The sequence below is a fragment of the Carassius gibelio genome, chromosome A7 (genome assembly GCF_023724105.1).
Source record: "Carassius gibelio isolate Cgi1373 ecotype wild population from Czech Republic chromosome A7, carGib1.2-hapl.c, whole genome shotgun sequence".
In the NCBI taxonomy this organism is placed as follows: Eukaryota; Metazoa; Chordata; class Actinopteri; order Cypriniformes; family Cyprinidae; genus Carassius; species Carassius gibelio.
Window position 1 is genome coordinate 12,626,189 of NC_068377.1, and position 57,294 is coordinate 12,683,482.

Here is a 57,294-nt window from a genome sequence, read left to right on the forward strand (position 1 = left end):
AACACGTATTTCCCATCCTTCTCCACTCTTCTTCTGCTGGCAATCTAAAAAGTTAACAATTATAAATGAATCTAACAAGGAGTGAAAGCACCCATTTGAGTGCCGCTTTGATTGACATTTGAGAGAATCTGGGTGTGTTTTTCTGCTTGGCTGCAAGCTGGACTCATCCTCTCAGGCAGAGCTAATCATGGGACAGCCTGTACTAACTGCACTTCTCCTCATTCTCTCCTATGAGTCACAGGCTTTTTCTAATACAGGGATGTCACATATTTTGAACCCTTGTTATATCTAAACTGCTGACATCATGCATGTGGATGGAAATCAGATCTGTGAGACAAAGAAGAGACTTACAAGGAACTGAAAACTTTTATAACCCTGAAGCTCCTTCATTATATTGTTGTAATTATGGAGATTCAGGGAATGTTTTATTAAACACATCACCTTTATTTCTTTGAATTCTCTTAAATTCGTCTCACATCTCATTCCATTCACTACATTGAAAAAAATATTTGGAAAGCTGAAGTAATTTCAGAAAGAATAGATTAAATTCTACATCGTTTTTTTTTTTTCTTGATATCTTGTAATATCTTAGTGAACAGTGTAAATGTCTAGCAAGCATATATAATTATATATTGTTTTACATGCAGCAACAGCAGTATTTTTAACACAATTTACCTTGTCATCAGTGTTTAAATTATGCTTCTCTTTTAACATTTTACAATATGTTTAGTAATTCTATTTCATTTCGAATGTTATGTTACAGACCAGTTTATATTTTTAACTGTAGGTTGACACTTTGATATTTTACTTGAATATAAATATAAATTAATATAAATATAAATGCATATAAATGCAGTCAATTTGAAGGCAGCAATTAAACTTGAGCTCTTCTTTATTTTGGTAAGTAGCTTTTTTTTTTTTTTTACAGTGCAGAATATTTTGTTTATATGCCACAACAAAACATTTATTATACTAATTAGAGGAAACACACAGACTGCCTTAGAAAACAAAAGTCCACACAATTTATTCCAATTTAATTACACATCAAGAGCAGCAAATAATCAAACAATCTTTCAAATTCCCCTGTTCTTCTCACAGCGCTTCATAATCATAAAAATAGAAATCACATAATGTATAAATATCTGTAATATCATGTGTATATTTCCAATTCACAATCCATTCACAAACATTTCAGCAAAAAGTAATTGCAAAACGCTCCACGTGGACAGTCGCACATTTTGCCGATTCTTGACCCTTTCCTGATGGCGCACTGCTCCCCGACGTCGCACTGATGTGAAAGCAAAGTGTCAGTGTTAGATAACTCACTGTCAGCGTTTTGTTAATAGTAAATGTGTGATTTTAATCTAGGCATTACAATATTTTACACTATTTTACTCAAAAATCTGTTTTGCGCTACTCACTGTAGGAACGCGCCCAAACTTCTTTTCCCAAAGTGAAATGCGTTTACTCTGCAGTTTCTCCAGAACGTCATGTAAAGCCCCGAGCTGTGAAAATGTTCAATCAATGCAGGTAAGTATCACTAAAATCTTTTTAAACAAGGGAACGTCATTTGTTTTCTATGCGCCGAGAATTGCGCAATACTTACGAGCTGCTTCTCGTTGGTCAGATTCGGGTCCTTTGGGTAAAACTCTCTCAGGGCTCTCGTTTCTAAGTCGGATTCGTTGTCAAAGTCCATCTCGGCACCCTGAATGCAGGACACCAGCACCGCGCATGCCATCGCCGTGGTCCAGAGTTTGGAGCTCTCCATGGTCACAGCAAGCGTCCTCTGCACTGAGATTCAAGTGAACACTCGCTTCCCGCGGTCCAATCACCTTATATCTGCTGCACTGACAAACCACTCACTCCCGTCCTCTTTTGCTCCACCTTACACATTGATTTTTGTCCATGCGTAATAAGGACGCCGACGATGACTCATTGCGTAAAGCTGTTGTGTCCAAAGTTGTTGTGTCCAAAACAAGACAGAAAGACGTCTGAAGGGACGAAAACATGTCAAATGCTTGAAATTATTATATAATTATGCTTTTTGATAGTTTTGGCAGACGTTTTGTAGTCACGTTGGTTACATAAAAAAAAAATACCTGTATGGAATACCAGATTCCACGTGAGGAGATGTGGCTATTGTTACACTGTTTATATCTGTTTATATATACTTTGGCCTTTTCTACTACATTTAAATGGCTAAACTATAAAACACACACAACATGAAACCACTATAGGCTGATTTTCTGGTCTTAGTGGGTTTATTAAGCTGGTCTCCCAGTTTGGCCGGCTAAAAAGTACTGGAAGAAAAGGTATATGACTGGATCTGGTTTAAGCTAGATAATTTTCACAAAACAGCAAAGTGTGACATTCGAAACATATGTGACCATTTGCAGTTCATGAAAAATACTATCTAGATAACATATTTCACACTTTTGGTAAAAATAAACCTTGTCTAAATCTATGCTAATGTGATTTTACTGTGTTCGATTGTTATCCAACAGCTTTAGTGAAGTATTATAGGAATAAGTTCAACGAATATATACAATTATTAGAATCCAACATTGAAAAAGCACCTTGTCATATAATTCCCCATGTGACAACTTACCCTGCTCTGACATGAATGGAGGCATTTTGAATAGATTTTAAAAAGAATTCCAGTGACAAATTATTTGTATTCATATAACAGAAACAGTGGACTGAGGACATATAAGTCTAGCATGAGCACGATGCTTATTTTCTGTGATGGAAGAATGTTCACATTGTGATAAAGATGGTGAAGCTTAAGTGTCCCTCTATACCAGCTGGTGCACTTGCATTCATCTCAAGTTTGTCAGCTTTTTGTGTAGCAGGCACAGCCTTTATTGAACATCCAAATGAACATCATGATACTTGCCAAAAAGAAAACCTGCAAAACACCAGAAAAAAAACAAAACAAAAAAACAATGTCCTATGCACAAGAATGGAGCTAGTTAATTCATTTTCAATGGCCAACAAATACATGTAGATGGCTGCTGTAGAAGATGCTTTTCCATTTTTGTTGATTAAACGTATTTTATGCACAGAACGTGTTATTTTTGTTGTTTCCTGCTGATAAATTCAAAGCCAAGCCTCACTTTGATCTGGTCTTAGTAGCTTCATGAAGATCCTTTGTGGGTTGGAGGCAGGAATCAAACCAGGTCCGTCTGACTGCTCTGTGGGCTGCATGAGTCATATCAGTCCAATTACCACTTGTGTTATTGCCTGTCCGAAACTTTTCCCTCAGCACGGTTACCTGTTTATTAATACGACCACTGTCAAGGTAGTTTTGCTCACCACTCACGTCAAATGAGCTCTATTTCTTATCTTCTTCCTAGAAAAAATATTCAATTTTGTGCAGACAGTTCATATGCATAATGACACATGTTGGTGATTTAACACCAGCAAAATATTTCGCTTTTCACAGTCATTCTTCGCATGAGATTTCTCCACGCTGCTAAAATAAGGTCCTGAGGGTGTCATTCCTGTCAAAACTGTGTAGACCATTTTTTGAAAAGATGATTACTGGATAGGACAGGATTGCCATAGGGTGTCAAACCCAGACCAACAAGTGTGAGAATGGCTGAAAGGAACATAACCTAAAATACACACTGCCACTTGCAGTAAACTGCACATAGGCATTGCTACTGTTGTGCATGCAGACTTTAGTCTCAATTTGACTTGACAGTTTGTAAATGGTAGTTTGCTGTAATCTTTCAATGTGGCGAAGGCTTGCCACCCTCTAATAAGATTTGGCTCTGATTTAAGTTGAGGAAATAACATATCACTCACCAAACAGCCACAGCAAAGGAAGTCTGACATCTTTTAATAATAAACTCTCCCCTTTAAGCTCCCATTAAGATTATTGGCCTCTAGAAAAAAGCTTTGTGAGCCATTGAAGGAGGCTGTTTGTATATGCAGTGAAGAGGAACATGGGCTTCGTCCTTTGATGGCAAAACTCAAAGACGATGCAGGAGTGTTGTGTGGGAGAGATCGGAATTCATTATCTTCCTGACTTATCTAAGTATTCTTCTGAACGCTAAGATCCTGGCACATTTGTTTTGCTACAGGGATGTTTGTTTTCTCCTTTGGCTGGCATGTCAATGACCTCCCACCCTTTTCCTACTTTATGAATCCTTCTGAGAGAGTCAAATTACTTGAGCCGGAAAGACCCTGCGTTGGAATTGATTTTGTGTGAGTGTGTGATTTCCCTCTTCCCTCAGGTGATCGAGTTAAGTGCATTACAACCTTATTGTCTCTATAGTGTTGAAAAAGTATAAGTGAATTTAGACCTGACATACTTGTGTCACATAAGCTTGGTGGATTCAAGTCACATTTACCTACCATGAGTTTGTTCATAAGACTCTCCAGCCAGTCATCAGAAGTTATTATGATGATATGAATGCTTAAAAATAGATTGGAAGAAGAACAAAAAGGAATAATATGTAAGAACATAAGTTTGTGCTTTCATAGTGGTGATTTTTCAGTGGCAGTTTCTTCAGTTTGCATCATTACGCCAGTAGGTGGCGACAAGTGTTTATAAGTAAGTCATTGAATCACTCATTCAACCAATTTATAAAAACGTTAATTTAATCAGGAATTAAATAATTGATTGGGCCTGTTTCAGCTGAGTTTATCCCATCGTTCATTATATTCAGGAACTCATGCAGAAAGGTTTCGATTTCTAGTGTAAGTTGGTCATTTTTTTAATAAAATTTTTTATTGGTGCAGTAATTAGTAGATGTTTTTGTGCAATGTCTGCAACTTTTTTTGTTGTTGTTGTTAATTAGATGCAGCACATTTAATAAACTGTGTTATATGTTTCACAGGGACTACTAAACAGATATTTAAAAGTTTATTTTAAAGTAATGAAAATCAAATTATCTAAATAACATTCTGTAAAAACTTTACTTGCAATTTTACAACACTATGATGTAAGTGGGTCCCATTGGATAGTCAAAAATGATGTGTACACTTACGATCTGTGCACACCAATTGAATGTATGGGAAATACATCATGTAAGTAATCAACTGCTCGAGTGCAAGGACTGCAATTATAAGCATTGGGATAGGCCCTTTATGACCCTTTAAGGTCTTTATGAGTGAATAATTGAATCATTCCCTCAGCAAGACATTTAAAAACACTGATTCATTCAATGATGAAACACCACTGTGTAACCACTACTCCTTTAATATTGCTTAATAAAACTGGGATTATAAATGATCATTAAAAAGAATACAGTTTCAGAGCTTCAGCATAGCAATAGGGGGCTCGACAACCCAGAGAGAGGAAAGATCTGCATCTGAATTGTCAATTACTCTGAAGGCTGTAACACTTTTCCACAGTGCCAGAGGTCCCTTGTTAGTGCTAGACCCTCATTTGTCAACACACAATACAGACTCCCCATTATGTCAGAGGGAGGGAATCAACACTCGGATCCAAAACACAGGCCAACAGTTGCGCTTCAGACAGCCTTCAGATCCTAAAACCCCAAAAGGGAGCCAATAAATGTGACTCAAGTCAGTTAATCAAGCTGTGAAGTGGCCAGTGGCTAATGTTAGATGTCAGCATGATGAGAGACACAGAATCAGGTCACTTCATCGCGCAGTAAAGATTATCTCATGTGTCAGCGAGGGCCACGCTCCAGTCCACTGATTGCATCAGTCGTTAGGCTAACAGCAGAAGCGTTGCCTGTTAGCGTGTTTCCTTAACAGAGGCATCCATCACTGTCCCGGGCATCCTACAAGACGATTTGCTCAAGATCTGTCAAAGAAGAGTTGTATTCAGGATTAGAATCACTATAGCTATTATTATACAAGCTGTAGTTACAGCAGCAAAAGACTATTTGTACTGGAACTGACCTTTATCACCTCTATCAGAAACACTCTCTAGAGAGCAAATCAGATGGTCAAGCATAAAGAAAAAGAGCAGTTTGAGTGTTTCAGGGTCTAGATGAGGCACAGAATGATAAATAAGAGCCAAACAAGAGGAGCACATGTGCAGGAGCTTGTTTGACTGCATTTCTGTATTTGGCCTGTCATACCTAAGGAGAAGATTAAAGGGGGAAAAAAGTACACAGCGAAGTAAAGGGTACGAATTGTTTCTTTAAATAACACAGTGCAACATTCTGTTCCTGCAGGGGATCTTAAGCTCTTATGTAATCATTTGTCTTTTAATATTTTTTCTTCATGTTTTCTGTTTAAGTGTATGAATAATTTAATCCTTCCATTTACATCTTTGCTTCAGATGCATCTGAACAGCAGTGTAGCCCCTTTATATAACGAACAAGCTTTGTTGACTTTAAAGGGACTGACATTTGTCTTGTTGTGAGGTTGTCATATGCATGTTGCATTGCTTCTATTTGTTCTACCTAATTTTCTTCATTTAAGTTCAAATACAGAAAGCGAAAGCTATTCTACATACACTCTTTTCTGCTTGGGGCAAAAAGCATCGGTGATATATTCCCAAAATTGTTAGAAAGGCTGTCCGCACATACCAGGGTCCACAGTCTTAGTTGTTGTGCGTCACTGTGAGGTAATTAGGGGTCTCTGAAAAATCTGCCTCTACTCTTCCCTGCCTACAACGCTTTATTTGTTCTGATGAGGAGTTTCTTATCTCTGTAATTGCACTGTATAGCTATCGTGTGTGTGGCATTAAGCTTTATAATATTGCTTAACAGCTCCAATCCATTCCACCCACTCTCTTCAAATCCATTTTTAGACAAAAGCTTTACATCTTTAAGAGAACGCCAGCATAACAGAATGAAGCAGGGTGAGGAGGACAGAAAATGGCAAGAAATTAAAAGGAAGAACTTTGGGTTGCTTTTATGGCAAATATTAATAGAGGAATTCTCCTCTCCAGGAAAACTGGGACCTTTAAAAACTAAAATTTGCTTGAAAATTTAACTATATAATCACTAGCGCAGAGAATTTTATAATAATAATTACTATAATCATCTATATAAAGACCTTTTAAAACACAAATTTACTTAAAATATGTATGCATGTGTTACTTTCATTTTATGTTCAATTGCACCATATATATATATATAAATGTTATTATATGTGTGTGCACACACATTTATAAATAAATGTATGTATACATTTTTATTTAGTGTGTTTGTTTTGCATATTTTTATAATAATATTTCTGTTATTATTATCATTTACATTTATGTAGAAACAAACTTAAAAATCAAACTGAAAGAATAATTTGCTCATGTAGAATTTTATAATGATAATTATATGTTTACACACACACACAAACACACACACTTATAAATACATTGACATATATGTATAGCATTTAAACATTATATGAAAGTAACATACATATATACAATTATATAATATTAACATTTCTACTGTAAATATTAATGTGTTTTTGTTTATATATAATAAATAAGTTTCCCTCCCATCAAATGCATTAAATTAAAGCTGCGTAGGGAACTTTTGACGCTCTAGCGGTTAATAAACAGAACTGCTTGCGTCTTGCGGAAGAACATCGTAGCCGGAACTACTTCTCTCTGTTTATGTCTATGAAGAATCACAAAGGTACTGGGTTACTCCGCTGAAGCAATCTAAAATAGTCTGAATATAAACACTTATTATAGGTGCACCCTAGTGATTCAGGACAAGCTAAAAACACGGTTTGGCAAATGGATTCATGGTGTACTCGATTATTATATACATTTTTCTAAATTTTGAACACAAACAAAGTTACGGACCGCAGCTCTGATTGGTTGTTTTTTACCGGGATGGATTTCTGCAAATGGCAATAGGACCACTGGGAGGAGCCAGAGGAGCTTGATTTTTACACAGATTATCTGTCTCATATTCTACTGTCAGGACATAATGACAGGTTTAATAAATATGTAAAAAATATTTTTTTTACAAAAGTTCCCTACAGCACCTTTAATAAACAACAACAGGTTCTTTGACCTGCCAACTCCTGTCTTGTATAGTCTGTGGTGTACTTATACCTTAAACACTTCGAGTTAAACAATATAGCGTAACGTTTTAAATGTTCAGTCTATATGATATTCTCTTCTGAAAGCAATGTTCCTGTCGTCTTCACAGCAGCCAGGAAGAAATCATAACAGGTTTGGGTGGCTTTTTGTCACAGGGAAGATGATCAGCAGGATACAAAGGGGACAAAGTGATGAGTGTCGTCGAGCAGCCTCAAGGAGTCTCAAGGAAGCTGTTGATTAACCCACCACACAAGTGTCACATCAAGCAGCATCCTCTCACTAAATTGAGTTTCCATCAACCAATGAGCATTTATTTGAAAAACAAGGACGTTTTAATTTTGCCAGCCTCCACTAGCTCCACCGAAGCATAATTACACAGCATAAATAATTAAAGAAATGAGCAGCTGATTATTGCAGACTTAATGACTCAGTCTCTCTGAGGACGGATAAAGCCATCGGCTTCAGCTCTGACGAGGACAGCGCTGTTATGTTATCTTTTCAGCTGGAATGTATCTCGCTTCTGATGTTTGCAGTTTCATAATGATAGGTTTTATGGAATTCTGAGCCGGATATCAGATCTCGGCTGTGTTTGCGTTTCACCCATTTAATAACATTCAGGGGATTGAGAAAAGTCTGAAATGTGGATTGCTCAAGCCGAACCTTATTAAGAGTCAGACAAAAATCTCATTATTTTCTTAATGTATAAAGGAGAGTCTATAATGTCTTTGTTTTTTTTATTATTATTGTTGAGCATTTGAAACATTAGGCTTATTTATCTGACCTGGTAAAATGGATTTTACATGAAATAAAAAAACTAAGGGTAGACTCGATTTTGACAATAAGTAAACAAACAATGCCCTCTAGTGCTCAATGAAAATAATGAAAATATTTGCCTCGCTGATTTTTCTTCAAATGTGTTATGTTCACACATTACAGACAACAACAACAAAAAAGTTTTTCTTCAAATAAGACATGAATCAGTTTTCTTCGATTGCAATATATAGAAGGCAAATATATTTCTAGATTTTATTTTTACATTTTTAATTAACATGCACACACACACACACATATATCTGAATGTCACGTCACTTTCACTTTTTTTTTTAAGTTTGCCAGTGAACATCTTACTGGCCCTTAGCAGAAAAACAGCCTGAAAGTATAATGTTTACACCTCTGTGCTTGACTGTAGGGATGGTGCTCTTGGGGTAGTAGTCAGCCTTTCTCTTCATTCAAATACAGCGAGTCGAGTTGATGCCAAAGAGCTCAATTTTGGTCTCATCTGACCACAGCACTTTCTCCCAAGCCTTCTCTGAATCATTGAGGGTTAAATGGTTGGGCCATGCACCCTAAAATCTTGGACAAGAACCTCCTTCCCTCAGCCAGAACACTGAAGATGGGTCATGGATGGGTCTTCCAGTATGACAGTGACCCGAAACATACAACCAAGTCAACAGGAGTGGCTCAAGAAGCAGCACATTAAGGTCATGAAGGGGCCTCCAGATCTTCAGATCTCAATCCTGTAGAAAATCTGTTGAGAGAGCTGAAACTTTGAGTTGCCAAACGACAGCCAAGAAACCTTAAAGATTTAGAGAGGCTCTGTTAAGAGGAGTGGACCGAAAACCCTCCAGAGATGTTTGCAAACCTGGTGACAAACTACAAGAAACATCTTACCTCTGTGCTGGTAAAAAGGAAAAATGATAACAACAAAAAATGGATTATTGGACAATAGGAAATCGATCATAGAAAATTGTACTGTTATGGCTTCAAATAGAAGGGTAAAATATCTCTTGTCTGTCAGAGATTCTGCTCAAAACAGAGACAGATCCTCATTAAATAGAGGTGATCACAGTCTAGCCACCGAAAAAAAAAAAAATACTGAAACTGACAAGAACGGCTTCAAAAAGAAGAAAGGGTCAGTGAGGTTGATATAGACAGCACACATTCGCCTACTGCCACTTATTTCATTATACAAGAATGAAATACTTTGAAAAACTTTCCCACTTCATTCCCCATGTCAGAAAAGCATCAGAAAAAGATCAAATGCAGATGTTACGGAGGGTGACCACTGACCAGTCATCCAGCATCTATCACAGCAGGACTCAAATGAGCTGAACACTCGCGGAAACCAATTACTGCTATGATCTTCACTTTCAGCAGTTATCTGTACCAGAATATTTTCAATTATCTGTAACAGAATGTTCATTACTATCTTGTTGAAATTAGATTTGAAGTACATTTATTATGCATGTATGCATGTATTATATTTTAACTACAATTATTATTACCAATACTGGCAACAGTTTTTTTTTTTTTTTGCTCTGTGACACTTTTTTATTGTGTGCACACATATTTGGACAACATTGTATTTGAAGCAATCACACAAGAAAAGGATGTTACACTTAAATGGAATAGGGATTAATAATATTACAGACATGTTTTCCAACACTGAAGCATCTGTCATAATAAAGTGATGACATTTTTATTTTAATAACATATTGCAGACATGCCTCTCTAAAGCCATTAACTGTATTGTTCTGAGCATTTAATCAGATTGCCAGAAATGTTATGAGCCACAGACATGCTTAAAACAAGTAATAACCCTGGTCATTATAGGTTAATCAACGTAACTAGCATGTAAGAGTACATCAAACCAAGTCTCACTGTTTATGTTAAATGTCTTATACTGTGCAATCAAACTGTAAAAGTACTGTAAATTAATCAAATGCATTTTCAAAGTAAGATTTTTGGCCACAACAGCCGTCATTGTTCAGTGAATAAAACAAACATTTATAGATAAATCAAATGCATATATTAAACTGGGGTACAAAACAACACAAGTGTGCAGAGAATGTATTTCACCATACTTTGAAACACTGGAACAATGAACAATTCAGGGGTTTGACTCATGACCAACAGGTTAAACATATTTATTTAGGGATCATTAAAGGGCCAGAGTCTGTGTGTATAACACAGGCCACCTAAATAATGCACCACTGTGTCTCAAGGGGACAATAAACTGACCAATTTCACGAGATGGACCATTATATTGACTGTGCACTTTCTCCAGGGAACCATTTACGCACCAGTCTGGTTACAGAGCCTCATCCAAGTCATGCATAAATGACATCCAGCATTGATGAATAGCTTAAATTCAGCACAAAGTGTCTAAGAAAGGTTCAAATAAAGGTAGGGCTTTTACACTTTCAATTTCACATTGAGTCATAATAACTATATTTGGTTTATTCATTAAATATTTTAAGCATTGCTGTTTGTTTGCTCGATTGTACTCAAGCACAACATTTAACATATTGTATTCTGATCTTAATTGTGACTGGTGTCAGAAGAGAAAACAGATTTTGTATATTTCAGCCGAATGACGTAAGAAATAGGATAGTCTCAGATGGTATACCATCGTTTATCTGCAATGTTATACCTGCCTAAAAATATTCTCTTTATGGTACCTCAGAGAGAGCTTTGTTGTTTCTCTAGATCAATTGGGACAGGGCCTAAATCGCACAGAGTAACTACATTGGACCCCTGGGTTTTACCATGATTGACTTTAATCAAGAGAGAGTAAACACAAACATTAAGGCCTGGATGCCCTCGTGAACTGAAAGTCTGTGAACTCTGCACGGTACTAACATCATTTGATTGTCTTGGCAGAAAGCATTCACGAATTCCATCACTATTACTCCTAAAGGCAATGAAACTACAGGGTCTTTAAAATAATAATTTTCCAGTTCATTGACTTTAAAAATCTGATGTGCATCTGTAGCCAATGATTCACATTTAGCAATGCTGCACTTTATACTTCTCATTTTCTGTTGTCTAAATTATTGCATTGGGTTGCTTGTTCCAATCTAGCTCACAGTGAGAATCCGAATTACACTGTCCATAATGCATTTGGCCTGCCAATTTGTATAGCCACGCCCCTGAAGAGAAACGGTCCCAGGACCCAGGAGCACCAAACCAGTCATAAGGGTATTTTTTTTTTCATTGAGATTTATACATCATAAATAAATACGCTTTTCATTGATGTATGATTTGTTAGGATAGGATAATATTTGGCAGAGAAACAACTATTTGAATATTTGGAAACTGAGTTTGCAAAAAAAAAAAAAAAAAAATGTCAGGAATAACAAATAAAAGAAAAACAATCATTTTGACCAATACAATGTATTGTTGGCTATTGCTGCATATATAGTCTATGAATATTGATAGAGTGGTGTATCTGGAATTGTAATTAATTGGTGTAAAAAGTGTCAGTGTGCTGGAACTCACATAAGCACTAAAAACTAAAAGAATATCTCGTTTACGCATCTCTCTAATTTATATGTGGATAAGAGTAACTATGGAGGAAAAGTACCATTTATTTTCATCCTCAGTTTGTAATCCAGCTGCTTGTGACAGATGTTCAATTTGAATATCTGCTGAAACTTATATGATATTTTCCACCAGAAACTACTAAGCTATTTCAGAATTGGTAAATATAGTCTTTAAGTAAATACAGTCTTAAAGTATTTTGTTAAAGGTGTATTAAACATGCATAATTCATGGAGACAATAACGTGCTGAATATTAACCATGTTTATTGATTACACAATACAACCATTACAAATATAAATGAATTAACAGATTAACCCCATGCTTTGCTATTGCTTGTCATGCTGCGTTTTTGATGAATGCTTGTCATAGACATTACACAAGTGATTCTGAAAAATACATTTCCATGCGCTGCCTCTTTTAGGTGGATTTTAGGTGGATTTTCTGCTTTTTTAATGACTCAGATGCATTTTAGGAGAAATGAGTTACAGTTAGATCCTCTGACACATTCACACAATTTCCCGATGCGTGGACCCAGTCTCAAGGCGCAGCGGGATCCCACAGCACACTAAAGAGAGAGAGAGAGAGAGAGAGAGAGAGAGAGAGAGAGAATGAATGATCAGATGTGAAGATAATCAGGTTTGTTTTGAAGGAAACTTTTGATAAATTTTAATATGAAGAACATGTCGATAACAAGGAGATGGAGCAAAATGTACCTGTGGAATGCCACGTTTTTCTGAAGATGGTAAATGAGGCTGATATCTTCCCAAAAGTGCTGTCATAGCCTCAGCCTATGCAAAAACACAAGTAGCCATAAGCAACCAAACATGCAACTTTTTTTTTTTTTTAATTGAGATATGAATGAAAATACATTAAAAAGTTCAAATGTAGCCAAAATATAAACTTCACTTCACAAACCAATTATTCAATCTTGGTTCACAGATAATAACTGATAACACATGTTTCATTCTATAAAAATACGCTACGAAGAAAAATGAACAAATAAACCAATAGCTATGAAAAGGCATTTTACCTATACTCACCAGTTCATTCTCCATTTGCTGCTGGGACAGTTGTGTGTCATCTGTGAGTTCCTGGGACATTTGTCCGGTGCACAGGACAGTAAAGAGCACGACTATGGTCAGTATCTCTGAGCTCGTCATGGTCCTGAGTCCAGTCAGCTGCCCGGGCCGGGTCACAGTCACAGCGCGCTGAGCTTTGGAGGGTCGGGGAACTTAGTAAACACTTCACCGGCTGTTTTATAAACTGATATGCCCCGCCTTGACTACGGTTAATGGATTATATCAGGGCAGCTATTGGTCAGAGGATATTTATTTAGCTGACACTGAGATTGGAGCACAAAAAAAAAGCAGTTTATTGTATGTTCAATAGGCAATTCTCCTGCCTGTTCTCATATAATGTACATTTGATGGCATGCTGCTGCTGTAGATGTAGTAAAGAATAGAATAGAATAAAATAGAATAGTTTTTTTTAAATTAACACCCTTCATCCTGCTGTGTAACTTCTGAAACAAAACAGCTTTTATAGGCTTCTTTTATTATTATTATTATTTCTGCCATTTGTATGAAGTTTCTTATTTGAGAAGACTCATGGAATATAGAGAGAGAGAAAGAGAGAGAGAGAGAGAGAGAGAGAGAGAGAACAATTTATAACTATTAAACCCCACCACAGTGAACTAGTGAACAGATCAAAATTATCATAAAAGTATGAATGTATGAATAAAGTTTGAAACAATAGGAAATTCAATTGTTATTTTCGTTGTAAGTTGCATCTGCTTAGATCAGTTCTGTAGCTCCTCGATTAGTAGTGTCAATAAAACATGACAGAACTATGATTAATTTTGTGATTCAAAAAGTTTAAATTAAATAAAATTAAATGTAAATGTAATGTAAATTAAATTGAAATATAATATCCTGCAGATGTTTATTTTATTAAGTTCAATGCTTTCTAACAGAACAAATATATTATAAAAGAACAATTGGTAGGCTAGTTATCCCAGGCCCATTGGAAGATTGCTGAGGCCCTCTGTTGGAGAATCACCGAGTGCTGCGGTTAGAGCTGCTGTTAGAGGGCGCTGCAGTCACAGTTTAAAGTTTAGTAAAACTGATGTTCTTGAATTGGGTGTTTCCTGAATCGCATGCTTCAGGATTTAGGAAGGAACAACGCCTGTGACATCAGTGGGTTTTCAAGAAAAAAAAGTCGCTGAAACTGTGCAGCAAAGTAAGAGAGGGCCAGAGGTGCCTTCTCGAGGTCTAAATAGAAATCCTAAGGGACTCAGAACACACAAGGGGAAATAGGACTTGTAAACTTTTTGAGAAAACATGTCAACTTCGGACGACACAGACGGTCTCCGACCTAAATATGGGTGTAAGTATTAATGCGTTTTCTTCAAGCGTTCTCCTGAAACGTGATGCTCTGTGTGTTAGAAGAAAGCTATTCGTTTTCAATGAATGCAAATGCTTTAATTCAAAGAGAGTGTCATTCTGTTGATGTTGTTGTTTTTATCTAGTTAACGTTACCCATTCTTTTAATGTTCAAGTTTGCATCGGCATGGTTTACAACTTCCGCATTGTGATTCTGAACGTTATGTGCGCGGCACAACCGAGCGGGATCAGCTGGACAGCTTTTTGAACATTAAAGCGACATTCTGACTATTTCTCTCTGCTGAACCACAGTAGCTACTAATCAATATTACATAAATTAAGCATCAAACCACTATGCAACACACTGTCTGCATATCTGTAATCTAGTCAAGACCACTGGAGAAACATTTTTTTGTCAAGTAGTCAGGGTTTAGATCTAGCCCACAATGAAACCTATCTCTCACCTAACGTTATAAGTGTCGCGTGTCTTTATTGTAAGCAGAAAACCAATCACCAAACGCCCCAGTGAAGGTCAAACGCCCGTCCCTGTGAGTGTGACTCCAAAAAGGCTTCTTTGTATCGCGCGCTACTATGTATTTTTCCCCCCTGGTCTGAGTGAAACCTCCACTACAAAACTGACTTTTGCTACTGTTTAGGCGGTTAACTGTTTCTGGTACTAATACTGTTTTAATGATCTGTTTTGCTAAGCGACAAAAATAAAGTATGGCACTTTAGTGCTGAGAATTGTGATTCTTCCCAGTAAACTGAATCTTCTAAATCGATTCACTCAGATTCGATCGCTGACTCGTTCAGTGGCGCTTTCAGCAAGTTGCATCGTTCAGGTGGTGGGTGGAGTCGACTCTTCTGTTTGAGCGAGTCATCGAATCACTCACTCATCCGATTCGTTAAAAACTCATGTTTGACTGAAACAAGGTTGCTGAAACAACTGCACACGTTTTATCAAACTATGCAATCAAAATGACAGTCTAAGTAAATAGACAGCATAATGAGTAAGTCACAGATTAACAGCTAGCTTTGTATTGTTACAATGTTAATAGTATGCCTGTAGTAGTATATGTACATGAATATGTACTTTTACTCCATTAACTGCACCTGGACATATCCCCATTTATTAACCAGTAAGAATTCGCTTTATGATGTCATTGTGCTCACATTAAGCCTAGTGCATTATGGATGTTGAAGTTTTCCAGCCATTCTGGAAATGTCATATCCCATTTTCTGTTTTCTCTAGTCATGTCACCAGTAGTGAATTACCCCATTAAGTAATGTCTTTAGGTGGCTCTAAATCTGTATGGTTATTATCAGTAACTTTTACACATTCAGAATTATTCTTTGCTTCCTTGCAAGATTGACTTGCATGAGAAACTAAGCAAACATTGTTGTTGTTAATGTAGGTGTTCTGGATAATTCTGTCTGTTTACAAACTGTGTCACTCTCTGATTCAGGCTGAGAGTTGGAAATGAATGATAATGATTTTTTCATTTAATTTAATTTCTTATTTTTTAATGATAATTAAAATATAAGAATATATTTCTATTATTATTTCTCTGTATCCCGTGGAAAAATGGCATCAGTGGTCTTGTTTTTGGACATAAATCAGTCCCTGAGGAAGGGTAGTACTGGAAGTGTCGTAGTATCTAAGGACTATCCTCGTCTTGGTTCAGTTCACATCTGAACATGCCAACATTTCATTTGAATTGGGGTTTCTTTGTGTTTTGTTGCAGGGCAAATGATTGTTTTTAGGTTCCATAATGTTTAACAACATGCCAACTTAAACATCTTTTGAAACAACTCAAAGAAAGAAAACAAAAGCTCCAAAAACGGTTTAGAAAATTCTATGTAATGGACTTTTCTACAGACTGTGGTATTGAAAAGGCTTTAGGTCATCATTTTCATTCACATTTCTAATCTGCCTAAGGTCTTTCACAGACACGTTTTTCCAAGGTTTCCTGCTTTTTTCTTCTTTCTGAAATATGTGCAGCCATTTACAGTAATAATTCGATTTATCTTCTTTTTCCACATGACAATAAACTCTATTAAATGATTTCAGTATGTGAAATAATCACAGAGGTCAGACATGCAAGACATGTTATACATGACAAAATTTGCATAAACTGCTAAAACTGTTTGTTTAGAGTGGAGCAGTTGTTACATTTTAATTTAATGATTTAAGAGCCACTATATCAATTGAATATGTACAGTAAGAGACAAATATATCTATATACTACTGTTCAAAATACATGCTCAACAAGACTGCCTATTTGATAAAAAAATACAGCAAAAACAGTAATGCTGTAAAAGATTATTTCAATTTAATGTGTTAAAAAGTGAATTTTCAGCAGTTATAACTTAAATCTTCAGTGCCATTTGATCCTTCAGAAATCGTATGTAATGTGCAGATTTGCTACTCGAGAAACATTTCTTTTTATCAATGTTGAAAACAGTTGTGAAACGAAATGATTTTTTAGAATCTTTTTTTTTTTTTTTCAGGATTCTTAATAAAAGGAAAGTATTTGGAAAATAAATATATTTTGTCACGTTATAAATGTCGTTACTGTCACTTTTGATCAATTTAATGGGTTTTGCTGAATGGGAATCTTGCTGACCTCATATCATTGAATGGTAGTGTGTCAAACACATCTCCGGATCTCCAGCTCTCTGAAGTGTGTGTTTCAATCTCACGTCTTGTATATCTCCCCTCTTATTTTAGCTGTTCTGGATGGCATGGAGCGGCTCACTGCTGAGGAGATGGATGAGCGACGCCAACAGAACATGGCTTATGAATACCTGTGCCATTTGGAAGAGGCTAAACGGTAAGAGACCAATTCTTCATTTCAGCCTCTCAGCAGTTAAGTTATTTCATGACAGTCACGCTTAAAATAGCAGTTTAGCTTTCATGTGGTGGTTGTTTAATGTCTCTGTGACTGATACTTGTCACGTCATTGTGGGTGTCTTCACTGCATGTCCCAGCAAGACCCACTACTGTAAATAGTTCAGCCCAAAAATTCTGTTGTCGTTGACTCACCTTTTCCAAACCTAAATGACTTTCTGCCTTCTATGGATCATAGAAGAAGATATTTGAAAGAATATTTCAGCTGTTGTTGTCCACACAGTGAAAGACAATGGGGTTTCAACATTTCATTGGAAAACAACAAGAAAACCTGAGTTATCCCTTTAATTAGTAAAACATGAAAAATGAAATATTAGAGAATGGTCAAGAAAATATTGTACTATTCAAAAGTTTGGGGTCTGAAAGATTTCTTGTTATTCAAAGTCTCTAATGCTCACCAGGACTGGATTTAATTGATACAGTATATACAGAATACAGTAAAAACGAAATATTATTACTATTTAAAATTATTTCTATTTTAATATATTTTAAGGTTTAATTTATTTCTGTGATGGCAAAACTGAATTTTCTGCAGCCATCACTCCATTCTTCAGTGTCACGTGATCCTTCAGAAATCATTCTAATTTGCTGATTTGGTGCTCAAGAAACATTTCTTATTATTATCAATGTTGCAAACAGTTGTGCTGCTGTTTCATAATTGTTTTTTGAAAACCATAATACATTTTATGATTTATTGATGAATAGAGAGTTCATAAGAACATCATTTATTTGAAATAGACTCATGTAACATTATACATGTCTTTACCATCACAAATAAAACTAAATTTCTTAAAAGGATAAAATAAAATGATGAAAACAGAGCATACTGATCCCAAACCTTTGAATGGTAGGCTTGGTTTATTTTATGTCACTATTTTATAAGTGAATGTCACTTCACTTTTATTTTTTACATTCTTACATGAAAATGTGACTAGTGCAAATGTCTACATCAAAATGCTAATGTATTGTTGTCTTGATGTTTTAGTTTTACCGGGAAAATAAATAAATATATATATATATATATATATTTGTGATTGCATTTTCTAAAGATATGGCCAAACGTGCAGTCTACCAATAACATTGGAGCAACAGCAGTAGAAATGCCCACAAGCATCTTCACAGCAGGAGTCTAGCGACGCACGGCGAAAGAGTAGCTGGCAGTGTGAACGGGGCTTAACGGAGCGTTCACACCTTACAAAAGCATTAAGCGCGAGCGATATACATGTTAAGTCAATGCAAAGACGCGAATAGACATCCTGCGATGCAAATTGAGCGTTTTTTGCAATAATTTTGCAAGTCAAATCTGAACTTTGGTGAAAATTTGTGCTGCGTTAACTAGGGCTGCAACTAACGATTATTTTGATAATCGATTAATCTGTCGATTATTTTTACGATTAATCGATTAATCGGTTTATGTACTTATATTTTAGTTTTTTCCATTTTTTCCCCAAGGAAATTATTAATAAAGGGTCTTTATCATTCAGCATAGATTTTTAAGAGATTTTAACCATTTTGCATTGTCATATCCTCATCAAAAATATACCTGGAGTTGTTTTATTATGTTAGTAATCCTTTGTCGAACTCTTCTGCAATCAAAACACTGACCCATACTCTAACAAAATTCACAAGGAGATTTCAAATATTGTTTTCACCATGGCAGTCCTTAGAGCTCCTAAAGTAGTTTAACATCCCAAACAAAGCTTAAGGAATCTTTGAGAACATATTTTCACGAAGTATAAGGATAAAACAGAATAAAATTGCAGTGCATTGTATTTTATTATTTACTGGGAAAAAGCTTTATAGCTTATGCTGTGAAATTGTAAACAATCCTTCGAAAAAAAAGTGCCAATGGCATGAAACCTGAATGGAACTCACAATTTAAAGTAAAATCCATCAGAAGGTTGTCCAGAAAAAAAAAATTGGGACACACACAAAAAACCTGCTGTGTGAAAAAGAGCAGTGAATACTTAGAAAAGAAGTGCATTTTAAATATACTCAAACATTTACCTCTCTCATTCAGTCATAATTAGGCTGCAAGTCTGAATTATGAACGGGTAAACGACAAACTGATCACATAACATGTTTGTAAAGCTTTAAATGTTAACTGTTAAAAAGCAATGTTATCAGCTTTTACGACTAAACATTTGCAAACAACCTTGTACTGGAGAATCTGCACAAATAAAATTCTTAGGGGCCGTTCACATATCGCACCTAAAAACGCGTGGAAAACGCTAGTCGCGCCGCTTTCTCCTTCTTTCCAAAGCGCTCGGGCAGAAGCGCCCCTGAGGCGTCTGCCTTTGCTAAGCAACCATGACGTGCTCTCTCCATGAAGACCCGGAAATTTCAGCAAAGGATAAATGGATGCGGTGTGGACGCGCCTGGAAAAACGGGCGCATCGCACCGCGTGCGTGTCGCGACTGCGTCGCTTCCATTATGAGAGTGCATACTGCGCGCCTACATAGGAAATAACGAACTTGAGCACGCAAAAGACACGATATGTGAACGGCCCCTTAAACAGTTCAGTAGTGCAGAGTTTACAGGTTACTCTTCATTTTGAAGGCTCAAAGTAAAGTACTCCCACTTCCCGCTGAATGCTGCAGAGACGCTGTTCGGGAAGCACGTGACATAAAACGAGGCCAGCTATTGGCTATTCGCTACTTCACCTGCTGTACTGGCTGAGTAAAACCTCCGGTGGCTCATTACTGCCACACTTTGGTCACCGCAGATTTGAAATATGCATGAAATGAGCCGCTTATGGCAAATAAAATTTATTTAGCGACGAATCGATTACTAAATTAGTTGACAACTATTTTAATAATCGATTTTAATCGATTAAATCGATTCGTTGTTTCAGCTCTAGCGTTAACCAATCAGGATTTTGCTCTAGTAATGACGTGATTATGACGTAGCAAGCGGGGGCAAAATCTGAAAAAACAATGGAGGAATTATATTTTATGTTTAACCACAAAAAAGACCTCAGAGAGAGCGGCAAATGTCAGAAGGACTAGACGAGTCGAGACTGCTCTCGTCGGTAACCTAAGCACTGAGCTCCTGCTGATCACGTGGAGCTGATTGTCTACGAAATTAGCGAAATAATATTTTAAATAGGCACTGCTTTTATAAATAAACCGAATATTTGAGTTATTTTTTTGAAACAACTAAATTCACGCCTGAAATATTGTAAAACTACATTTTATGACACAATAACAGTAATATTTTGATAGTTATAAGAATAGGTGGTGGTTGAAATCACAATGCTGCATGAACTCAACTGGCAGAAGCCCCTCCCATGACACAAATTTGCATCTGTTGTGAAGCGAGTTTCACGTGCGAATGACGCGAGTAAACTCAATGTTCAAGCATCTAACTACGCGTGAATATCGTGAATTATTCGTGCAAGTCACGTCTGGTGTGAATGCCCCTTAAGTCTTCACCTATCCTTGTTTGCACCACTTATGACAGGAATATATGTGGAAAATAGAAGAAAACTGATCAAAGCAGAGAGCAGAGGGAACTTTGACCCTGACGGCAGCGAGGACCACGTTCTTTTAAAACTGGACCAGTGATGAGCGGGAAGAACTGAAACTGGAAAAGTGGCATCTGAAACAAACATGTCCATGTTCTCTGCGCTAATGACACGTCGAATCTCATAAAAGAGAACTTTGAAACTGACTTGTTGAAATATGAATGTACTTCATGTATTTTTTTTACAGTAAATGGCTGTAAAGTAATTTTACAGTATTAGTACCATAGATTTACTGTAGATCACTTGCGACTGCTGCCAGTATTATACCGTTACTTTACAGAGGATTTTTTTTTTTTTGAAGTTCTAACTCTGCTGTATTTGAACATTTTCTGATCTTTTGGACATTATGTGGAGTAGGCTATGGCCTGTCAGTGCACTCATTAGATGCACGCACAGACACAGCAGTGGTGCAAGAGGAAGTGAGTCAGTCCCTGTTGATTTCAGTATCTCTCGCTCTGTAGCTGTGGCAACATGAGGTTGTCATAGTGACTGGTTCCGGTGTCTGCTTGTTTGAGGGATTGAGTGTGTGACATAGTGGGAGAGAAAGAGACTCCACTGTGGGCAGATAAGATCAAAAGATCAGAGTCAGAGTCTGGGCCATTTATACCACTGACTGTTTAGACCCAGTTCAGATGTCCTCATTTGTCCTGCTGTAACATCAGAGATTTTTCATCAGAGGTATTTCTTTCCTCAGGCCTTGTTGAGCTAACAGTATTTGTCCTCAGGCTTGATTCAGAAATGCTGGAATGCTTGGAGTTTGCAGTGATCATGCCGTGCAGCAGTCTGTGGTATGATGGGAATTTCACAGGTTTATATACAGTGTCTGAAAGCAAATGGTTGTGAATTTGTGTTAGTTGTTAAAATACCACAGTGCAGATAATTCCAAATGGGCTTTTATCGTTTTATCGTCTGCTATAAAACCTGAAGGCCTGCTCTGTATGGTGATGTGAACAAGTGAATTATGTGTGTGTCTCTGAGGAATGCAATGCAAATTCTGCAACTATAGTATTATTATTTTTTTTTAATCCTCCCTCTTTCCATCCGTGAGTGTCAACTGTGCCATTTCTTAATTACACTCTTAAGAAAAATGGTTCTGAACTAGATTAGGGTTCTTCTTGTAACAATAGCAGAACCTTACAAGGTTCAAGATAACCATGCTTTTAAAGTGCTGTAAAGCTAAATAATGGTTAAAAATGAGTTTTCATATTTAAATGTATTTTGTTTTTTAACCTCTTAATTTGCCTGGTCTGGTAATTGCGTATAGCCTCTGTTAGGGTTACATCAATAAAACTGTCAGCAAGTCGTGCCAGTGAGGATCTTTTATTTTGCATTGACATAAGAAGATTTTGCACCAAAAATGTGACAAAGATCCAGTGAAATATCTAAATATTTTTCTAATATCCACAGATGATGAGGTTGTGGTATGTGGCAGCATCTGTCTGTGTATAAATACACATTTTAGTTGCAGTGTGTCTCTTCCATTTGATTAAGTAAAAGCAGATTAATTGAAGGCCAAAAGTACCCATTGTGAATGGAGAGTAAGCCCTTCACAATATTAAAATGAAAAGGTAATATAAAAAAATGGGATGGCATTAGGGGTGGACGATCTTCCCAAAATATCTCATCATGATCTAATGCAAAATCATGATCCATGATCTGAATTGGGATCTTCCCAATTTTAATATGTATTATTGAGAAGATCCAGAATGGAACAAGCCTGTGATTTACCTATTTGCACAGATAAAAAAAAAACAAAAAAAAAAAAACAGTATTGAGCAAAGGCTGTTAATACTTATGTACATGTTTTTTTAATTATTATAAATTTGCAAAGACTTAAAACAAAACTTCTTTCACATTGTCATTATGGGGTATAGTAGAATTGTAGAATTTTGTGGAAAATAATGAATTTAACCCATTTGTGATAAGGCTGAATTTTTGAATGAAAAGGACATTGTTCTTCAGGACAATATGGTTCTATTTAATGGACCTTTTAAATAAACTTTTTTTTTTTTTTAAAGCATGTGATGTCATCTCGAATAGTATGAGTGCAGCGGAAGGGGAACTGCTGTAAAAGTGGGTGTAAATAAGATCAAGAAGATGCATGAAGGTTAGGGCACAAGGTCACAGCTGTGCAGGTAGAGCTAGTCATGGATTACCCTCAGGAGGCTGTCACTCTTGGTTACCTAGCAGTTCAGATGCCTTTTGTTTTGATTGTTCATTTCACGGTTCTGTCTAGTGGAATGCTCTTGGGGAATATTGTCTAACATGTTTCCAGTATTCCATCTATTTAAAGTCATGCCAAATCCAATATCTCCTCCATGTTCTTCCAAGGGAAACCCACTGAGAAGATCTGACTGAATATGTATTGTAAATAACCTTGACTGACCGAAAACAAAGTTGGCTTTGTAGATTAGGGCTGCACGAAATCGAAGTATGGCTTAGTGTGATTTAATATAATGACTAAATTGCTGCTATTTCTGAGTGAACTGCTATTCCAGTGTCTCAGAGTTGCTCGGGTCACTGCACTAGTGACAGTTGGATGGAAGCAATGGTTTATATAGTTATAAAAATGTAAAATATTAGTGTTAGATATCAGTAGGGTTGTATTACAGTCACGTTTGTTTTGTGTGGTTTTTGAAGTGTCAGCTTTGGGGTCCCATATTCTTACATTGTATGGATGGAGATGCATTATTTTTCTAAAAATCTTTTTTTGCGTTTGTGTGTTTCTTAATTTAAATAAAGTTATTATACACTGGGGAAGCCATGAGAGTCAATTGAGAAAATGTTTAATTTTGGCTGGAGTATTCATTTAAGTTCTCCCTGCAATTTTTCAGAAATATAAAAATGTTTGAAAATGAATATTAGTATTGTAATTGTACAGTTGTATAGGCTATTATTTTTATTTTTCAGTGAAATATTACAATAGTCAATGGTTACAATTAAGTTCAAACGGCATATATTGAAATATTTACAGCAATTTAGTAAAAGTTAAAATACATATTTTAGTGCCCTGTTATGTTTTTTTCTTCTTCTTCTAGTAATCAAATGAAGGATTAAAACATTAGGACTGGGCGATAAATCGAATACTAGCGATAATATCGGAATAATTTTGACAACGATGTAAAATTTGAAAATATCGGTAATATAGAATATTTCAAACTCAAGCATACTTTCCCAAAAGAACGCACCGAACATCCAAAAAAGGAACATGTTACTGCGGCCTGCTCTACACACCGCTACTATGAGAGCTTTCATGAGAGCGGCAGATAAAAAGAGTTTAAATCCCAGGATCAGAGCTTCGCTGTTACAGGGATACATTTTCTGCCCTGTGTTTGCTTATTTTAAGCAATCTGGCAACCATGTGCAAGTGCTCACTCCTCATTGTGGAAGCGCCACCGATGATGATCTGAAAACACTAACAAGCTGGAGTTTAGCGATCTAATGAAAGCGACGTTCAGCCGGTCGGAGTTCTGTCATGACATCTCGACTGTATTGTTTTAGATTGTGATCGCTGAATAAATGCCCTAACTCAACCGCTGATGTTTGAATAGAGAAACATAGACAATGGCCAATTGGAATTACTATTAAGAAATTTCACTGTTATATTTAGCAGTTTTCATAATCTAGACAGAGAGAGGGTGCAAAAGTCTTTGGTATTAATTTATATATATTTATATCTCCCCATCTAAGAGGGTTTTTAGTAGTGATGCACAATATATCGGCCACCATATCAGTATTGGCCGATAAATGTAAATTTTTCTGTTATCGTTATTGAACCAATAAGAGAATTTGGCCGATATCTTAGAGCCAATAAATAATGTATTATTTCATGCAGAGACACTTAAAGGGATAGTTCACCCAATAATCAATGTCATGTCGTTCCAAACCTGTAAGACCTCAGTTTATCTTTGGAATACAGTTGTAAGATATTTTAGATTTAGTTCGAGAGCTTTCTGTCCCTCCATTGAAGCTGTGTGTACGGTATACTGTCCATGTCCAGAAAGGTAAGAAAAACATAATCAAAGTAGTCCATGTGACATCAGAGGGTCAGTTAGAATTTTTTGAAGCATCGAAAATACATTTTGGTCCAAAAATCGCAAAAACGACGACTTGATACATCATTGTCTTCTTTTCCGGGTCTGTGTGAGAGAGTTTAAAACCAAGCAGTTTGTCATATCCGTTTCGCGAATGATTCATTCGATGTAACCGGATCTTTTTGAACCAGTTCTCCAAATCGAACTGAATCATTTAAAGCGGTTCGCGTCTCCAATATGCATTAATCCACAAATGACTTAAGCTGTTCACTTTTTTAATGTGGCTGACACTCCCTCTGAGTTAAAATAAACCAATATCCCGGAGTAATTCATTTACTCAAACAGTACATTGACTGAACTGCTGTGAAGAGAGAACTGAAGATGAACGCCGAGCCGAGCCAGATAACGAACAAAACATTGACTCGTTGTAGGCTGTGGGAAAGTCGTGGCCTAATAGTTAGAGAGTTTGACTCCTAACCCTAAGGTTGTGGGTTCAAGTCTCGGGTTAGCAATATCATGACTTAGGTGCCCTTGAACTAGGCACCAAACCCCAACTGCTCCGGGTGTGTGATCACAGTGTGTGTGTGTGTGTGTTCACTGGTGTGTGTGTGTGGACTTTGGATGGGTAAAATGCAGAGCAAGAATCCGAGTATGGGTCACTATACTTGGCTGTATGTCACTTCACTTTCACTTAATATACCTGTTTCAAAAGACATTTTTTAATTATTTTCAGTGAGGAGTAGCCTCATTTTTTATTTTCCTCACAGGCTGCGAGTCACAGCCTGGCAGTTATGCGGTGATGCGCTATGAAATTGCGAAGCAAATTATTTGTAATATTAATTTAATAATAAAAGTAACCTAATAATAACAGGCCAACATTAATTGTTCTCTTTCAACACACTCAGATCGTCAGCCCCCCCGATCCTCTACACCACTGTCCATGGCACAATTTTTGTGTTATGTTGTCCAGTAAATTTTCCATTAATGGAAAAGTTTCCATTATTTAAACATAATTTTATTTATTTGTAAAGCTGCTTTATGTTTGATTTAGGTTTAAGTATTTAATGACTTTTAATGGTAAGACTTTTTTTAGTAAGCAGGCTCTCAAAAATGATGTGGATTTAGATTTATCTAAAAGAGAAGCGTTAAAAAGGGTTGTGAGAAGAAAACCAATAGTGTACATTGTGTCAGAAAAGTTGTCCATGAAGCAGTTTGGTTCACCGCTGCTCTTACTGGCATTCACACTGGGATGTGCGAATATTTGGTTCAGCCCTTCAGAACTGGCCCACATCCCATAACTTTCTGAAGGTGTAGCCTATGCCAGATTCCTCTGTTACTTTGCATAGTATTTTCTATATTTTTTGTGCTAGTATCATGTCAATACAAAATAGTATATTTCATTTTTTATTTCTCAAGAAAAATATTCAGATGAGATAAATTAATATTTAGATGTCTTTAATGGCTATTACAGCATCTTACATGTTTAAATTGATGGTTAAGTTGATTTCACAAAAAAAAAAAAAAAGTTGTTAATCATGGAAATATATATTTGTTTTGTATGGGACGGTATTTAAAAATAAACTGCAGCTGTTCATAATCCATCATTTCATAAATATTGATTATAAATGGAGAATCTAACTCACTTGTAATGCTGACAGTGTCTGACAGTTTCTTTTTTTTCATCATCACATGTGGGCAAGTTGCTCACAGTAACCGTAACTTCTCAATCTCATTCTATTGGCGGCTTCATGTCACCGCTTATTTGCATGAAGTTAAACTTGTCAGTGCATTTATGGACACGCACACATCACTTCACCACAGGCATTGTTGCTGTACACGTCTTTGCAAATCGTATTTTTTATTCAAAATGAATAATTTTAAGTCACTTTATTCTTGCAAATCAATGTCAGTTTGAATGCCAGTTTACAGCTGAAATACTGCTTCTCTGTGCTTCTTAAACTACCACCACAAAATACTGAAAACAGAATAATATTTTCTACTATTTATTTATTTTTTTACATTTTTTTTAATGAATGGTAAAATTAAGGCAGACTGTGAAAGGTCAGTTTTAATGACAGTTTGGTTGTCCAAATGTTTTTTTAAATAAAAAAAAATGTATATATATATATATATATATATATTTATATATATATATATATATATATATATATATAAAATAATAATAATAATAATAATAATAATAAAAAACAAGCAGTGACCTGTTCCTCTTATTACAAAGAAACACTTCATGCAATTTCCTGTTGAGCTCCAGTCAGTTTCAAATATGCTCTCAAGTGAATTAGAGAAACCCCTAATTCTGTGTGTGTGTGTGTGTATGGTTGTCTGTAGGGAATAGAGCAATAATATAACAATACAGAGGATGTGGGGAACTGTGCAATACACTGCCTGTTCCTTAAACCCTTTTAAAGATATATTAAAACACAATACAACTGTGTCTGCACCAAATGAAAATTCTCCCAATCTTTCATATATATAATTATATAATTATTATTTATTATTATTATTATTATTATTATTTTGATGATTTGTCCATGTATACGTTTCCTTTTTTTTTACTTTTTTTTTAGACCTTGTAATGTTTAATCAAAATGTCAAAACTCTTTTTTCCGGTGAAAATGACAGACTTCTCTGTGATGACATAGAGATCTTAGATTGCATCAACTGCAAGTTTTATTTTTGAGTGCAATACCAACATTTTAAAATCCAGTCAATAACCGATTAATAGAACCAAGTCCCCACTTTTTTTTTATTTATTTTTTTACATTTTTGACAGCTCTTGAATCTTCACAATACAGAAGAAAATATACAGTATTTAGCTACTTCTGTTTCATCGCTCCTTTTAAATCTGTGAAGAGCATCTGTGGCAGGCTCCGTCGGTCTTAGTACACAGAGTAACTACAGAAGAGTCAATAGGTAAATGGGAAAAATAGAGAAACTCTTTGGTCATTTTTTATCAAGATGCTAAGGGTCTAATCAGATTCAATGATCTATGCTAAGCTAAGCTAAAAGTGCCAGATCCAGAGATCGCTGAATTGATTCAAAAAAGGTAAAAACTCAACTGTTTAACTCTAGGGAAACTGATAAATTAGCATATTTACAAAAAAAGTGGAGTGTTCCTTTAAATAAATGTAGAATTGATATATCTCTGTGTGTGGAACTGATAATTATTCTTTCACAATCTACTAGATACAGACTTTTTCATTATAAAGAAAAATAAAATAAACAATAAATATGAAAAATATAGGCCTATGTATATTCATAATCTATGACAAAAAATTATCAAACTACGTTATTGGATAATTTGGCAGAATTATTTTTTTGCACAATTTTAGAAATCCAAACGTTTAGTGAAAAAAACAAAACAAAAAAACAATATTTTGTGGGCAACAAATAAAAGTGTTGCACTAAATATGGTACAATGTTACACATTGCTATTTGAATTATTATGAAATCCATTCAGTAAAACATGAATGTATTTATATATAAGTATATACTATAAAATTAAAATACATTTCTTTTAAATGTATAGCATATTTTTTAATAAGGCAACCACATATGATACGATTGAAACAACACTGAGTCACAGCCAGTGTTGCCAATTCTGCGGTTTTTAAAAAGTGCTAAGCACAAAGGGAAACATTGGAATAAAATGGATGCCTTATGTCTAAAAAAGTTATGTTCCAAATTTGAAGTTGATGTGAAAATTTTTTACTGTGAGTTACTGTGTTTACTGTGAGATTTTATTTGGGGAGTTTTACAACAAACAGCCACCGAGTGCCATCCAGAAAAGAGTTTGTGTGAACTTAATGTTAGGACTTAAATATTTATATGTAGCTCACATGAAGCTATCGTATGGCTTCAAAAGTAACACAGAATAATATATCTAGATTTGGACTGGCCCTCTCTGACCGATACCCGATCTGACAAAAAATGGGAGTATTGGAACCGATATCTGACATAAATTTCAGATCGGCGTATCTCTAGCCTTTGGTCTCAGGGAGGGGAATCGATGACACTTCACACTCTAACTTCTGCTGCCTGATATAATAATATAATTCTACAGAAACATGAGGTCATTGTTCATTAGGTGATTTGCTTTCGTACGGCTCTCATTCACTCACACATTTTACAGCCTCTCCCTTGTTTGGCCAGGAAAGAGCCCACGCCTCTGTGTTTGGCCGCCCCACCCTTCTTTACCCGCTGCTTTCCCTCACTAATACTTTCACAGGTGCTTTTCCCAGGAAAATGGCAGTGTCCATTTTGCTTTGACTTTGAGAATGATCGCCTTAGTCAGCATTTCTATGATCACTCTTTGATCTTTCAGTTCCTTCAGTTCATTTCTTTGACGCATGTTTAGTTTGGACTTCTTAGGGCTAGTTGTTGCTTTATCCAACATTTTCTGTGAGAATATATGGGAGTGAGATTATTTGTCCTCCATGAATGACTTTTTTCTCTTGAAACATAAATACTGTTCAGGATCTCTTGATCCCTGGGTTGAAACTGTGATATCAATGAAATCATCACACACTATGTCCATCGTCACACACTAAAATGAGGAAGGGGAGACGGCTCTTTTTAAAACCACAGCCACATTTTGGTGCTTCAGCTTGTCTGTAATGTTTGGGAAATTAAAGGTTTTGGCCGCAAGGTCCATTTCCTCTGCTCCAAATGCTATAAGCCCCAAAGCTTGGATTTGGGGAAACTTAAGCACTTGAAATGATTGAATGGCATTGCATTAGTTAACTAAAATAGGTTATATTTGCATTGATATTCTAAGAAATATAGCACAAACACTTTTCACACACAATATGTAACAGTAAGATGTTTGGTTGGATTTTAAATACACTGTTCGAAATGAAGACAGAATGATTTGGAAACTTTCTGGTGTCCAAGTTAAGCATAAATCATGTTTAAGGGTGGGTGATTTGACCAATCTTATTTCACAATATGAGTATATCTATTTTGTTCATATTAATTTTTGTTATTTACGCAGGGGAAATGTAAATTTATGAGCATAATAGTAGCTGACTGTAAACTCAAATGCAGTAACAGTGGTTGTATTGACTGTCACAATATGAGTAATTTTTTATATGGATTTTTGATTTTGAATTTTGTATTTGTTATTAAAATAAGATAAAAAAAAATAGTACAAATACAATAGAAGAAAATTTCTGCGTCTATTCAACAGTAGCATTCAAATATGAAACTGAATCAAATGTAAAATAAAGCACTGCTACAAGATTCAAATTATATGCTGATTTTTGTTAAAGCTGCTAAGGTTATTTAGTTAAAAACAATGATTCATTTTCACTTTGTCTTTTGCTGTTTGATTAACATTTAAGGAAACAGACTTTAGCAGGTTTATTAGGCTGCTGTCACTTTAAGACCTGATGCACAGAGCCAGTGTATTGATACTCATCAGATCTCCATCTCTACGGTTTATGTGAATAGTAAGCGAAATGGGCATTTTGTCAATTTTATTGTCTGTATGACAGTTCAAACGCCATAAGCTATGCAATAAAAGAAAAAAAAATCAGGGTTCTATGCTATCTGAGAGATGCACATTCTTTATAACTTGCTTAATAACTCGAAGCAGCAGCTGTGGATTAAGTTCCCCAATTCTTCCCAAATGTATGTGGTATGTATGATGTGTCAGCAGTTACAACTCTAAACTTGAGAAAAAAAAAAAAAAAAAACGTTGAAGACTTGGTAAGCATGACCAAGTTCATGGGGGTGTGAGTTTCAGACAGTGGCTTCCTGTTGAGAGTTCAATGGGCTCAGTCTGTGAGTGTGTGTGCACCTGATCACAGAGGTCCTCCTGCACTGAATTCCTCCGCTGCAGCTGAGCATGTAATGGAGCACTTGGCTACTGCACGCTGGGAAATGCTCCCTTTCATGTGCCAGGTCTTTTCCTTTCTGTATATTTCTCCCCTTGTCCAGTCTTTTTGATTTTTTTTTTAATGGTTACATGAAGACGAAATGTAGTACTTTTAGTTTTTGCTATGATAGAAGAGAAAGGGTGAGTGAAAGTAGGTGTGTAGTCCGATATTTCAGATAAACTCCTCCACCGATTTACCTGTGCTTGCGTTGCCCATCTGAACTGGTGCAGGTGCTAAAATAAACATGTACAGCTGTTTTTTTCATGCCATAGTCTGTTTTTAAAGAGATTAATATTTAGATCATATTTGTTAATAAATATTAACAGCTGGTTTATTAAAAAATATCTGGATCAGCTGGTTTTCCAAGTAGATCTACAATCTTCATTGGTCTGTCCAAGTATGTGTGACACAAGGTTTAATTAAATATTTGGAATGGATGTCTCTCTCTCTCTCTCTCTCTCACACGTGCTCTTATTCAATGGTAAAAATCTTGTGTGTCCTACAGGGGAAGTGTAAACTTAAGAGCATTATTGTAACAGACTGTAAACTCAAATGCAGTAGCAGTGGTTTTATCGACTCCCTCTAAAGGCTCCGCCCTCTCACGCAGTATTGTGATTTGATTGGTAGAGGAACTGTCTAGGAGTTTGCCTTTGAATTAAAAAAAAGTTGTATGAGCGAGGAAGTGACTGTTTGTGGTCTGTAGCTGTTAGCAAAAAAAATAAGAGTGGTAACATTTTCAGTTAATGTGTTGATATTCATTGAGTATTCATTGAGTATTTACTGATATGCGATACATAGGGATAAAAGGGTCTTATCATCATGCTTATTTTTCTCAGTTATGGTCATTTAATGTTAAGGTTTTATTTATCTTATTTTTTTATTTCTTTCTCTTTCTTGGAATTAGATGTAGCTTTTTGTTGCTGTGACTTTAAGGCTCCTATATAATGCCCTTTTCAAATATGTGACCCTGGAAGACACAAAACCAGTCTTAAGTCGCTGGGGTGTATTTTTAGCAATAGCCAAAAAAAACATTGTATTGGTCAAAATTATCGATTTTTCGTTTATGGCATTAGGATATTAAATAACTGCACCCTCAGTTACCAGATTTTCAAATAGCTGTATCTCGGCCAAATATTATCCGATCCTGATAAACCATACATCAATAGAAAGCTTATTTAATTTTGAAAAAAATTACACTTCAGACTGGTTTTGTGGTCCAGGGTCACATATGACAAGTGGAACTATATTGATGGGTAACAGATGAGTCTGGTCCAGTATAGTTTATAACTGTCCCATCCACTGTCCCAGGATCACAAAAACATCTGCATCCTCCTTCATTACCACGCTGTGACTGGGTGGCCAGGTATCTCAACACCTGATTATGTGTCATGAAAATGTGGATGGTCATGTGTTAAATGTTTAATTTTCTGACTTCATGAACCTAAATATGTTCTTTTTGTAATGGAAAGGAGGATTTCCATTCTTAAAGTCACATTGTTTTATAGAACTTTGAACTAAGGCTAAGCAATATAGATAGAATGTATATCTTGATATTTTATGCATTGTTCACAATCTTCCCTAATTTTATATCATCCCCAAAATTATTGTGATTAATTTAGCTAATATTCAGAGTATCATCCAGTCATGCTTCAAACGTTTTCCAAAAGATCAGGGGAAATGTAACATGAGGACAGTTTGATTTACTGTTCTCTCAATATCACCCCTTGATTATTTTTCTTGGAGTGTTCTAAAACCGGAGCGGAAAGCCCTTGTGTGTCTTCCCTGGATGACAGTGATTTCACTCTCACCTCTTCCTATTGGAATGACCGGCTGTGAACTCTGCAGCTTTATTCTTTCTGTGTCACACTGAGAGGAAGTCCTTTGTACTAGATACTGTTACACATTCTCAGCTGTTTTTTTAAGTTTGAAATGGCTCCAGATTGTATGATGTAATTCATGAGTAGTTTCATATATGTTAATTATGGCAGTCAGTTTTTTTTTCTGTCATTCTCACTTCTCAGGGCCCATTAATAGGATTGACTTGGGTGTGTCTCTGTGTGCGTGCACTGTGTGTGTGTGTGTGTGTGTGTGTGTGTGCATGCAGGCATGTCCATAACAAAGACCCATTGCAGAGTGTTTTTTCAGATGAGATTTTTTAATCAGAAATGTTATAAACATTGATAAAAGTTTGAGCAATTATCATGATATGAAAACAGTATATGTCATATGCCTACACCAATAAAGGTGTTGTCATAATTATTACTCCCACCATCTCATTCCAAACCTATATGACTTTGAATGATAAGATTAACATTGGATTATATTCACTCGCTCTTTCCCATACAGTGAAAACATTCGGCGACAAGGTCACCTCTATGTAGCATGTCTTTTAAATGAATACGTTTCTGTGTTCATCACTTAGAAAACTAATTCATTCTTTAGAGATAATCGTCCCCTCTGCTGTAGTTTTCAAATCTCATTTGTGCGTGTGCATTGATTTGCTTTCATTGTGAATATGATGTGTCCGGTTTCTTACACAAAGAGATACTTAAGTCTTGTATGGGTTGCTTTTATGATATCTTTTCATCCTTTTTGGAGCTAAACCCCTAGTCACAGTCACCCTCATTGTATGAATATTCTTCAGAAGTTTTAAACAGAAAAAAGTGATTTGAGTGATTCAAGTTGTCGTTTTTGAGTGAACTATGACTTTAAGAAACTGAAATGCCTGCTGCTTTTCTAAGGCAAACTAAATTGGCCTTTGCAAAGCAGACAACTAGCATTATGTAAATGACATGGAAATTCCATGGTGATGTACATTTGCATCATGATCTATTGTTGCGTCATCCATCTGTCCTGTAAGCGGACGACAAACCTTAGCAGAGCAAGTAGTTTTAGCCAACATTTCCGTTCCTGCTTTCTATGTTTTCTGTCTAATGTTGTCTCTAGCTGGTATTTGATATCTTGTTGGTCTTAGGACAAAACCCTCCTGTAATCAAACCTCAGAACACATTAAGAAGAGAACAGGGTGCGCTTTAATCTGCTCCTTTTCAAAGCACGAGTGTCCCCTTTTGTACTGGTTCTTTTAGATGATCGAAGGTATTTGAGCACCGTTTTAAAGGTATTTGAAAAGGGTTCCAAGCACTGCAAGTGTGTTATAATAAATCTTTCTAACACAATGTCTCTTTTATAACAATATAAAGGCTCTTTTGCCTGCTTTGGGTATAAAAGTTGCATATAGTGTGCATTGCCTTGCTGAATATGCCATGTGTCTTCATGTTTCAGATGGATTGAAGCCTGTTTAAATGAGGATCTCCCGCCCACCACCGAGCTGGAGGAGGGCCTGAGGAACGGCGTGTACCTGGCCAAGCTGGGAAACTTCTTTGCTCCCAATGTGGTCTCTCTCAAAAGGATCTATGACCGGGAACAAACACGCTACAAGGTAGACATTAGTTTAAAACCTTTTCAGAAGCACTGATGTGAAAAAAGCAGATGATTTGGATAGGGATGCACGATATTGGATTTTGGCCGATATTCGATATGCCGATATTTTCAAAATAATTTTGGCCGATGCCGATACCGATATCGATATATATACAAATATATACTGATATATTTAAACTTTAATTTTACTGAAGAGAAATCCATGTATCTCTTCTGTACTGATTCTACCATAAATTTATTATTTTACAAATGTAGACAGACATTCACATCTGAAAAACAGGTCAATTATTTCACTTGGAGAATATCGGTTTGGCTCATCGGCAGAAATATTCATATCGGCCGATACCGATAATGGTCATTTTAAGCTTTTATCGGCCGATACCGATATTGTGCCGATATTATCGTGCATCCCTAGATTTGGATTCACTTGTTGCTTTCTTCTCTGTCCCACTTGTAGGCCACTGGGCTCCATTTCAGACACACAGACAATATCATCCAATGGCTGAATGCAATGACAGACAAGGGCCTTCCTAAGGTGAGGAGAGTCTGCCTGCTTCTTTCATTCGCAGCATTACTTCTGCTTTGAGTGACTAACATGATAGAGCTTGCCTCTGAACTTCTTTCTCATGTTTGGCAACAATGGCTGCATTCAGTCTCATCAAAATACATATACTTGTCTGTCCTTGTCAGATTTTCTATCCTGAGACAACAGACATCTACGACAGGAAGAACATGCCCCGATGCATCTACTGCATACATGCTCTCAGGTACCTACTAGGCTGCCGTGGGCTTATTCACAAGTCTTTTGTTGCAATTTAATTATGTTTTTATTATGATTTTTCTTCTTCCATATGTGTGTTACAGTAGTTCAGCTGAGTTTATAACACACATTGACTGTTGCCACAGTTCTACGTGCAGTAATTAAAAACGAAACTAATTGAACTATCCTACATGGTTCTCTTATGTATTGTGTAGTGCTGGGACATCTACATACACCATTCAAATGTTTGAGATCAGTATGGTTGGATAGAAATGAATTTTAATCAGAAAAAGAAAAACATTAAATTGACAGTAAAGACTGTTTTAGTGTTGCGAAAGATTTCCTCATGGTTTCCACAAAAATATGAAGTTGCACAACTGTTTTCAACACTGATAATAATAATAAGAACCGTTTCTTGAGCAGCAAATCAGCAAATGAGAATGATTTCTGAAGGATCATGTGACACGGAAGAATGCTGAAAATTCAGCTTTGTCTTTACGTTTGCACTTCCTGTTCAAATAAATGATTTATGTTGTAAGTCTCATTCAGTTTGGATCACTTTGAGAACATTTTTTTTTTAATTAAGGCATTTTTAGTGTTATTAGTTGTATTTAGTATTATTTTGTGTTGACTGTAAGTTCTGTCACCCTACAGATACATGTACATAACTACTTTATTAACCACTTGCACTTTCAAAGTAGCTTCTGCAGCTTGAGCACGATATGCATATTTAATCTTTCTATTTTATAGAAGTGCAAAGGTTATGATGCTGGGTAGATTTGATTTGCATCTCAGAATTAATGAGGAAACTTAATTCTGTTTTCTGTAGAAGCACTTAACATGAGTTAGAGAATAGAGAATCCTGCCATGTGTAACTCTCACATTCCAGCTCAGTGCACAATTTACGCTTAGCCCAGAGGCCATAAATCTGGCCTTCAGAAACAGGAAATAACAGCATTCAGGGGGTGAGAATTTGGCAGGGGCCTGTCGTGGGGTGAGGGGTACTAAATCCAGTTGTAGTTGATATTGATGAATGGATGGATGGATTTTAAAATTGAAAGCCATGAAGATAACATCTGATTCCCTTTGCAGTAGTGTCTTTTCCCGCACAAACCTATAGAATATGATAGCTCTTCTCTACAGAATTTTGTTTCTCATATTCACTTTCTGTTTTTTCAACAGCCTCTACCTGTTTAAACTTGGTCTTGCGCCCCAGATTACAGACCTGTATGGCAAGGTCGCCTTCACAGGTGAGTCAGCTCGCTGTAGTATCATACTGAAGCTTGAGTTTGTACAAAAACCGCTGAAAAGGCCCCTGTTCCCGGGAGCACTATCATCTATATGAGCGTTTCCTGCCATTTTGGCTGGCCCGAAACTGCCTGCCAAGTCCATGAATGGAAAACATTATTTACTAGACCTATTGAGAACAATGACCAGCCAATCATATGCAAAGCCAAGATTACCTTCCGAAAGGTTACCATGCTTATTAAAGCCTGACATACAGTATAAAACAATGAAAGCAAACAGAATACTTTCCACTGAGCCAAATGATCTCCATTTTTTGTTTTGTTTTTTTGCATGTTGTTTTTGTCTTTTCAGAGGAGGAGATTAACAACATGAAGATTGAATTAGAGAAGTACAACATTCAAATGCCAGCATTCGGCAAAATCGGTGGGATTTTAGCCAATGAGCTCTCAGTGGACGAAGCAGCCTGTGAGCATTGTTTCAGCCTCTGCTTTTAAAGTCGAATTCCTCTTGGCACTTTGGCACAACTCCTTCCCTTGTAAACATAAACAACAGCCAAGAGCTTAACAGCACCATTAATTATGATCTGTTTTACATTGCTTTGAGCTCAAAAGATCTGCTTTATCTTCTGTTAATGATTCAGTGCACGCTGCTGTGATCGCCATCAATGACGCCATAGACCACGGAGTCCCTGAAGGCACCCTAGCTGCCATGAGAAACCCAAACGCCACGTTACTGCAACTGGACGCTAGCGCTGCCCAGCAGTACCATGACACTCTGTTCCAGGCCAAGACTGAGAAAGTGGCCAACTCCCGAAAGAGAGTATGAACTTCGCTCTACAGATATTATAACAAAATGTTTTTTTAGATTTGGGTAACTAAGGGTGTGTTTTAATATATGTACACACTATCTCACAATGTCTCACACTATCTGCCTAAATAGTCAGCATTAAGGCATCAGAAGTTTGATGTGAAGGCTGTTCTAAATAGAAGACAGCATATGTGTTAAATAAAATGCATGCATATTTATAGTAAACATCAACTCTGTCTACCATCTTCGATGAACCTCACAGTCCGATATCTCATTTTTGGCCAAATTCAGGCAACATGGCATGTGCCCATCTTTGCTTTGTGACAGGATCACTGAAATATATGCATGTAATATTTCCGGATATAATATATGTAATCGGAACTGCAACGTAAATATAAAAAAAATAGCCCCATCTAATAAATAAATAAGCAATATGAACTTTTTAACCCAACATTGATGCATGCTTTGTAGTTTTTGTTAGCATTAGTGTTATTCTTTAGCTTGATCTATTTTTTATTTATTTTTTTCCAGCTTTTGGCATGTAACGAAAACTTTTTTTAATCATTTTAGATTTGGTTCTATCTATTGTGTATGAATTGAATAACAGTATGAAGATAATGGTATAAATGCATGTTTCTTTGTAATAGATCGGAGAGAATGCGGAGGCTGAAAGGGATGCTTACGATGAGTTGCTCACACATGCTGAAATCCAGGGAAACGTCAACAAAGTCAATTGTATGTCCCTCGCCCATGTCCACCTTCAGCTCTTGAGCTCTTCTGAGGCTGAGGATGCGATCTGAGTTCTCTGTGTTTGTGCTGTTTCTCAGTGACCCAAGCATTGAATTCAGCGGAACAGGCCCTACTGAGTGGTGATGAGGACAAGCTGTACGACACTCTCCGTTCCCCTGCGTTAGGTCTGCAGTCCGTGCAAGCTCCGAACAAGGGATGGTACCTCAAACAGCTGCTGGCCGATCGAGAGCAGAAGGAACCGGTAACAGCTTCTTCTACTCGGCGGGGAAAAATAGATTTACTGATTGTCTCAACAGAACTTCCTGCTTGCATTGAGATGTCCTAATCATTGCTTCCCTATTAATGAAGTACCATATCTTACCCAAACTGAACCAAAACTGAATTGTAATACAAACCAAGCTGTGAAAAATGTGAATTGTTAATACTAATCTCTATAATCTCACCACTTTTGGCTTGTGTCATTCGTCCTCATGTCCTAGAATGTCCCAGGAGAGCCTCTGATGAAGGAGGAGTTACAGAGTGGGGTGGATGCAGCCAATGCACAAGCAGCGGACTATCAAAAATGTATGTACTCCCTTCTGCATCACTACATTCTTTTGAAACCGTGAGGAGTTTGTGTGTTCAGGGAACAGTACATCAGAAAGACGCCAGTGTTTTCTTTGTCTCTATTTTAATGTTTTCATTCATGCTGTCGTACAGCTGTCATCCTGTGAAGAGAACAATGAGATGTGTGTGTGTGTGTGTGTGTGTGTGTGTGTGTTTCAGTGCTGCGGGCGATGGAGAGGATTAATGCTGCCATCAGAAAAGGTGTAGCAGAGGAAACAGTGAATGAACTGACGAACCCAGACGCCCAGCTGCCGCAGGTTTACCCTAGCGCTGCAGATCTGTACCAGAGAGAACTCGCCAGCCTGCAACAGCAGAGCGCAGAGGTTAAAACACACTCACATCCACACAATATCAGCTCACTCTGGACTCTGGTTATTTTGCTGTAACCATCTTAAAAATTAGAAATTTGGTACATAAACTAAGTGAGCTGCGTACGACATGAAGCAGCATCCTAATGATCATGGCCACTAATAAGTTCTCTACGAAGATACCAGCTCTTAATTTCAGTAGAATTTAGCAGTTGCATTTAGTCAAGCTATAGGCATGATATTTAAATAACAGCATCAAGCTTAAATATACACGGCACACAAATATTGGGTAAGACTGGTTACACTGAACCATTTATATCAGTACTTCTCAGAATGCAATGTTGTCAACTAGGGTGTCATATTGCCCTATTATTGATTTCTCTCGCCTTGGCTGACATCTCTTTTTACTTGAGTTTGTCACAATGAATTTTCAATTTTCTGAGATGCATATAATGCTGACTTTAGAATAGATTAAAATTAAGAATCTCAGCCTGTTTTTAAGTTTGTAAGCATCTTACCAGGATTCAGAACAGAGCAATAATTTACATGCAGTTTACATAAGTAGATGACCTGTAACCGTTTGCTTTAGTCTGAGTGATTTTTGTGCTTGGCTTGACTGCACAGGGCTCTTTGTCACACCCCGAGCTGCTGGTTGCTGTGGAGATGCTGTCCTCGGTGGTGCTGATAAACGAGGCGCTGGATGTAGGGGACAGGGCAGCAGTGTGGAAACGGCTCAGCAGTAACCTCACCGGCCTCAGCAACGTAGAGGACGAGTTCGCCCAGAGGTGAGACTTCCAGACACATTCCTGGTCTTATCTTGCATGATTTATCAGTGCACGTTATTCTAAAAGAAAAATAATCTTAAGCTTTCATCAAAATACAACACCTTGCTCACTTTCTGAAATGACTTTCCTAGCAGCTGAAAGTCACATGCCACATGGGCCATTGGATTGTCAACTCTAAGCCAAATAGCTATTTAAGCATTACTTTACCTATAACTCTCATTCTAGTCTGGCTCTATTCTTGTATGCAAAAGCCACTTTTCATAATCAAATCAATTTCTGACTGATAAAACCAGGTCTCGTCCAACTTTACCTTTTATTTTGCTTAGAAAAATGCCAAAATACAGACGTAGAATAGGTTGTGAATGTTGACGCTGAATTGGCTCCTGTTTTAGCCACTGTTTGTCGTTTCCCTGCAGATATATCGATGAGTTGATGCATCTGAAGGCAGCTGCGCGGGAGGAGGGTAGTGACTTTCTCACCTGGAATGACATCCAGGCCTGTGTGGACCAGGTCAACAATACTATTCAAGAAGAACATGAAAGTGAGCATGATATTCATCCTCATTATGGCTGGATCAAATTCAGATTGTTTCCTACTATGAACCGTGTACGTGTCCTCTTGTGACTTCAGGGATTGCCGCTATTGGTCTGATCAACGAGGCTCTGGATGAAAGTGGTCTACAGAAGACAATGGCTTCTTTACAGAACCCAGCCGCCAAGCTAACAGACATAGATCCATCTTTGGCTCAGCATTACTATGATATACTGCAGGAGGCAAGGAGAGAGAAGGCCCACGTATGTATACCTATACAAACCTATAACAATAACTGTACATGCAACTGTAAAAAATATCAACTGTTTAATACTGATTTCGAAGTGTTCAGCCCGTTGGGCCACTCCCAGAGCTTTCATCCTCTCATATCTGATTCTGGTTTTTGTCTAGTTTTCTGAATTTCTTTCATTCATTCTCCGTTCAAACACTAATGGGAGATTGTTTCAATCTCTGAAAACACAATAGCATTGCGACCTGATGAGGGTATGTAACCCTTTATCAAGGGAGGTCGGAGCTCTGAATGAATTGTGATTTTTCTGATAAAAATTGTAATTGTTATTTTAAAAAAGCACCATGTTTGGTGTGCTATTGTTATTAGATTTAAAAAAAATACATAAAAAAACTGAGTATTAGGATGAAATAATATAATATACTTTTTATTTTACAGTACTAACATCTGTGGTCTGTGGTTGCCTTAATTTCATCATTTTCAGACACAAAATCATTACGCTTTTAACTGAAATCTCTGGATCGTGAGTTGCTCTTGTGTAAAAGAACGCAGTGCTGTGCTTCACTCTGAAACAGAATATTTATTGCAATTTCTGATAGCCTCTGTCTCTAAACATGCATCCTGTGAGTATCTCTTTCTATAACGTCTCATGATTCCAGTCTGATAAACATCATCTTTTCATTAGAAAGCCCTTTTTTGTTTTCAAATGACTATAGTATGTGCAAACATCATTAGATTCAATTGATCTCACACACCTTGGGTATCATACACACCAGCTTTGTATATGATTAAAGGACACTTTGTTCCTTATCTGTGGCTCATTGTAGAGCTAAAGTAGGTTCAAGTGTAGCATATTTCAGTAATGTCTCTAAGTCAGTTTTAGGCCGTGCCCCACGTGTTTCCTGTGGATGTGAAATTGAAACCTCAAGGATGCAGGTGAATGGGCATCGAGAAGGCCTTGGCTTACCACAGCAGTGTGCCAGTGTGGTTCAGAGCTGATCTGAAGTCTCTGAGGCCAAGAGCTCTTTTTTTTTTTTTTTTAACCATGACCGCTCTAGATAAAGTACCCAGAGTACTCGTTCAGAGGCGTTACGGAAAGCCTAATCTTAAATCTGCATCTGTTTGATTCCCCTATTTGTAAACAGATCTTGAGTTTAATACGTGATATTTACACTTTGTCGCTAACCACTTTTAATAGAGGATCACATGAATAGCAATTTTTGTCTCTTGAGCTCATAATGGCAGTCAAAGTTTATGCTGAACCCATGCTACCTAAAAAAAAAAAATGGCTGGAAAAACGGTGTTTCCTTTTGCCATGATTTGCACAAGCATCGGAAATAACAAGACCTATGAATTTTTCTCTGCCTTAAAAGGGCAGAAGTCTGCTCCTGTTAGCTGGCGTAGTTCAGGAAAGGGTTTTTCGTGCTGAGGTCACTCCTCCAGGCTGACACTAGCTTGGGTCACTGTGCATGGAAAGCACAGATGAAACCAGATCCGCTCAACTGAGACACAAAAAGGTCCGACTTTAACAAAAATCTCAAAAGGTGGAGTGATTTGTGACCTGACAGTGACGATTCGAGAGGTTTCTGTTTAATCGACTTCAGTAAGCACTATTTTTGAGAAAGATGTAAGCCTCAAAACTCTTGAAATGAGTCAAATATGAATAGTTAAAATTGTACTGATGAGCCGTTGACATGAAATACTTTCAGGAAGTTAGTTGACATACAGTGGTGTGAAATGCAACACACATACACACATTTTTATTATATGTTAATGATTTATTAATTTGGAGAATATTTAGAATATTTGTAGATACACAAAAACTTACGTTATGCCTCTATTATCCAAATGCTTTTTAGAAGTACATCACGGTTTACATTATTACATCCTGTGCTGAATTACTTCAGTAGGCATTTTTCACGATGATCATCCCCAAAGTTTAGCTGGAATTGACAGAAGTCGTTCCTCTTTTATCATTCAGTGTAAACCCTCCCAGAAGAGTTGGTAATGTAATCTCGGACATTACACCACACCCTTTTTCACTTCCTCAGTCACAGTTGGCAGACTTTATTCACGTATTCAGATCCTGATCATGTCTACTACACACCACTGGGACACATTAAGTACTGTTTGCGCTCTAATCCAGCAGGCGTTAGTTTTATGCAGCCGATAAAATGTAACGCAGTGAAGCGGAGACCTGTCAAGCCTGAAGGAACAACGTTTTCCTCTGTCTGTCGCACAGTTCGCCACACCCTCAGGTTTGGTGCATGGCGCTGCTTCTGTACGTTTTGCAAGAAAGGCGGGGAGATTGCATCGAGGGCCGCTGCACTGTACTCAGCAAATCAGAGAGCTGCGAATCGTGCTCCGGAAACTGAGCTCAGCATGCGGTCAAAGACTGCTACGAGAGAGGGCAACTGCTCCACCTGGTGGGGGTTGTGATGTTTGTATCCAAGATGCCAAGCGAATGATGATAGAAGCAGATGCGGTTAATTGAAAAGTGTAGATTTTATAGCGCCAAAGAACATGATCTGCACAAGTCATTCAGCTTGATCTTGTTTATGGCTCTCTGCAGCACTTCCGGAAGGAAACTGTGCTATTATCTTGAAAGGCAGTGCGAGATTGTTTATATAATTTTGGCAGTTATGTTGTTGAATAATGAAACACTGTCCCTTCCAGTGCATATAGCATTTGTTGTAACTAATAAATGACCTTGATGTGTTTTTAATAGAATTAAAGTGACAGTTGATTCCAAAATGTCAATATTTACCCACCCACATGTTCCAAACTTTCCTCTGTGGAAAACAAAATATGTAAAAAAAAAAAAAAAAAAAACATTGACTCTTATTGTATACAAAATATACAATTTTTGTATTTATTTTTTTGCTTTTTGTGATCCTGGGACGAAAGTAAGGCATACAGGTTTGGAACATGAGGGTGAGTAACTTTAATTCCATTAGAAAAATGTTTTAACCATCAACAGGTTGGACTGTTTAATGTCTGTAATAATCTCAGGTTTGACTGACATCTAGTGTCCGAGTGTTATTCCTAATCAAAAACAGAATGAAATCTAGTTCGAATTGCTTGAATGTTTTAAAAACCTGGTTATTTTCTGCTATTTCGTTTGGTGGCACAGAGCTTCGTCTTTAAACATTCCCATAGACCTTAATTTGCAATTTCAAAAGTAAAGTACTTCTTAAGCTAGAAATTATTTATTATAAATCCAGTCTTTAAAATGCTTATTTAGCCATTACAATTATTGCAAAAGACATGAAAAAAATGGAAACGAATTGTCCTCAAAGTATGATTTGTCTATAGAGCTCAGAACACATCCTAATTCTTTGAAAAGGTTACTCGTTGGTAATTGACATGTTTTTTTTTGCTTGTCTTTACAGGAATGTGGAGATCCTTCTGCAGTACTTTGGTTAGATGAGATCCAGGATGCGATCTTAAGAGCCAACAAAGACTCGGAGGATGCTCTGCAGTGTAAAAAATACTTCTTTAAATCTTACTTCCTATTAAACTCAGAACTTATTTCCTTCTGTGTGTGTACAGTATTTACTCATTTAGTCTGTATCTTCTTTTCTTTTGAATCATCTTAGTTTTTCTAAAGAGTGATCTTCTTTTCCATCCTCAGTCTCTCAGGCGATCCAGTCCATCAATGAGGCTGTGGATAACAAGGACTCGTCTCAGACGCTGGCAGCTCTGCGTTCACCTGCCGGTGGTCTGTACGGAGTCACATCTGAATGTGCTCAGACCTACCAGGACGACCTGTTTCGAATTAAAGAGGACAAGAAAAAGGAAGGTGAGACGGGTTCCCGTGTTGATCCTTTGATGTTTGGTACAAAAATCTATAGTAATATTTACATTTAAACAAGTACAATTGCTTTTTTTCTGCTCAAGTTCTCAATTGAAGAATCTGTTTTCAACTGTTTGGTGGTGTCACATTTACACTTGTGATGCAGAGAGTAATAGAGGTTTTTGGTAGGGTATAATGGCAGTGAATGGATGAAACATTGGGTGAAGGGAGGACACAACTACTACTATAACCTCAAGACTGGACAAGGCAGCTGGGAAGAGCCTGCAGACTTTATTCCAAACAACACTGAGCTCAACAAGGAGGAAATACAGGTATATCTTCTATTTTTACAATGTATATAATACATCATATATATGACACCCTATTGTGATTTATTATATTTATTAATAGATTTTTCCATGAGTACTTACTGTCTGTGTCTTCTGTAGTCTGTTGTGTCAGGAGTAACTACAGCATATAACCGGGAGCAGCTGTGGTTGGCCAATGAGAGTCTGATCGCCAAGCTGCAGGCCCGGTGCCGTGGTTTTATGGTGCGACGTGGAATGAAAGATCGTCTTGCGTTCTTGAAGTCTCAGGAGCCGTCCGTCACATGCATACAGGTCAATCTCCTATTGCTTCCTTCACTTAGTGCCAAACAAGACTGGAAGGCGTTCATGTAAACGCTAACAAAAATAACATCACTGTTGGTCGTCACGTCTGGTTCTGTTTGCTTTATAGGCCCACTGGAGAGGCTACAAGGACAAAAAGAAGTACAAAGACAGGAAGCAGTACCTGAAGGATCACGCTGATGATGCTGTCAAGGTAAGATGATGATGAGCAGCAGCAGACTCCACACGTTTATTTCACCAGATTTTCAGATTCTGATGAAATGTCTGGAATATACTCGCTGTTCTATACACTGCGTGGCAGAACCATAAGTGGTGTAACACCTAATTATCAGGATTAATTATAAAATCTGAATTTGAATAAAAATATATCTTTTTTTTTTTTTCTCTGTAGATTCAGTCAATGGTCAGGATGCACCAAGCTCGCAAAAAATACAGAGACCGTCTGCAGTACTTCAAAGACCATGTGAGTTTCAAGTCAAAATCAAAGGGCTTGTATATTTTTATGGTAGTAATAATAACAGTTCATCTGATTTCGAACTGCTCAGTGGTCAGTCTTTAATGTTCTCCATCCATCTTTCTCATTGCAGATTAATGATGTGGTGAAAATTCAGGCTTTTATTCGAGCCAACAAAGCAAGAGATGACTACAAAACACTCAGTAAGCATTTCATGTACTTCCTTCAAATTCTGTTTCACATGCTATCACTTAGAGCATGCCTCTAATATCCATATAGATAACTTGTTTTTTTCTTTTGAAGCCATGTAATTGTGGTTTCTGTGTACTGTTAAAATATGAAAACACCATTAAAAATGGTTTGATCGCCATCATTTACTGCCATTCATGTCACTCCAAACCATTATGACTTACTTTCTTCTGTGGAAGATTTGATGTTTCCCGTACAATGCAAGCCAACTGTTTGGTTTCCAACATTCTTCAAAATATCTTCTTTTATGTTCTGCAGAAGAAAGAATGTTATTCAGGTGTGGAACAACATAAGGGGGAGTAAATCACAATTTTTTTAGGGTGAACTTTACCCTTATGGGGAGGGACACTTTATAGAAGATTTAATTGGACCAGAATTAGAGTACAGGATGAGTCATCAGTGTTTTTGTTCAGTTTTCCCAGAATAATAAAAAAGCAAATTTTAATATATAAGTATATACCTTCAAACTGTTTCCTCCTATTAGTATAGGAGTACACTAGCACTGAATGCCACTGTCTTCAACAGTCAATGCAGATGATCCTCCAATGGGAGTTGTTCGTAAGTTTGTCCACCTGCTGGATCACAGCGATCAGGACTTCCAGGAAGAGCTGGATCTGATGCGGCTAAGAGAAGAGGTGATCACCAACATCCGCTCCAACCAGCAGCTGGAGAACGACCTTAATCTGATGGACATCAAGATCGGCCTGCTGGTGAAAAACAAGATCACCCTTCAGGAGGTGGTCTCTCACAGCAAGAAGCTCACCAAGAAGAACAAGGGCGAGCTGTCCAACCTCATGATGATGAACAAGCAGAAAGGAGGCCTGAAGGCACTTAGTAAAGAGAAGAGGGAGAAGCTAGAGGCATATCAGTTCCTCTTTTACCTCTTACAGGTAAAACTCATCAACTCTTGCCCAAGAATTGTTTGAAAATCAGTGTCACTACAGTCCTGTTAATTCCCCTCTCTGTTCATTTTATTTCTTCTCAGACAAATCCAACCTACCTGGCCAAGCTGATCTTTCAGATGCCACAGAACAAGTCCACCAAGTTCATGGATTCTGTCATTTTCACATTGTACAACTACGCTTCTAATCAGCGTGAAGAGTACCTCTTGCTCAATCTTTTCAAAACGGCCCTGCAGGAGGAGATCAAGTAGGAACTTCATGATATACCATAAATGTTATACTCTATTTATCAAGCTGCATTTGCATTGCATGCATTGCACGATCTCTCAGTGATGTGTTTCTTGAAATGTAAATGCAGATCAAAAGTGGACCACATCCAGGAGATCGTCACAGGAAACCCAACGGTCATTAAGATGGTGGTGAGCTTTAACAGAGGAGCCCGAGGTCAGAACGCACTCCGGCAGATCCTGGCTCCGGTCGTGAAAGAAATCATGGATGACAAGACCCTCAACATTAAAACTGACCCAGTCGACATATACAAGAGCTGGGTGAACCAGATGGAGAGTCAAACTGGAGAGGCCAGGTGTGTTTTTTAACCTTTTTGAGATGAAGGGCCACCACTGCCTAACACTTTATTCTCCCCCTCAATAAACGGCAAGATATTTTATTCTGTAATTATGACAAACCTGCCTGTTTTCAAACTTTTATTGATATTTTTCCAAGTAATTAATCTGGTTAATTAATTTAATGTATTATATTATTTACCTGTTTTTGATTATTATTATAATTTTTTTGTGGTGTTTTATATTCCAGAACTGAATGTTCTTCAATAAAAACAGCATTTATGTAGGAAAATATAAAGAAATATGATTTCAGTCTTAATTCAGTGTGTTTTTTAGCATTTTTTATTTTTTAGCTGAGGCCCCCTAGGGGAATATTAATAATAAATATAATTTTTAAGACGTGTATATAGTGAAAATTAATAAAGCCAGATGCACAATTGAAATGTAATGCTAGCTGACCCGCTACCTAATGCTGCAATGACCGTGTAATTCTGTTTTGCAGTAAATTGCCGTATGATGTGACTCCAGAACAGGCAATGAGTCACGAGGAAGTTCGAACCCGCCTGGAAGCCTCCATCAAGAACATGAGGACGGTCACAGACAAATTCCTCTCGGCCATAATTGTTTCTGTGGATAAAATCCCGTGAGTTGATAAAATCCCGCCACATGGATTTCCCTCATAGATCAACAAATTCCATGTCATCTATTTCTAGATGCGCCTACAATCAATTGTTCTTGAATATATGAAAATGACTTTCAGCAAGCCCGAATTTGAATATTTAAATACGTGTCTGTTACATGAGCCGTTTCTTTGTTCATGCTCTTGTACAAATCAGCATTACATTGCTGCTGCTTTTATTTTATTGAGGTTTGACGAAGTTAAAATAAAATGACACCATTTTTATATGACCATTTCTTCAACTGATTAGACCAAGAAATAACATATAGTGAATGACTTTATGACTCAGTTTTTTAATAACTCATTGACTCCTCATATATCAGTCAAATAAATAATTCACTGAATCCATCAGAGCACAAAAAACTTATTTTCTGTATGCAAACTCATCAAAACGTTGAATGATCCAAGGACTATTATCATGTTATTGCGTGTTACTGACCGATTGCTTACATTCACTACACATTTTGAAATAAGGGCTACTTAAACTTCAGCAACATTCAAACAGAAGAACTAAGAATCCTTTGTGTTTTCCCTGTAGATATGGCATGCGGTTCATTGCCAAGACGCTGAAGGACACACTTAACGAAAGGTTCCCTGATGCCACAGAGGATGAGCTTTTGAAGGTTTGTGTTATTCCCGTGCAGCGCTTGGCTGATGTAATTGTACCCTTTAGTCTCAAAACCAAGACAGCCTTTATTTAGATGTCTTGAACACTGATTACCTCTTCATTAAACTGGCACCCACTGCTCCTCCATATCAGTTCTGTCCCACTGTGGAACAGTTTGCTGATTCCTGAGCATTTCTCTCATTTTGAATAATAAATGTGGTTTACATTTCTTTCCTTTTCTTCTGGAAAGAGATTCCTCTTCTCTGTCTTTCTTTCTATCTGTCCTACATATGCTCTGTCTCTCTCGTTCTCTATGGCCTGGCTCCAGCTGTCCTCTTGGCCCTTGCTTATACCCTTTTCAAGAGATTTTTGATGAGCACCCTGCACAGGTGAGCCACGTCTTTCATATTCTTGCCTTGCTGCTTCTCTTTCTGTCAGTAATTTGGTTTACCCCTTTGTAGAAGCAGAGGATCTTTAGTTGCACAAAGATAGAAACATGTATAATAAAAAAATTGCACCGATGTTGTGTTTGCTTAAAAGAAGGAGGGTAAACTCATCCTTATTATCTTTTAAGATTGTGGGCAACCTGCTGTACTACCGCTACATGAACCCTGCCATTGTGGCTCCTGATGCCTTTGACATCATCGATCTATCGGCTGGAGGACAGCTGACCAACGAACAGAGGCGAAACCTGGGATCAATCGCCAAAATGTTGCAGCACGCAGCCTCCAACAAGATGTTCCTCGGAGACAACGCCCATCTGAACCCCATCAATGAATACCTCTCTAACTCCTACCAGAAATTTAGGTACAAGTGTCATCAAAGTGCTTCTGTTTGTTTCTTTATTTCCGTACTGATGCAAGAAATTTTCTATCTCCCAGACGTTTCTTTTTGTCTGCTTGTGACGCCCCCTCTTTGGAAGACAAGTTCAATGTGGATCAGTACTCTGACCTGGTCACCTTGACCAAGCCTGTGATCTACATTTCCATTGGGGAGATCATCAACACTCACACGGTAACTATTTGAAACTTAAGGTGTGGAAAAATAAATACATTTGGTGTTAAGTTGGTGTCAAAAATTCAGTACGTGGAGCAGCAGAAAGCTGATCGGTTTGAACGTGACTTCTGTACAAGTGGTGCTTCAAGCATCGCTACACTAATTACAATAGAAAGTAGACTTTTTATACCAACAAAATTGAGTATAGTTGGTTTTAAGAACTGAATATATTGTGGTATCTTCTTTAGCTCTTGCTAGATCACCAGGATGCCATCGCACCAGACCACAATGATCCTATTCATGAGCTGCTAGATGACCTGGGAGAGGTGCCCACCATTGAGTCTCTAATAGGTGAGTCTCTGAGATAAGCTTCAATGTCTCAGGACGCCGAGGTCCTGCAGAGTCAGAGTGATCGACTGTCGTTCCCTCGCAGGTGAGAGCCCACTCCCCGCTGATGATCCTAATAAGGAAATGATGGGTAAGACCGAAGTCTCTCTCACCCTCACCAACAAATTTGATGTTCCTGATGAGGCCAATGTTGAAATGGATGCCAAGACCCTCCTCCTCAAGTAAGGACAATGCTTTACTCGAATTCTTCTGTTATAAAACCTAGTGAGGTACCAAATTCTCTGGTAGTACGTTTTCTTCCCAGAGAAGATAATCCACTAATGCAAACCCTTCCCCTGATTCTAATATTTGAATATGATTTTCACCCTTCACTGGAAGTTGGACGGAGTTTTCAAGGGTTGCAAAAATTTGTGTATCATGAATGCATGAATATATTCCCACAAAACAAATAACCACCAGTATGTCTTAAGAAGCAGGTTTTCTAGGTCTAATCAATGTAAATTATAAATTACAAATAATTATTTTGGACATAAATATCCATAACTGCCCATTTTAAAAGAATCACATAACAAATCATATTTCAATGCGTCCAAAGCGTAAATTGGATCTTAAAATTTCTGTATAGACATATAGTCGGGACTTCATGCAGCTTCTGTACTACTCTACATTGGAAATTAATGACTTCAGTCTGTTGTTTGGTATTTGTTCGTATTTGTTTTGGTATCGAAGATTGTGAAGAGGTCGCTTTAGACTGAATTGTTAGAAATGTTAGCTCGCCAATCGGCTGTAATTTAAGTCTGTTGTACGGGAAACAGTTGCTGCCTTTTGTAGGTCACTAGGTTTTAGAATTAATATTTTAATTTGCCAAGTAATTAACATGGATTTTTCTCATTTAGCACCAAGAGGCTCATAGTAGATGTGATCAGGTTTCAGCCAGGAGAGACACTCACTGAGATTCTGGAGACGGTTGCTACACAAGAACAGGTACTTTAATTGCAGAATTTACAAATGAAAAACTTCAAGATATATATATATATATAAACTTCATCAAATCAGAGTTTTGCGTTTTCAAATCAGCATTTTTCTTTGGAATAGGAAGCCGATTACCAACGTGCCATGCAGCGACGGGCCATTCGTGATGCTAAGACCCCGGAGAAGATGAAGCAAGCCAAACCAGTTGTGGATGACAGCCTTACCTTACAAGGCAAGAAGGACAAAATCAAGAGCAACTTGCAAAGGCTAGGAGAGTTGGGCAAAGTTCACCCTGAGAAGAAATACCAGGATCTGATCAATGACATTTCTAAGGTACCTTTCCTATGCAGGGGTGTACATTTCGAAGGAGGGGGGCAATAAACAAAAAAATTCTCATGAGCAATTTTTGAAAAAGATCACAAATAATACAGTCCTTGTAAGGATATTTATACACAGAGGCTTGCTATTGTTAGTACAGCAGGTAGACTGTGCCGAATTAGACAACTTAAAAGTACTTGTGTCCGTTGTAGACATTACCATCCATCACAGTATTGCCAAGTCCACGGGTTTCCTGTGGAATTGGGCCACTTTATCACTGTTGCCATGGGTTAAAGCGACCCCAATAATGTGTATTTATCCCCCGGAATGTGATTCTTACCAGAGGACCCCCTTTGAAACGTTTTGAGCTAGTTTTGAGTAGCACTTGGGTGTGGTTTATGAACACCTGGCAACCCTTTCCTTCAAGCAGGTAATGTTGTTATTATTGCTAACATAGCGGACTCATCTAAAAATACATTGGCACCTGTATTGAAGAGAAAATAATCACTTCATTCGATCCTTGACAGCCTTGGAGTTTCACAACTGTTGACTTTATTCTCTCTCTCATCGGCCTTGTGTGTGTGTGTGTGTAGCCTATGTGATGTAGAAGAGGAAAGCAGGCATTTTGAACAAACAACCGTCAGATTAATTTCTGACCCCCCTGGATTTCAGATGCGCCATTTCATTTTAGATGAAAGCGTCTTGATTTATTCTTTGACGTTTGTAGGACATCCGGAACCAGAGGCGATACCGTCAGAGGCGAAAGGCAGAATTGGTGAAGCTTCAGCAGACCAATGCAGCCCTGAACTCCAAGACCAATTTCTACAATGTGCAGATTGACTACTACAATCAATACATCAAGACCTGCATGGACAATTTAGCCAGCAAGGGCAAGTGAGTATCTACGGTCCAGTTTAGTTCATGTCATTATCTCTGATTGGATAATTGTCATTGAGCTTATGGAAAATGTGATCGCTTCACACACAGAGTTTCTAAGAAACCTGGAGACAATAAGGCGAAGAAGAGTAAGCAGGTATCGCAGAAGTACACCGCAGCCCGTCTGCACGAGAAGGGAGTGCTCATTGACATCGAGGATCTGCAGCCAAATCAGTGCGTTTCAGCTTCTGCTTGTGTTTTCATGTCTTGCTGTTTCTTTATCTACATTTCCTCTTGTTGTCCTGTAATAATATGCTTGTTTACTATTTTTTACAGGTATAAGAATGTCATTTTCGAGATCTCACCATCTGAGGTTGTAGGCGTGTTTGAGGTGAAAGCTAAGCTTATGGGAGTCCATTTGGAGACGTTATTGTTAGAATACCAGGTAAAAAGTTCTTCTCTTCTCTTTTTTTTATTATTATATTTTTAGTCTCATGTAGTCCGAACTCTGTCTGTAATTTTGTATTGTGTTTAATAACAGGACCTGCTCCAGTTGCAGTACGAGGGGGTGGCAGTGATGAAGCTGTTCGATCGAGCTACTGTAAATGTTAACCTCCTGGTTTTCCTGCTCAACAAGAAGTTCTACGGCAAATAGAAACGCAGAGGGAATGACAAGACTGTTTCATACAAAGTGAAGCCCAGACCACATTCATCTTTAAAGTTTAGATGTCTTTCCTGCACTACTCTGAGTGTGCTTTTCTTGAAGGATAGATTCCTTGAATGTACATTATTAAATTGTCACAGACCACCAACATGTATCTTCCGGACATGTAACGGTTGACTTTCTGTTTTTACTGAGATGTAAGTGTCCAAAAGAGTATCAATAATAGTTTGCTTTGATCTTTTGCAGACTGTGCTTGCATGAGCTTTGAATACTGTATATGTTATATGTAAAATTTTTATTACCTAATCTATTCTAAGGGATAAACAATTTGAAAATTGTTTCTAATTATCCTTATCATGTAGGAGAGTGGTGAGCCACATTCCTCCAAATGTTACCAAAATATATTTTATCAGAGTAATTTTTGTCTCTTTATTTGTAAATCCTGAATGGGTATATTTCATTGGCTAGTTGAAAAATGAGGACTTGTTGGAAAATATTTTTTGCTGAATGAATTTTGTGTTTACGTCCCTCTAATTTGTGCACCCTTGTCCATTTTTTAAAAGGTGCCTTGACTTTAATAAAATTTGAGAAGCCTGATCATATCAAAATGTAGTGCTTATAATGTCAGTCCATCTCATTGTCTGTTGTTATTATTTGACTCAAGGTTGACGGATGGTTACATATTTGTATTGATATGTAACGATACTGATTATTGATGCTGGTTTATACACTTATTATGAGAAAATAGTGATGACATAAACAGATTAATTCTGAAATTTATGTACAGACATTTTTTTTTCTTTTTACAAAAAAAAAATTTCAAGGATCAATCCCATCATTAAAAAAAGATTCATGTTTTAGAGAAAACATAACATTTATTGCAACCGTTCTGGTGTTTTGACTGAGATGTTCTCAGTTGCTGTACCGTTAAAGCTGTGTCCCGATGTTTTATATTCAAATGCTTTATGAAGGTGTGTATTTTTTCCATATGTGCATTCAATATAGAATGCCAGCTGGTAGCTGTGTGGAATATGAACTGCAGTGTGGTTGAAATTTCTTAGTATCACAGTCGTTTTCCTGATCTTACCTTTAACACTTGAACGGTAGTTCAGAAAGATGCTGGTCAGAAAATTACATTTCACTACCCAGTGTTACATATGGCAAAAATAATAAGAGTGAAAGCTGATATTCTTTAACCTCATTGTATGGTTCAAAACACAAAATGCTTGAATATCTACTCCTATGTTTTGTTTTGATTTATTACAGATAGCTCGAGCAATTATTTGTTAAGCTGTTCCACTGCTAAAACTATTAATAAAATCTATAAATGAAAACCACCGTATATCCTTTTGTTCAGATGCTCCCATACATTAAAGTCAGCCCAAATGATTAGGCTCAGTTTTTTTTTTGACCTAGCTGTTTTATATAAAGGTGGAAATCTGGTATAATATCAGGACATTTCAGTTGTTTGCATTTGCGTTTTTTTGACGCTTTTAACCAAAGCAACTTACAATTGATGAATACAACAAGTGATTCATCATAAAGAGGCAAATAAAAGGAAGTGCTTGTAATACAAAATTTCAGACATCCTTCAGATTAGCACAAGCTAGAACAAGGAGTGATAAAGGAAAAGTGAAAGCAAAGTTTTATTCTTATTATTAGGATACAGTCAAATGTTGACAGAAGAGATGAGATTTAATCTGTTACTTTGAGGGATTCAGCATTCAGGGTGAGGGTAGGAAGATCATTCCATCAGAAGGGAACGGTGAACGAAATAGTTCTGGAAAGGGATTTTGTGCCTCTCTGTGGTACCATCACCACTCTCAGAACATAAGATTATACATTTTGAAAAGATATTGCGGTAAAATTGCCACAAATCTCACCTGTTTTTTTTTTTTTTTTTTTAAAGCATTTTGCTGTAATATTGCTGCAATATTCACCTGTTTTTTTTTTATTATGTAACTATAATGGATTACAGTTTTTACTTTTATTCCTTTACTTGTATTCCGTTACTCGCATAGATAGTTCTGTTTTTACAAATTTTACAAAGATCATAATGTGGATTTAAATATAATTTTATGTGTCTGGAAATTAGAGCATCTGACCTCAGTGCCTGTTTCATCATTTACCCATGGTGAACGAATCATTCGATGTAACCGGATCTTTTTGAACCAGTTCACCAAATCGAACGGAATCATTTTTTAAACGGTTCGCGTCTCCAATACGCATTAATCCACAAATGACTTAAGCTGTTAACTTTTTTAACGTGGCTGACACTCCCTCTGAGTTCAAACAAACTAATATCCCGGAGTAATTCATGTACTCAAACAGTACATTGACTGAACTGCTGTGAAGAGAGAACTGAAGATGAGCACTAAGTCGAGCCAGATAACGAACAAAAGACGGACTCGTTCTGGAGTCAAGAACCGTTTCTGTGAGACGCGTCCGATTCGAGAACCGGGGAGCTGATGATACTGCGCATGTGTGATTCAGCGTGAAGCAGACTGACACCAGGGGGCAAGGAACTCGACCGGAAGTTGAAGTCGGGTGGGGGCTGCCATCTTTTAGCAGAACTTCACTTGCCTTAGCATTCCCATTGACTCCCATTCATTTTGGCGTCACTTTGACAGCGAATAACTTTACATCTGAGGCGTTTAAAGACTCCGTTTGTCCATTATTTATTTCTAAAGATACACGACAATGTATAAAGGGCTCCATTACCTTCTATGTTACATTATGGCCCCGTATAAACAGTTTTTGTAAAAAATAGGCTAACGATTGCGTCATAACCATCGTCTCTCTGTCGCATTACCGTACAAACAGGAGGAGAAGCTCGCAGGCAATTAACTTAATATGGCGTACTGGCATTACATTTTAAAATACTATACAAAATAATTAATCAGAATACTTACTCCTGCTCACTCACGACAAAGAACCCCGCTCAAGCTCGCCGTCTCTGCAAGATTAACAATGGCAGTTTTCACGCACAGCTACTAGAAGATTTACATCTGTCAGACAGGTTGCTGACGTCGTCAAGCTTCGTTTGAGTCTGCGTGTCAGAAACGGAAGTACTAAAAAACGCTAAAAATGGGCTTCACTTGTCTCAATTGAGTTCCAATGGGGTCGCTGTGTCCATTTCTTTTACTGTCTATGACTGACACACAGGGCGTCTGAACTGAACTGATTCTTTTGGTGATTGATTCTGAACTGATTCTGTGCTAGCGTTATGAGCCCAGGTAAACCGAAGTCTTGAATCAAGGGCAATCATCGCCAACGATGCATTACGTTGAGCGCAAAAGAACCGGTGAATCGTTTTCTTCAACCGAATTGAATCGAACTGTCCGAAAGAACTACTGGTGATCCAAAAACTGATGCAACCGGTTCTTGACTAGTGAACGACTAAATTTTTCGTTCATTATCTGGCTCGGCTCGGTGTTCATCTTCAGTTCTCTCTTCACAGCAGTTCAGTCAGTGTACTGTTTGAGTAAATCAATTACTCTGAGATATTGGTTTGTTTGAACTCAGAGGGAGTGTCAGCCACATTAAAAAAGTTAACGGCTTAAGTAATTTGTGGATTAATGCGTATTGGAGATGCGAACCGTTTAAAATGATTCAGTTCGATTTGGTGAACTGGTTCAAAAAGATCCGGTTACATCGAATGATTCCTTCGCGAAACGGATGTCACAAACTGCTTGGTTTTGAACTCTCTCACAACAGACACAGAAGAGAAGACAATGATGAATCAAGTCATAGTTTTTGCTATTTTTGGACCAAAAAGTATTTTCAATGCTTCAAAAAATTCTAACTGACCCTCTGATGTCACATGGACTACTTTGATGATGTTTTTCTTACCTTTCTGGACATGGACAGTATACCGTACACACAGTTTCAATGGAAGAACTGAGAGCTCTCGAACTAAATCTAAAATATCTTAAACTGTGTTCTGAAGATACACGGAGGTCTCACTGGTTTGGAACGACATGAGGGGTGAGTTATTAAAGGTCCCCTTCTTCGTGATTCCATGTTTTAAACTTTAGTTAGTGTGTAATGTTGTTGTTAGAGTATAAATAATATGTGTAAAATGCTAAAGCTCAAAGTTCAATGCCAAGCGAGATATTTGATTTAACAGATTTCGCCTACAAAAAACGACCTGTTTGGACTACAGCCCTCTAGTTCCTGCAGGAATGACGTCACTAAAACAGTTTTTTTGACTAACCTCTGCCCAGATGAATTCAGAAAACAGGGGGCGTGGCCTTGTTGCGTTCCGACGGAGAAGAAGGAAGAGCTGTTTGTTTTTGTCGCCATGTCGTTGAAACGCTGTTATTTTCATCTCTGAGTCCAATCACCTTTGTTTGGGCTTCCCAGGAACGCTGTACTTTGAGATTAATGGTTACAATTTATGTTTAACTCGGTTCCCGAAAATTATAATGCACATGTAAAACTATGTCTAGCACATTTTGCTGAGGACAGCTTGCTGAGGACAACTTTCTCAATCTCAATCAGTTTAATGCCGGATTTGCACAAAGATTATTCTTGAAAGATGGAGCAGTTCCCTCTTTGTCTGGAGAAGGCGTTGTTTATGGACCACAACTGGTAAGTGTATTTTATTATTTAAGTTGGTGCTTTTAACAGTTTCTGTAACTTATTACACAAAGGGCAACGCTGTTTAGCTTTGTTAACTAGATGTTAGG

General features: G+C 37.3%; 3 protein-coding genes across 3 annotated transcripts; 1 reads left to right on the forward strand and 2 right to left on the reverse strand.

The window, feature by feature from the left end:
- Window positions 1-999: 999 nt before the first annotated feature.
- Window positions 1,000-1,876, reverse strand: LOC128017760 (cocaine- and amphetamine-regulated transcript protein). The gene is made up of 3 exons (XM_052603266.1): window positions 1,607-1,876; window positions 1,422-1,505; window positions 1,000-1,288 (listed from the first exon to the last, which is right to left on the reverse strand). The coding sequence occupies exons 1-3, from the start codon at window positions 1,766-1,768 to the stop codon at window positions 1,181-1,183; spliced, it is 354 nt and encodes a 117-aa protein (XP_052459226.1). The 5' UTR covers window positions 1,769-1,876; the 3' UTR covers window positions 1,000-1,180.
- A 10,682-nt stretch (window positions 1,877-12,558) lies between these two features.
- Window positions 12,559-14,336, reverse strand: LOC128017763 (cocaine- and amphetamine-regulated transcript protein-like). Its single transcript, XM_052603269.1, has 3 exons — window positions 13,353-14,336; window positions 13,026-13,100; window positions 12,559-12,877 (listed from the first exon to the last, which is right to left on the reverse strand). The coding sequence occupies exons 1-3, from the start codon at window positions 13,470-13,472 to the stop codon at window positions 12,770-12,772; spliced, it is 303 nt and encodes a 100-aa protein (XP_052459229.1). The 5' UTR covers window positions 13,473-14,336; the 3' UTR covers window positions 12,559-12,769.
- On the forward strand, window positions 14,327-53,937 carry LOC128017762 (ras GTPase-activating-like protein IQGAP1). Its single transcript, XM_052603268.1, has 37 exons — window positions 14,327-14,697; window positions 17,425-17,527; window positions 34,347-34,503; window positions 34,963-35,040; window positions 35,196-35,272; window positions 36,448-36,515; window positions 36,865-36,978; window positions 37,154-37,332; window positions 37,968-38,055; window positions 38,148-38,311; window positions 38,550-38,634; window positions 38,836-38,999; window positions 39,609-39,769; window positions 40,186-40,310; window positions 40,400-40,563; window positions 43,943-44,033; window positions 44,185-44,352; window positions 44,536-44,678; window positions 44,796-44,966; window positions 45,085-45,168; window positions 45,367-45,438; window positions 45,563-45,632; window positions 46,204-46,568; window positions 46,664-46,827; window positions 46,939-47,163; window positions 47,646-47,786; window positions 48,361-48,445; window positions 49,004-49,236; window positions 49,311-49,443; window positions 49,674-49,776; window positions 49,859-49,994; window positions 50,670-50,757; window positions 50,869-51,078; window positions 51,791-51,957; window positions 52,051-52,173; window positions 52,276-52,384; window positions 52,481-53,937. The coding sequence occupies exons 1-37, from the start codon at window positions 14,652-14,654 to the stop codon at window positions 52,592-52,594; spliced, it is 4,968 nt and encodes a 1,655-aa protein (XP_052459228.1). The 5' UTR covers window positions 14,327-14,651; the 3' UTR covers window positions 52,595-53,937.
- The last annotated feature ends 3,357 nt before the right edge of the window (window positions 53,938-57,294 follow it).

What these genes read in the sequence shown, in the direction of transcription:
- LOC128017760 (XM_052603266.1), bottom strand. Translation starts at nt 1,768, where the DNA reads ATGGAGAGCTCCAAACTCTGGACCACGGCGATGGCATGCGCGGTGCTG. An exon ending in TGACCAACGAGAAGCAGCTC is followed by an intron (nt 1,506 to 1,606) that starts GTAAGTATTGCG and finishes ACATTTTCACAG; the next exon opens with CTCGGGGCTTTACATGACGT. An exon ending in AGTTTGGGCGCGTTCCTACA is followed by an intron (nt 1,289 to 1,421) that starts GTGAGTAGCGCA and finishes CTTTCACATCAG; the next exon opens with TGCGACGTCGGGGAGCAGTG.
- LOC128017763 (XM_052603269.1), bottom strand. Translation starts at nt 13,472, where the DNA reads ATGACGAGCTCAGAGATACTGACCATAGTCGTGCTCTTTACTGTCCTG. An exon ending in AGCAAATGGAGAATGAACTG is followed by an intron (nt 13,101 to 13,352) that starts GTGAGTATAGGT and finishes GTTTTTGCATAG; the next exon opens with GCTGAGGCTATGACAGCACT. An exon ending in AAAAACGTGGCATTCCACAG is followed by an intron (nt 12,878 to 13,025) that starts GTACATTTTGCT and finishes CTCTCTCTTTAG; the next exon opens with TGTGCTGTGGGATCCCGCTG.
- LOC128017762 (XM_052603268.1), top strand. Translation starts at nt 14,652, where the DNA reads ATGTCAACTTCGGACGACACAGACGGTCTCCGACCTAAATATGGGT. An exon ending in TATTCAAGAAGAACATGAAA is followed by an intron (nt 40,311 to 40,399) that starts GTGAGCATGATA and finishes TTGTGACTTCAG; the next exon opens with GGATTGCCGCTATTGGTCTG. An exon ending in GCCCTGCAGGAGGAGATCAA is followed by an intron (nt 46,828 to 46,938) that starts GTAGGAACTTCA and finishes ATGTAAATGCAG; the next exon opens with ATCAAAAGTGGACCACATCC.